We start from the raw sequence: 71,205 nt of genomic DNA, 5'->3' as shown, positions 1-71,205 counted from the left end.
AGTTAAGGCCATCATGGTCTAGGACAGCCACAACTACAAAGAAAATGTTTTTAAAGAAAGAAAGAAACAAACAAACAAACAAAAAAGGCTTCAGCATGTGGTAAGGGTGAGGCTCGGGCATGCAATGGGCTCTGTTCCTCTGAATCTCTCCCCTGCTGAGATCTTTGGGAGAGGGATCCCAGGAGCCCTTAGAAAGAATCATAGACAGATTGTGAAGACCCAAGGCCTTCTGCTGTGCCTTCAAGGCAGGGTAATCTGCAAGTTTAGGCTTAGCACCCTGTGGGTGTGCTGGTGATCAGTCAGGCTGGCCTGAGGCCACAAGCAGACAGCAGGAGATCAGGGAACCCTCAAGAGCTAGTATCCCTCTCGACGTGTCGTGTCACCACATGCTTGGGCTCTGTAAGGCTTTCCGCCACAGACACAGCTGAGGCTAGGTGAAACAGAGGCCAGAGGCTGAAGTAAGAGCCACTCAGACATGCTCTGTCTCCCGCACTACCGAATACACAGGCTAGCCCCACAATCAGGACTCCCCACACATGTGGCTCTCCAGAGACTCCGTTGGTCCTGAGTAGATGAAGAACAGCACTTACAAGTCCTAGACCAGGATAAAGGGCAAGGGCAGGGAGCCTGTAACACTGGTGAGGCCCTGAGGAGACCTCAAGTTTTGCATCATTTCTAGCACTTGTGATGAAGGCCAAGGATCCTTACAGGGTGGGAAAATGTAGGCCAAGAAGGAACCTGGTGAGGGCTTTAACCCAGAGACCATTTCTCCCCTGGAGCCCATACTCTTTAGGACTACTCTCCTGGACTATTTGGAAGTCAGTCCAGATATCTAACCTAGAGGGTTTCTCTGTGAGGATTATTTTAGCCTTTTACCCCATTTTAAGCCATAGAAACTATTTTGGAACTCTGAAGAGGAAAGAGAAATAAGCACAAAAGAGTGAAAGAGACAGGGTGGTACCAGACTGAGCTGGAACAGTCACGGGACACCCCTTTGCCAGATAAATTGGGATATGGGCTGCTTTGGAAGAGAGACTTGAGAGAGACCACAGGGAGAATTTCCCAGAAAAGGGCTCATGATGACATTCAGGGGTGGGGTGGGGGACCATTAGCTAATTGAAAGCTGAGCATGACAGTGTGACAGAAAAGGAAGAGAAGAGATGAACACACAGCAGAGAAGAGAGAAGTCCTCCGTAGATGGGACAGGATCTCAGGTGGAAATGGTTAGGGATGGCCTCTAAATGTCCTGAGATGACCTAGCCTGAGAACACCCACACTGGTTCCCTATATGAACTGAGTGACAAGCCTACCCATGCTGGGGATTAGGAGGGGGCTTTGCTACCTCAGCCTTAAGGGAAGTTGGAGGCCTCTGCATTCCTGAGCTACCCCTCAGAACCCAGGAATTGGGATCTTAATGCTCTCCCACACACCCAATTATAAGTCATCCCAAGGATACTCACATGGCCTGTGCTGATGCAGGAAGGGAAACAAGGCCAGGCCCCCACCAAGCTGGACTCCACTTGCCAAGGAGGGAACATGAACTGTCCTGACTCCAGAGACCCTGGTCCTGCCCCCAGTTCTGTTTGTGGAAGCCCCTGTCCAGGTCCCCTTTCAGTCCACAGAACGAGAGGCTCTGCCAGTCTGAGCCCAGCCCAGCATCTGCCACAGGAAGAGCTCCCAGATACTGTGGAGTGGAATGTCCCCAGGATCTGGAACAGGCCTGGGTCCCAGTTCTCTCTCAGTTTGGGCTGGCCAGCTCCACTCCAGACCAGGGCACCAGGGATCCTTAAGCTACATTGAGGGCAGGACAGGGAAAACTCTGGAGAATGGGGCTCTGGCATCCCAGCCAAGGCAGGGAGCAGGCAACAGCGCCTGGCTGCTGCATGCAGAGGTGGGCTAGGGAATTCATCCCCTTCCCAGCCTGGATGTGACCGATCCTCTCCAGGAGCTGCCTGCTCAGCCTGGCAGCCCTGAAGCTCTCTTGCAGGAAGCTTGATGCTGGCACCATCCTGGTCAGAATGGACAGGAGGCCTGAGCATTGCTGCAGGGCAGCCAGTGCCATTCAAAGGCACACTGACAAGCTGGTACAGACAGGCTAAAAGCAAGTGGCCTAGAGCTCATCTGGGGAGCGGAGAGATGAGAGGAGATGCTCAGGCTAAGAGGACAGAGAACATGTTCACAGCAGAAAGTGTGGAAGAAGCAAAAGGAGAAACGAAGATGAAAGAAGATGGAAGGAGGACAACCCTGCTTCCAGTGACCTCTCTGTCTAGACTCACCTAGGAGCCTGCCTTTCCAGAACACCAGGGACCACCAAGAGCATCGAAGAGGCCAGGAATCCAGGGTGTGTGTGTGTGTGTGTGTGTGTGTGTGTGTGCAACTCTGTCTGTCTGTCTGTCTGTCTGACTGACTGACTGTGGGTTGCCTGCCTGTAACTCTGCATACAATCTGCATACCTTATGGGGACCAGAAAAAGGTGTCAGATCCCCTGTAATTGGAATTACTGATGATTGTGAGTAGCCACATGGTGCTGAGAATCGAACCTGGTTCCTCTAGGAATCCAGGTTTTGTTTCTGAATCTACATCACTGTGCTTGTGACTTTGGTAAAGGCAGACTTTGGAGCAACTTGGAGCCAGACAGCCGGGCTGAGAGGCTTGGCCCTATCCCTGTTCCTGCCCCTATCCCTTCTGCTTATTGATTGAAGCTTCCATTCCCTCCTCTGCAACATATTTCACAGGATTTGGCTAGAGATTCAGGGCAGTAACGAATGAATGAGAAGTGATTGACATTTGATGAGCATTCTAGAGCCTACCTGGGTAGATTGTCAAGTGGCTGGCACCATTGTGTGGTTGGAATTTGGTACTCAGTTAGGGCAGCCTAGTTGCTGGCTGACTGTGTGATTTCAGGGCAGACCCTTGACCCTCCTGAGCCTCGATGTCTTGTATGTGGAGGGCAAGTGGTCAGAATGCCCTCCCTGTGGGGCTCTTGAGGGATCGAATAATTAAATGATGTGATATGTGTGGCAATCATCTTGGTACAAGTGTCAGCTATAATAATGAAAGGAATAATAGTGGCTCTTAGCTTGAAGACAGAGCTCAGTTAGCACAGTGCTTGAATAGTACATGTACAAATTCCTGGGTTCTACCCTAAATTCTATCACAGGCATAATGGTACACGTGGGTCCACTTGGAACGGGGAAGCAAGAGACATGGAAGCAGAGGACCAGAAATTCAAGGTCATCTTCAGATACATGGTGGATTTTGTCCAATCTGGATGATGATGATGATGATGAGAGAGAGAGAGAGAGAGATTTTTCTTTCTTTCTTTCTTTTCCAAAACAGTGTGTCTCACTATGTAATCCTGGAACTCACTATGTAGACCAGGCTGGCCCTGAACTCACAAGGATCCACCTATCTCTGTCCCTTTGCTGCTGAGATTAAAGGTGTGAAACCTAGCAAGGTTTACATTTTTATTACCAGAGGTCCTGCCCTGCTCCCAACACTGGAGTCAAGGGAAGAAAGTGCTTAGCCTTCATGTAGTCGGTTCACCTGAACCGTAAGAGAGAGGCCAAGGCAGAGGCAGGAGAATTACCAGTGAGAGGACAGCAGGACCTTCAGCAGGCACCCTGGGTTAGATTCTCAGGCTGCTTCATATCGACAGATGCACCGACCACACTAGTAACAGCAGCAGGGATGTATACACAAACTGCTGCAAGCCTGGATTAGCCGTTTGACCTCCCCCAGCTTCAGCTACCTCATCTCAAGATTAAGGCACTGGACCATCAGACAATCTTGAGTCCCCTCTGACCATAATAAAATGATGAGTTGGTGTTTGGGTGCATTCTAAGACACGTGACCTCTGTGCATTTCACCTGGAAACTACCTTACTCTCGTACACAGAGGTTCAGAGGTAAGGGCATTGACCTTGCGGTTCGCACGCCCTGGTCTCCCTTTGCTTTCCTTAGCTCTAACCACCCAATGCCGAGTCAAGCTGGCACACCACTTCTGGGTGCTACAGGCCGGGCATCTGCTGCCCCCTGCTGGTCAAGTGTGGCGTGGCAGCCTCTCCTACAGGAGTTAGATTTGAGAGCCCGGCCTGTTGGCAGGTAGGTTGTCCAGCTTCACCCGGTCCTTAGGCTCGTCCCATCCAATTGCTCCCCTCTCCCGCCCCGCCCTCCGGGATCCCAGGAAAGGCTGTGATAAGAATGAGAAGGACTCTCCACTGGCCCTGATCCCTCTACAGAAAAGGAATTTCGAACGCAGTGGTATTTAGAAATGAATAAACAAATGAGCGAGGCCATGTCCTGCGTGCTTTAAGATCTGATAAATGTGGTTGCAGTGGTTCTCGTTTCACAAGGACCAAAGCAAAGAAGCCACACAGCCAGCAAGCTCAAACAGGGACCTTATCCCTGGGAACAAGCAAAGAGTCTGGGAGACAGACACGTGATGAACATCTACAGACAGTACTCGGGCTGCAGGACCACGGGCTGGGGGAGGGAAGGGAGGCGGGTTCCCCTTTGACCCCAGGGCCCCAAAGATGCTATCAGCCAGACCCTGCGGAAAATCCTTCCCGGATCCCTGTGCATTCCAGCCTCAGTCCGCTAGTTTTACAGCTTCCCGCAGCCAGGACGCTGTTTATGGCTGCCCCATTCTCCAGCCGTTGTCTCCAGGCCCCAAGGCATCTGGCCTGGACAGGAGGCTGGGGGTTGGGGGGGATTGCTCCCCGCCCAGCCCTCCTTTGAACCCTGCTGGGCGCCGGAAGGAAGGGGCTGGGCTTGGGGCCTGCAGGCTGCACACTGAGCTGGAGGGGCAAGACCCCCCAGGCAGGGCCACCTAGCACCACCTAAGTGCCCCAGTTTGCTCCCGCTGTGTGACCTTGGGCTCGTGATTTAACCTTCCTCAGTTTTAGTTCGTTCTTTAGAGAATGGAAATCATAGCTCCTCACGGTTCTTTTGGGAATGTGACAAGTGGGGTACAAACTTCCTGCTTCAAATTATAGTTGATATGATTAGCTTTATAGAGCCTGTAAATAAAGCAGAGAACAGGAGATTTCCTCCATGTCCAGCAGGCCTACAAACTCTGCCCCAAAGCTAGTTAGTTCCCTGAGGTGGACCTACAGCGTCCCTCTGCATCCTTCACCCGCCCTCGAGTGCGTGTTGCCCTCTGCTGGCACTTCACTCTCAGCCACGGAATGTCTGGGAACCAGGGCTAGAAGGGGGCTCCTCTCCATGTTCCCAAGGTCCTCTAGAATCTGCAAAGGAGTCATAGACATTTAGGCTAAAGAGGTTTGAAAATCTTGGTCACGTAGGGCGGAGCCCTTGTAGAAGTGTTGCAGAGTCGCGAAGTAGTTTGTTAGCTCAGCAGAGGGAGCAATAGAAAAACCGACATGGGCTTTTCCTGAGATGCCCACAGCCTGACAAACAACCGGGAGAGGGACAAAAGAGCTACAGGAAGGACTGTAACACCACTGAAGACCTGGGGACAGGGCTGCCAGAGATGTGAAGCAAGCCCTAAACCCACCCACACCCCACTCTCACGTTCACAGTAGGTTAGGGATGGGAGGAAATATCAAATGTGCCTACTAACAAGGGCAGGACTCCTTGCAACAATGACCACCCTGAGTCTCTTAGGTTCCACTCAGTGTCTGCTGAAGACAGCAACTCCAAGCCAGGCATGAGTGCCAGAGCAGGCAACCAGGCCACTCTGCAAGCCAGGGCAAGGAGGCACAGGCAGGAAGCACTTCTTCACATGTCGGGCACTGGGCTGTGGCCCCAGGCCCTGAACCTGACAGCCCCTCTTTATTCCTGCTTTCCATGTGCCAGCTCATTCAAGGCACTGGGTGATTCCAGCAGAGAGGATGTCAAATAAGCTCAAGGGACTTTGGATTGTAGACCTTTCTTGAAAGCCAAGGTCCAAATATCCTTCCGAAGCATGGAGCTGTGTCCCTCAGCACCATCCCCACCCTTCCTGAGGTCTGCCCTGTCCTCTCCACTCCATTTCCCACCAACTGCCCGACCATCTCCTCCCACACCACCACTCCAGCTGCCAAGAATTCCAAACAAAGGGCCAGGATCCAGACCCTGTTTATGTCATGGCAAGCTCTGTCCAGCCAGAAGCTGCCCACCTCTGACCCCCAGCCCTACCCCCAGGGCTCTGCTAGAACATACATTGAGCAGGGATGGGTGGACAGGCCCTTTTTGTCTGAGGTTAAAGGAAAACTGTTTCTCCATTCTTAGCTTGAGCCCCACACAGGTGGGCCTGGGGTGGGAAGCTTTTTTTCCAGACGACTTAAGAGCAAGTGGGTTAAGAGTGTTCTGCTTCCCCGTGTGCTTCTTGTGTTCTAGCTGCTCCCTCTTTAACCCATCCCCCACCACCATCTCCCCTCTGCGCCACGCCCCCCCCAGCCTGTCTGGACAGCCTCCCTTCCTCACAAATAAACACGGTGCAGGGAACAGAGCCTGAGACCCCCAAGTGCAGCTGCCCTGGGTAGGCTGTAAACCAAATAGGTCTACTGTAAATACAAAGCAGGAACCTCTATAAACAGAAAGGGAGAGTGGCTCCAGCTGAGGGACTCTCAGGACAACACAGCAGGGGGGGGGTGCTCTGAGGCACCTAGTCCAGGGAAAGGAAGGACCAAAAGTGCAGGACAGGAGTGAGATAACACAGTGACAGTATCCAGGACACCACCTCACCAGCTCTCCATCACAGCACACACCTGCAACCCCATGGAGCAGGGACAGAGTGCCAGGAAGTACCAAGGAATTGATGATCAAGAGCTGGGTCCATTGCTAATGTCCGGACAGAGGTCCTGGGAGCAGAGGGGTCTAGCAGGAAGTCCCCAGGCATCTATTCTAGAGGGGCAGGTTCCCAACTCCGAGGCAAAAAGCCAGTCTGTCACCAGCACATCCTCCACCCCCACCCTGACTTCAGTCCATCCCACTTGACCTATTCTCCTTTGTTTTCTACCTCCTCCATTTCCACGTTTCCAACACGCTGAATTTTTAAAATTATTTTATTATTACTTTATATGTATGAGTGTTTTGCCTGCATGTATGTCTGGGTAGCAGACCTGGTGCTCTCAGAAGCCAGAAGAGGGAGGGCATTGGACTCCCTGACACTAGAGTTACAGAAATGGAGCTACAGACCCTTGTGAGTCTCTGTGTGCTGGGAATTGAACCTGAAGCCTATAGACAATTAGCAAATGTTCCTAATTGCTGAGCCATCTCTCCATCCCCTCAACATATTGAATTAAGGGCCAAACTTGGAGCTCATACAATCACTCATTTCATATTTCAATGACCAGTAGGGACTGCAGCTGTAGAGACATCTGGCACATGTTGCTGTCTCCCCAGCCCATCTCTATACCCAGTTCCACTTCCTTTCACCTGTGTATATGGTCCTACCCCCACGTGACATCAGACAACCAAGAGAGAAGGCAAAGGGATTCAGGCAGACCCTGTTCTAGTGTCCACATCCATGCCTAGGTGTGAGGGTGAAGGGGAGAGAGAGATGGGGCACCATGAATCTCCCCAAATTTCCTAGGACTGGAGAACGTATACAGGCTAGCAGACCTTACAACCATGACCTGATTCTCCATTGCCCCCACCCCCAACTAATTGCTATTCATAGGACACAGCTGGGTGATTAATGGCCTGATTAATAATTACTCAGGCTAATAAAATAATTAATTAATTTGGCAAGCCATTATTTATCTGGCTGTCCTCAACCTGAAACTCAGAAACTAGGAGTTAGGGAATCTCCCTCCAGGCTCTTTCAAAAATATAATCTTTAACAGAGTGGGTGGAGATGTCTCTTTCCATCCTAAGACCCTTCCCAAGTGGGAGAGGAAAGGGCTGGGGTTTCTGAGGATACAGACAGAGCTTAGAGATGAACCCATAGCAACCTCAAACCCATGGAGGGGCTGACTAGAGGCTGGGGGCTTTTAAGAAAGACTGGAATGTTGCATCTGAGCACCCATGTTTAGGGAATTTTTGTATGCATTCTCTCCAGCAACATGATTGATAACACCATTCTCAACAAACGATCTTTATCTCTCCTCTTGTCTCCCAAATTTATGATTTTGCCCCCGAGCCCCAGCTTAGGTGAGTGAGGAGTAGGTTAGACCCAAGAAGTACCAAGGGGGGGGTTCGGGGGGGGGGAGTCCTCAGTACTCTCCAGGAAGTAAGTGCCCTCCATCTGTATCTAGGCTCTGCATCTCCCTCCCTTAGATTTGGGTTCCCAGTAAAACCAAAGAAACAGGGAGGCAGCTGATCTCTTGAGAGTCAAGGATGGAGGTAGGGTCTACTCCAGGAGTGGTTTGTCCCATTGTCTTATAGGCAGGTAGAGGTCAGTCTAGGCCTAGGGGCACACGTGAGTCCTTGTGTGCTTCAGTGAGAGAGATTAGGTGGGCTCTCAGCAACACTAAGTGTGCTTAAGAACTCCATCTTGTTCTAGATAGATGGAAGCATGGAAAACAGGATAATAATTAGATCACACCTAGGATAAAAGCCTCCACAAGAGAGATGCTTCTAAAGTTCACGTAGCCTAGGGTTGTGGTGTGTGCCCATCATTCCAGCGCTAAGGAGTTGGAGGCAGGAGTATCAATCAAAGGCCAGACTCTGTTATAGGCCAAGCTGGACTCTCTATGGGAAGGAAAAACTCAGTTTGGACATTTGAAGTGTACGTTAAGGATTGAGCAGGAACCTGCTAGTGAAGACTGCAAGCCATTGCCAAGGCTGTTGAGGAGCAGGACAAGTGTGGACACGGGCAAGGCCAAGGTGGCCGAAGGAGCGTCCTTTCCTGTGAGTACTTTGGAGATAGGAGAGAGGCCCATATTGATTTGTGTGTTCAGAAGGCAGTTCTGACAAATGGGGAAGAGCACTGGTAATTTGGAGCTTGACTAGGAGACCCTGGGAACAGGCTGGACTCCAGGCCTCCACAGTGGACATGAAAGATCCCTCGGGGGTCTGGGGATTCCCACTCTGCTTGTCTTGAGTCGCTGCAGAACTGCGTGGGATCATTGTTCTTAAATCTTCCCACACCTCTGAAGGATGGAGAGGAGCCAGGCCTGCCTTAGGGTCGGATAGCATCTATGAGGTCCACCGGCGGCCTGCAGTGGAGGCAGCGCCGCTGCCAGCAGAGGGAGCGCGCGAGACGTGCAGGAGCAGGGCCTCGCTCTCGCGGGCGCCCCCTGCCGGACACCTGAGCCTCCTCCCACCCACCCCCCCTCATTCCCCCACACACGGTGTCACCCGCGGGGACGGGTCTCGAGGGACTTAAACTCCCTACTGGGTGCTTCCTAATTGCGACCACCCAGGGCGACTTGGGCGCTAGAAAGAGCACGGCGAGGCAGGTCCTGCAGACAGTCTCGCCCCGGAACCCACCGGGCCAGCCTGGAGCGGGGGTGGGGCGCGGGGCCACCCGGGAGTCCCAGTGGGCGGCCACCATGTGAGCACCTGGTCAGACCCGCCGCCGCTTCCGGGGGTGAAGGGCAACTCATTCCACCTGAGCTTCCTTCCATTGCCTCCCCCTCCCAACCCCCGCAGCATTTTTCACACCTCTCCCTACCAGTTTCTAGTTATGAGGGGGTTTCAGGTTACAGTCCTCTTTTTCAGTCCTTCTCCCTGAGCATCCAGGTTTGACTCCTTTGGGGAAGTCCTTCCTGGTGTCTGACCACCATCCCTCTTACTGCATCTGCAGCCAAATCTTCCAAGTTACAGCCTCACTGGAGAAAGTGAGTGCCTTAATTTTCTTCCCACGCTTGCTTACAATTCCGTTCCCCTATACAAAAACCTGTCCCCGCCACTCCATCTTGCATTCCGTTCGCCTTTTGTCATCCAGGCCATCCAACGCTGCTTCTGATTGTCTCCCCCTACCCCCATTCTAATCTCTCCGCCTCGCTAGCTGAGCCATACCCAATCCCCAAGAGCTGGACTCGTGGATAGCTTGTTTCCCTGGGAGGGCGCTGAGTATGTGGCTCCCTCCCCGCCCTCCTGCTAAGCATGGTTTGGGGTGTGGGGATGGGGGATGGAGGTCGTAAGCTGTTTGCGGAGAGGTGCTCAGTGGGAAGCCTGAGCCCAGTCTTAGAGTCCCGCATCCCGCCCGCACCAGCGCGGGGCGCACGAGTTCCCATTCTTAGCTCAAGGAAGACCCCGTGTGGCCGTTGTAGGTGGCGCAGAAGAGGGAGAGCGCCCAGGCACCAGAGCGGATTCCGGGGTTCTGGCCTAGGGTAGGGACTTATTCCCCGACATCCTCAGCAGTGCCTTGGAATCCTTCAGCCTGTCTACACACACTCAAAAACACAGCAACCTGGACTTGTAGAATGGTTTCGCCAAACCACAAGGAAAAGTAACGTACTAACAGCAGCAAGTGTGATTGTGGTTAGACTTCTGGAAGGACTTCAGATAGGGAAGCAGGGAGACGGATATTAATGAAGGAATGGAGGAGGGCAAATGGCTTGGTCCTGGGAAGAGAGGATTCTGAGGCTGGGGTGAGTGTGGGATCGTCACAGCGAGCCTCACATGCCTGTTCATTAAGGAACTACGCTCAGCTGACAGGTGGGTAGGAACATTTCTCCATGCCAGGGGCCTGCTCTTTGCCTGTGCCTTATGCAGGATGAGAACTGAGTGTGTGGGAGCCCAGGAAATGGTCACCCAGCAAGCAGGTCTGGGACCATGCACAGCCCACCCTAAGTCTTTTGAAGCAGGAATTGTGACAGCGCCACGCTCCCTCCCCAACCCAGTCGCCATGTCATTTGCACACATTTGCATATCCAGCTGTGCACCGCTGCCTTTGGCTGCCAAGCCTTCATTTGGCAGTGGGTGGGCTGCGCGCAGGGCGAGTGAGACCCACGGAGCGGGCCACCTCTGTGCTTGACCGCTGTCGCCGGCTCGCGCCACCTTCTGGGCATCTCTTTGCATCCTCCAGCCGCAGACCGAGGCCCACAACCGGGATTAGACGCCACCAACCTCCTAGTCTTCTAGGACCACCTAGGCTCCTTCCTAGTTCAACCTTCCTGAAGGATTCGTGAAGTCTGGTATCCTGCTAAAATGCAGTGTATGTGTTGGGGTACCCCAAAACTCTGGAAATTCCCCGAATTTCAGACAAAGATTATGATGTATGCTCTGGTTAAGAACATCCTTCGACTTCTGCCAGCAGCTCCATGTAGCTTGATCTCTTGCATCTGGGCCAGGCTTGTGCCCATTGGCCTTCTATCAGAGGACTGCAGCCTCTGGACTGCCCTCACTCAGCTCATGAGCTGTTGCTCACCCTGACTGCCTTCCAGCCCTCTTGTCTCCCAGACAGAGTTGGTGGTATAGACCTGTAATCCCAGATGTACAGGAGTTGAAACAAAAGAATCACAAATTCAAGACAACCCCGGGCAATGTAGGAAAACCCTAAAAAAAATTAATTAAAAAGAAATTGGCTGGGCAGCGGTGAAACATGCCTTTAATCCCAGCACTTGGGAGGCAGAGGTTGGTGGATTTCTGAGTTTAAGGACATCCTGGTCTACAGAGTGAGTTCCAGGACAGCCAGGGCTACACAGAGAAACCCTGTCTCGAAAACACCAAAAACAAACAAACAAACAAAAAAACCCCAAAACAAAAAAATGTGTGTCACACACACACATCAGATGTTAGCTGACACCTGTAATCCTAGCACTCTGGATGCTGAGGCAGGAAGATTATCTTGAGTTTCAGGTCAGTCTGGGCTACATGGTAAATTCCAGGTCAGCCAGAGCTTCATAGCAGGATCCAGTCACAGTAGTAAGTATCATTATTAATAATAAAGCTGATCTTTAAAGACTGGGGATATAGTTCAATGGTAAAGCACCTGCCTACAGTATGAAAGGCCCTGGGTTCTCAGAACACACACACACACACACACACACACACACCCCGAGATAAAAGAAAAAAGAGCTTCCACTGTCCTCTCAGGCCCCCTGGCACCAATATCTACAGACATTTGGTCGCTTGCACTCCCTAGATTGTGAGCTTTCTCAAGACAGGGATCATGTCTGTTTTTGGCGGTGTCCTACTTTGAGCTAGAGTCTGGTGCTCCAGGGTCACTCAGAAAAACTAGACGGCGAATGAAGCCCGATCCTCTCAGGGACCCACAGACACTCCAAGGTCATCAGGCAATCTCAAGGACAACCGTGAAAAACCGCATGGGAGGCCTGGCTCCACGCAGCTCTCCAAGCCACCCCAGCTCACCCGATGCACGAGAATCCAAGGTGGGAAACCTGGGGCATGGGAGTGCAGGCTGCAGGGACAGCTTCAGATCGGGCCAAGGGGTCGTGGTTCAGCCTGAAGAAAGCATTCTCCTCTTGAAGCTGAACCTGAGCTACAAAATTGGAGAGATCCTAGTAGATAGACCCCACTGGGCGAGGGAATCAAACGCTTAGTACTTGTATGAAAGGGAAGATTCCCCGGCGTTGGGTGAGTGAAAGGGGAGTCGCTTGCCCCTTGCTCGTAGTAGGACGACACGTCCCCGGCAACCCTGGCACGGCAACCCTGGCATTGGAGGAATGTTCAGTCTGAGCTGACCTGGATGCGATTTCCACGGTGGCTGCCAGAGGGCAGCATGAACCTCCAAATCACCTCAGGCAGCCTGATTCTGAATTCTCCAGACTGAACCCCATCCCTGGCTTGGCCTAGCTGCTGTCTTCTAGTTGCTCAGCCTGTCTCTCACAGTGGTCACAGGCCCTAAATTGTTGGCCAAGGACTGAGATGAGTCCTTGGTCTCATGGGAAAGGAGCTCCTCCGGGAGTCCTGCTGGAAACACGCCTGCTTCTGGTGCAGAGGACCAAGATGCCTAGCGCGGGCCAGTTTCCTCTGATTTATCGGCAGAAGTGCTTGGGAAGAGCCGAAAGGTGATGGTCAAAGGATGAAAACGGTCCAGGTAGGCAGGAGTAATAGAAGTGATGGGTATGTTAATTCAATTATTTCACACTATAAACGTACTGCTTCAAAGCTCATAAATTAGTACAAGTATAATTTGCAAATATTTTTTAAATTAGTGAGTTAATGTGTATGTGTGAGCACACATATGTGTAGCCACACCATGTCACAATGGATGTGTAGAGATCAGCTTTGTGGAGTCAAGTTTTCTCCTTCCACCTCTATGTGGGCTCCAGGGTTCAGGCCTTGTGCTTCGTGCACCTTAACACATGGAGTCATCTCATCAGCCTTTTTTTTTTTTTTTTTTTAATGTTTCATAAAGCTAAGGAACTTTTTAAAACCCAGGTGTAGTGCCATATGCCTTTAGTCCCACGACTTAGGAGGTGGAGGTGGAGGCAGAGGCAGGCAGATCTCTGTGAGTTCAAGGCCAGCCTGGTTTACATAGTGAGTTCCAGGCCAGCGGATCTACATAGTCAGACTATCATGAAAAAAAAAATTTTTTTTAAAGTATGAGTGTTTGCCTGCACTGATGTCTGTGCATCACGTGTGTGCCTGGTTCCGGGGAAACGGATACAGAGGGTTGGTACAGAACCAACAAATTTGTATTTTTGTGGTGCTGGGGGTGCACATATCCGGCTTGTACTCTTCCATCAGTCACCCAGCCTGACTTCCACACTTAATGACCCTGTCCATAGCCTAGGGTGTTCAGGGTCCGTGCTGTGGACCAAACCCATTGCACTTGTTGGGCAACTGAGCCATAATCCCCAATTTCCTCTTTCCCCCATACTTTTTAGTTTTCCTAGGCCTCTCTCAGAACTGAGAGCTGGAGGTGGGGATGTTAGCTTAGGGACTAAGTTGCATGCTTGGAGAAGAGGTAGGAGAGGGAGCAACTGTCCCTTCTCCATAATGACTTCTTCCTCTTAGCTCGGAGAAACTCCTGCCAAGCAGCAACCCAAGCACCGTTTGCTCATTTTCATAAATGATCTGCAGATTATGTGCTGCCTTGAATTTTCCAGGCAACTGCTTTCCGCCCATGCCCATTAAATGGCTCAACTTAGAACCAGTGGAATTTAATGTAGTCAAAATGAGTACAAACGTATTCAAATGGATCCTTCCCTCCAGTTCACCCACATCCAGATGCACCATTTCTTTGTGAGGGACCCAGAGACAGTCAGTAAAAATCTCATCAAATGTCACTTGGCCCTCCAGTAGAGACTGGGCGTCTTTACCTGTGGCCACTGAACTGCCAAGTCCTTGCTCTTCCTGTCATCCCTTTTTAGGATGCCTAAAGGTTGTGGAGATTGAGGCACCCCAACCCCCCCACCCCCAGTAAAAATTAAAGCCACTAAAGATGCATAGGGGCACCTAAAATTATCCACATATTCTTCAGGTTTCCTGGGAGGTGATGGAATTGAGAGGGAAGCCTATCCTTTTTCAGATCATGGGAGGGCAGATGCTGAATTGATTCATTGGAGAGAGAGCTCTTGGGAAGCAAAGCTCTAGCCTGCTGTTTATGGGGAGTGATGGCGCTTGCTGCCTGGAGCCACAGAAGCATGCACCTTCCTTGGGCTTCCTCAGTCCTTGAATCTGCTTGGCACACACGGCAGATCTGATCTCACCAAGTTCTCACTTCTGCCTTTCCGCCACCATTTCATTCATGTGCTGATTCCCACAGGGACACGTGTGTTCCTCTTTCCCACCTCCTCCCCAAGCTTGTCTCTTGGTCCCCAAGCCACACTGACCCAACTCTAATCCATGCCCCAGACTCACTCTTCCAGTGAAGTAAAGGGCAGGGCTAGGGTGAGTATAGGGACATAATCCACTTGGTAGAGCACTTGCTTTTGCCTAGCTTGCACAAGGCCCCAGATATGGTGGCACATACCTAGAACCCCAGCACTTGGGGGGTAGAAGCAGAAAGATCAGACATTCAAGCTCACTCCTGGATAAACAGTGAGTTTGAGACAACCTTGGGCATCAGGTTTCCAGAGGCCTACATGCTCCTCAGACTGATGAATGGAAAGTTTTTACAGATATGATGAAAGGAACAAATATTTCAGACAGAAGCTAGGCGTGGTGGTGCCCCCCTGTAATAACATTCAGGATGCTAAGGCCAAAGAATAAGAGTTCAAGGCCACCCTTGAGATTCTGCCTCAAAAAGGTGTTTTTCAGACAAAGAATCCAATGGTTTTATATCAGCAACTTCCAGTCTTATTGAAACCCCTGTCCTGAGATGACACAAACACCCCAAAGGTTATAAAATTCTCCAATGTTGCCATTAGTAGGCTGGGGAAATGCTTCTGTGGTTAAAAGCACCTGCTTTTCTTGCATAGGACCCAGGTTCATTTCCTATCATCACCCACACGGTAGATCACAGTCATATATGTGTGGTATACATGCAGACAAAACACATTGTCTGAATGAGACAGTGAGGCAGAAGCTAGAGCAAGGCAGTAGACAGGACACAGGATAGCCACAGGTCCCTAGGAGCTGAGCACCCCTGGCTTCCACCATGGATGGAAACACGCAAGAAAGCTGAAAATTATGAGGGAAGCCAGGCTGCCTCAGGAGGGGCTGCAGGTGTGGATATAGCTGGAGGAAGCCCATCCCACTCCCCGACAGCAATGGCAAGGACTCCTGCTCACCTGCTCCCTTGCCTCCTTGCAGATGTGGCAAAATTTCACAAGCTGTAGCAACTGTGGCCAACGCTGCATCTCCCTACACCCTTCCTTCTCCAAAGGCAGCAATGACAGGAGGGGGTGGAGGAGGGTGCACTCACAGCCCCCATTTAAAATTATCAGCATTTCTCCCTCCCTGGCTCACAACCAAATTATCAGACAAGCTGCTGCTGAGGGAGCTGGAGGCTCCCAGTCTGGAAGTGGGCCGGAGGCTTGCTTCTCCCAGTCTGGAAGTGGGCACCACATTTCATATAGACTTGCACCTGCTTCCAGAGTCTGCATGGGGTAGAACGAGCTTATAAAGAGAGTCCTGGATCATTGCAAGAAAGATGATAATTTGGTAGGTTGAAATGAAATATCCAAATTAAGGTCGCTTATGGAATTGGGAGGGGTAGAAAAATCAGAAATCAGGAAAAAAGACCAGACAAATGCACACAATACACTGGGTAAATACCATGAAAAGCGGGTGGTACGGTTTGAGTGGGGAGAGCCTGCACCTGGAAACCAAGATGCTACAGCTGCTGAGGGGAGGGGACAGAGGCAACATGGAGATCAGGGAGGAGACTAGAGTCTCAGACTAGACAGTGCTTTCACCTGACACTAAATAGTGGGCTCAGGGTTTGTAAAGAGCCACACAGTGCCTATATTGCCAGATGCCCACATTCCAACTGACCCTGCCTTCACTTTGTCACTGCCTCTCCCCCCTACCCCACCCCCCTTTCAGGTAGATAGGGTCTTACTTCATTCCAAGCATGACACCATGCCCAGTGAGGTCTCCCTTAAAAAAACCAAACACAAAAAGCATACATAAGGAAGTCAACTTTGTGGAGTTGGTTTTCTCCTGATCTCTTCCAGGGACTGGACTTGGGTTGCCGACTTTGCAAAGTGCCTTTACCCACCGAGCTCTTACATCACACTTGTGTTCCTCTCTCCAAGCACACAAACAGGTCCACTCCAGGCCTGGACAGCAGCTGCTGTCATGGCTGCCTCTGTTCAGTCAGGGTCAGCTCTCATCATGGTGGACACCTGGCTCCACCTTCTATTTCCTCTCAAAGAGCAAAGAGCCTGGAGCTGCTGACTCCAACGGAGCCGTTCAGAGCTACGTGCTCAATGAGCCAGCAGATCACAGACCCCCACAGTGACCCTCCACTTGCCCCCGGCTGCCAGCAGTGCATCTATTTCACTAGCTTGGTAACCTTTAACACAAACAAGGAAGAGGCAAAATTGCCCAGTCTGGAAACTGAAAGATTCTGAGGGGAAGCTATATCAGCAAAGAGCAAAGAGCTCATCTGAACCAGGGCCAGGCAGACTCCTTTCATCACAGAGGGGAGACACAAACCAAGATAGTTGTCTAGGGCTGGGAGAGTGGGGTCAAACCCCCTGTAATTCTGGAGTTAGTCCTGATTCTTGATGGGCCTAAGGCAGACAGACTAGAACAGGAAGGGAAAAAGCAGACCCAGACCTCAGAGGTAGGAAATAAATAATGTCCAGAAAGGCCTATCTCTGAAGTGGACCAAATGGCTCTCCTGTCCCATGTTTATGGGGTCATGGACCATTAAGCCAGCCAACCTACAGATGTCTTCATAAGACTTTTACGAGATTAGACTGCAGAGACCCTATAATTCAGCAGCCAGGAAGGAAAACAAGAGGGAGGAGTTGCAGACAAGCTGGTGGAAACCAGGACTCGGCTCCAGGGTCTATCTTCAGGCCTCACTCTGCAAGCTCCTGACCGACCACACCAGGCTCAGGGCCACATTACCTCACTCTCCCCTCCTGATTCAATTCTGCCACGCCACCCCATTTCTGGCCCACAGGTAGGGCACAGGCTTCTTTGGTATGTGTGAAACAAGTCAAAGATGACACAGTCACAGGGTAGCCACACGGGGCTTTGTAAGCCTCACGCTTTGCTTGATGCTTTATTGGTGAAGAGCACCGGAGGCTCGTTTATTTTCTGAACCATCTATCAAGAGCTGGAAGAGCAGGGAAACCAAGAAGGCAAATAAACTGACTCAGCTCAGGGACACAGTAGGCACCGGCGCTGTCTTATTTCCCCAGGGTTGGCGCCACCCTGTGGTTGTTTGTAGAAAGTCGGAACCAACAAATCCCCAAAGAAGGTAAACAGCAGCCGGTTCTCTCTTCTTTTCCTTCAGAAATGCTCCAGAAATGGGATGGATGGATGGATGGCTGGGGTCAGCTCAGGGAGTGAGTGCTGCTTAGCATGCACAAGGTTTGATGCTCAGCACTCAAAGAAATAGGAAATGCCAGAAATGTATGACTACTGGCTAACACTTCAGGACCCAAATTTAAAAGGTTTATAGACCCAGCTCTTCAAACTACCACTCAAGATCCATATTTGAAAAGCAATCGTTTATTAGAACCAATACAAGAGTATGAAAAGAGGGAAAAGAGGGTGGAAGGGGGAGAGGATGATGTCTGAATTGGATGTCAGTTGTAGAATGACATAATGTCCGTTTTTTTCAAAACATGTACACTTAAAATGCAAACATACGTGTAGATAGATAGATCACTTATCCTTTAAAGAAATCAAAAGCAGACAAGTTTGGCTGAAACAGAACCAAGAAACACAACCAAAACTCCCCCACAAACCAAAAAAGTCCACAGAGAATTCACTGTTTCACTTCCATTTAGACACCTGGCTACAAGGTGTGACCTGCTTCCTACACAGAATGGTACAGTGCTGAGAAAAAACCAGGGGTCTCTGAAAGGCCTTTCCATGAGAATGTGGGTTCACGGCCAGCAGGCAGGGGTAAGGCAACTGCTGGCTACTATTTGGCAGGACATGAGACTGTTCCTTTCCCATCCTCCAGAGAACCCTCTAGGACCCCTGTTAGGAGCAGAGTCTACCCAACAGAACTGGAGTGTGTATCTATAGGGAGCTAGGACCTTGTGCTTTTTCATGGGTACCAATAGAAGGTCAAGCAGGGGAAAGGAGACCTATCATGAAGAGTTTGGGGATGCCTTAGCCCCTATACTGAGACAGAGCAAGAAAGGCTCTTGAACCCTCAGGTGGGCAAACTAGTGTCCAAGATGTCCTCAGTGGGTCAGATGGTAGACACTGAAAAGAGCGGACAGATTCCACACACAGTGTACCGGAAGAAGCCTTGAGGACCAATGCTCAATTCTGAAATGTTATATCTATTTCTAGAAAAAACAAAATCCAATGTAGCTCTTTTTGGTAGGGGAAGGGAGTGTTATGTTGCTTGAGCCATCTGGCTTCTATGAGAGGGCAGAGGCATAGGAGCATGAAGAGTTCAGTGGACTACCTGTCCTAGGATCAGCCTGGAAAATGAAAGCAACAATATCAATCCACACTACCAAGACAATCAGCAGAAGTCATCCATGAGAATAGGACCTTAACTCCCAACCTGCAGAGAAAGACATGCAGTAGCACTCCTGCCTCAAGATTCCCTAACCCAAGGCTCTTGAATTTCTAAGTCTCTTTGTGATGCACACAGAGCCCACAAGTGCCTTCCGTCACAGCATCCCAAGTTAGACTGGATGATCAAGACTCCAACATTCACAAAACACTGTCAACATCTGAACTAGCAGCTTTGATGAGGGGTTAAGGGATTGGGGACAGAAACTCACCAAGGTCACTAAGTACTTCCAAACTTGGAAGTAGCTCAGTGAGGGCTAAAAAAACTTCGACTGAAGGTATCCGCCACAGGCAATCCTAAAGGAGTTGATCAGCTCTGATCTGTAATGCCTCACAACACCCCATGAGGTAGGTCAGTATTATCACCCCATTTGACAGATGGGGAACTGAGGCATTGAAAGGAAAGACTTGCCCAAGGTCAGCCATTAAGACCAAGTAGGGAGGCTAGCACAGAAGTGTGCACTAGAAAATCTCACTTTCAGCCATTTCACTGCAGCCAGATGAGTTCAATCAACACACTGTTGAGGGCTGCTGCTCATCTGGAGTAAACCAAGGCTGGACAACCACCTTAGTGCCATTTTGAAAATTAAGTTGCATTTTAAACACTAAAACTTACTTAAGAAGTGAAGGGTTAGCCAGGCAGTGGTGATGCACATGTTCGATCCCAGTACTTGAGAGGCAGGGGCAGGCAGATCTCTGAGTTCGAGGCCAGCCTGGTCAACAGAGCAAGTTCCAGGACATCCATGGCTACATAGAAACCCTGTCTTGAAAAAAACCAACCAAACAAATGACACTGATTCTCAGTCTTGTAGCGGGTAATCCAAGTTCCCAAGGTCCAGAAAGCAGCATGGTCTTTCTAAGTAAGATTAGCACTGAGCACCTGAAGTGCAGCAGGGCTGCAGGGCACAGTGTAGACTCCTAGGCACAATTTCCTCTACTACTGCCTGGCATTCCTCCTGTGACACCCAAAGGACAGCAACTTTTCCACTGCCTGACTCATCTCACCCAAAGGTGGTAGCATCTTCACAAACATCTTAAGGACATACTGATGGCTTCTCCTACTACCAGATATATAACTTGTAACACAGAAAGGAAAACAAAAACAAAGATATCTTCCCCATCCCTTAGAATTCCAGTGGGAAATTATTTTGTTCCTATCTTAGAACTACTGGGATCGGGCACACTGCCAGGCTGTTCAGGATCAAATCCTAGCGCTACTGCAAACGGGAAAACACTGGCTTGCATCTTCTTCCCGTTGTCATACAAGGAAACTATCTTTTTAGTTCTCAAAGAACTTCAAAGCAGGACACTGCCTTCCTCCCACAGCCTTCACAGCAGCCAGTACAGAGCTCTATACAGGAGCACTCAACGGATGATACGGCAACAATGTTCACCAGGGACACTCTATGACTTTTATATCTGTATATTCCATTGTCTGATTAGACTGGACAAATCCAGATGATGAGAAAATTCAAGGTTGGTGTTTCAGCAATGTTAGCTCAGATTCAGTCTGTCTGGAAACTTCCCTAACAAACAAAACACTCTGAGCTAGGAATACAGCTCAGTGGTAGAGCACTTGTCTAAAATGTACAAGGCCCTGAGTTCAATTCTCTTCTACCCACCCACCCAAACAGGAATGCACATACCCCCTCATAATCCCAGTGTTTAAGGCTGAGGCAGGAGAACTGCAAGCACTAGGGCCAGCCTAGGCTCTTTAAAAGTGAAATTAGCAATCTGGGCTTAGACCAGCTGTTAGGGTCACAGTTGCCAACACCAAGAACATAACCAAAAAAAGATGATAAAAAGTTCATTGCATTCAATTTGGCCTAATTTCTCGGTAATAGTTTCCTATTAGATTTTCCGATTAATACTGATGGCTCTTACCTAGGCTGTGATAATTAGGTTTTGATCTATTGTGACATTAATGATCACAATCAGTTGACTTTGAAATTGTCTGTAATTAATGACTCCTTCCTTGTCAGCTTTTGCCTCCAGAGCAGGATCTGCCCTTCCTTCACCACTGTGTTTTAACTCCTTCTCTCACTGACCTCAGAGACAAACAGCATTGGTGAACCACTTTTTCCCATAAAACAAGACTTTAAAACATATTTCTGACAGGAGCAATAAGAGATGATGTTAGGTGAAATGGGGGCCAAAAGGAAAGGCAGGAGAATAAACTGTCACTGAACAGGAGAGATCCCATTTTAGACAACGACCAAAGTCAAGCTTCATGCTCAAGTGGCAATGACAGAAGTAACTACAAAAAATGAGACGAGGTAGATTAAAATTCAAAATATTCAGTACAAGCAAAAAACAAACAAGAAACTTCACATTTTAACCTTCTAAAGCAGTTGATTTCTGAGAATTCTGATTTCTAAAGTTAGTCAATTATCCAAGTAGAGCTAAGATCTTTATCTTGTGCTCTCAAAAGTCAGAATGAGAACCTGAAAACCAGACTGTTTCTTATCTGGGAGGGGCATCATGCACAATGAGGAGCCAGAACACATTATTCCTGTGGAAGGTTTTGATATAAGTGACACAGGAGCTGCTTACTCCCTGGCACTGAAACCCACATGACCCAAAGGCAGACACTCAGATATTAGCTGACTTTATCTAAGTTTTTCTCTAACAAAGTCTGTCATTAGATGGTATGTTTTAGGCTTTAAAGCCAGACTAATGTTGATTTCTCCAAAAGGGTTAGAAATTGTACAGTGTGAGCAACATGCTAAAATGCCCATGAAGAAGAAATATACAAACAGACCCATAACACCATCACATACAATGAGATCTTCAGACAATACTAACAAAGTCATGAATGCTTTGGCAGAGTCTAAACAAGATGGTTCTTATGCTCACGTATCTGCACTCTTGGCAATGACCACATTTCTAGCTTTATTTTCTGCAATATTCCCCATGGCCAGTTAACTCAGTTCATCCAAGACAACGGGTCTTTCCCACAGATAAACCAATTAATGGCACCCTCCTATTGCAGATCCTCCCCCTCCTCCCGTGAGAACCCAGGGCTTTATGTATTCTCCACCAGCACTCAACCACTGAACTAACTGCCCACTAAAGGCTCATGCTTCTGTATACCTGTTGCTGCCCCAGACCAGTAAATTATATACATGTGCAATATTCATTATACAAAACTATAATGATCAACTCATCCCACACCACTATCAAAGTTCTCTAGCAAAGGAGTTTAAACTTTGTATCCTGAGCCAAAATGTTTGTTGAATGAAAACAATATTGATGCATGCTAAAGTTGTAGAAATGTGAACAGCACAGTGAATAATGTTGATGGATCACCCAGTTCACCTCTGCTTTCGTGTAAAGCTAGCAAAACTGAGTATTAGAGGGTGAAGCTGGCAAGAAACAGCCAGGATTAAACAGAAAAGGGGGGTGGGGCGGGGGAGGAAAAAAAAGAAATAAATTCAACATTAAAGAGATGTTTTGAAGGGTGGGAGATGGCACCCACTCTTCCAGAGGACTGGGATTTGATTCTCAACACCCATATAGTGGCTCACTCCTATCCCAGAGGATATAAGACCCTCTTCTGGTCTCCTAGGGAACCAGGCATGCATATGGTGCACAGATATATGTGCAGGCAGAAATCCCATATACACAATAACTTAATTAAAAAAAAAAAAAAAAAGGAGCCAGGCATAGTGGCACAAAACTGATACAAACAGATCCTAAGTTCAAGGCCAATCTTTTCTTATTTTCCTTTCACAACAGAATCTATAAAGGTCTGGCTAGCCTAGAACTCACTATATAGACCAGGGTGGCCTCTAATTAAGATTCATCTACTTCTGCCTCCTAAATGCTGTAATTAAAGATGTATTTCACTATACCTGGCTAGCATAGGTAATTTTGAAGGTCCAGTCTCTATAAAAGAAGAATATGGTGATATGGTGCCACACACTTACAATCCTAGAGACTGTGAGATAAGAGGCAAGAGATCAAGAATTCAGCTTGGCAGGGCTGGAGAGATGGCTCAGCAGTTTAGAGCACTGACTGCTCTTCTAGAGGTCCCCAGTTCAATTCCCAGAAACCACATGGTGGCTCACAACCATCTGTAATGAGATTCAATGCCCTCTTCTGGTGTGTCTGAAGACAGCTACAGATGAAAAAAAAATTTTTTTTCAACTTGTCTATACAGCAAGTTGAGGCTAGCCTGGTATCAGAGACTTAGTCTTTAGAACAACAATAAAATGGTGTATGGCGGGGAGGGGGCAGAAAAAGATGTCAGTTCAGTGGCATAGCACTTGCGTGGCATGTCTAAGCTCAATTCCCAGTACCACAAAATTAGTTTTGAAAGAGGATTAACACAAGAGAATATAGTCAAGTGTTTAGGAGTATTTCACCTTTGGCTGTGAACTCTTTAGAGGGAAGATAGCTCTAGGAAACACTTCTGTCCAAGGCTGCAATTCTCCAGCAGAAACAAGCTACTTGGCACAACACATGCTGGGTGGGTGGCTTGGCACAGATGGGTGTCTGGCTTCTTTACACTGAGCGTTGAAGATAATACTAGAATCCCGGTTCCCTATTTCTATCTATAACCAGGAAAAGTACGAAGAAGAAAACAAGGTGTTTTGGTAATAGTTAACAGAAAACCAATACTCCATGAACTTTTAAGAGAAAAAACATTATAAAGAGCATTAAAACCAGCAGGACACTTCTTCCCTTCATTTTTTGCATTACAAGGCATTAGCTCTCAGACTGTATCCTTGGTCCTTGTATTTTTTATCTTGAGTTAGGGTCTCACTAAGTTCCCCAACAGGCATTGAACATACAGTACCCCTGTATCAGTCTGGGACTGTGTACCTTTTTGTCACCAGGCCTGACTTCTTAGGACTAATCTTAGTACCAATATCATTGTTATGGTTGCCCAAAGGCTAAGATTTTGCTTTAAAAATTATAGTCACTGCAATGTACATGCCCACTACTCCTGACTACTCAGTGGGTTGTCCTTTCCTCTAGTTGCCAGTGAAGACCCTCAGGAGCTCTGGCTACTTCTGTGCTATTTTCATCTGCCCTAATTACTACTATCCTTGGTTGCCTGAAGGACAGATCTGCTCTCTAACCATCCTTCATTTCATCAAGTTAAGTACAGACAACGGTCACTTATCCAGCATTTGATACTGCCTCTAACATCTTCAGACAACTACGGACTACAGAGAGAAAACGCTCACCCATGTGAGGTATGGGTTAGGTGCTATTCTCCTACCACATTACCATTCACAGGTTGTTCCTGGCTGACTTAAGTAAGGCAAAGCTTCACTGTCTGTCTACCATGTCACTGCAGTACAAGCTGCCTTCTCAACGGTGCAGTATAATTGTTGGCATAATTTATTCAAGAACACAGAACTCAAATAGCAGCTGAGCAGGAAAGCAGTGTTAACAACAAATGCTGTGAATGGGTCTGGGATTTGCATATTATCTGGCTCATCTGTGGACTGAAGCACTCCATCCGTTCCTCTCATTACTATCAACAACCCGGTGGCTGGATGCTCTGGCCCAGACAGCTATGCTTTAAAAAAAAATCAAACGCAACAACAAAAGCAGCTCAGTAGCTGACGAAGTCTGGAATTAAGGCTACTTCAGTGTTTATTCTTTTTCCTCAGCATTGGAGCTGGGACAAGACTGCTCAGCTCCAAACTCTGTTATTTCCTTACTTTTAGTCCTGATTCTCCAGCTTCCTCAACTATACAAGAAGAAAGAAATGAAGAGAAGATGGGCATTTTTCAGGGGACAAAAAGTAGAGTAGGAGCAGAAATAATAGCAAAGCAAGAGTAAACCAAAAAGGAAGTAGTTTGTTGTGAGAGAAGGTTGTGTCAAAAAGTTAATATCAAGACCTGTCGGTTTCTGAGGCCATAGTCTTCTAGGTTTTTAAAATAAGCTACAACTAAAGTCCTCAGACTCAAGTGGAGAGGGCAGGAACATTAATCCTCTGAGGACTTGGTGGCAAATCCACAAGCCATGAGGCAGTAAATTAAAGAGCATCAATGCTGCGAGGACGTAAAAGCCAGTGACACTGTGGCTAGTGGCTCCTCTCCAACAATTCCCAACTTAAAATAATGGCATGGATCTGCTGATGCCTCTTTGGTACAGGAATGCTTTGGGAGGCCATAAAAGTTGGCAGGGTTAGAGGGTGCCCAGCACCTTGGCACAAGCAAGCACCAGGCAATCACTCACACCTTCATAAATACAGTCTAAATATGAGGGATAAAGGAAAGAATACATACACACCACGTGATAACTGTATCCAGCCCCATCCTATTATCTTCCTGCACTACAGCTTACAGACTCCACAGTTAATCTTGTCATTTAATAATAAATTGATTACCACTTTACAGAAGCAGAATCAGGGATTGAAAGTAACAAGGCCAAGAAAGTGTGAGGGCTAAACAGAGCGCCTTGACAGATTTAAATGTAAAGTTTCAAGCCCTAAGAGAACTGAATTGTTATGGGAGGGTAGGTGAGGATAGTCAGGAGCGGCCCAGAAGACCACACCAGGGACCCTGTATTCTCCTGGCAGAGCTAAATGAGATTGGAAAAGACACAACAGGTAGGTTGCCCTTAATAGCTTTCTAAATAGATGGACAATATCCTTTCTATGCCAGTATGTCAAAACAAAGGCCAGCTGGTCATCAATATAATCTAATAACAATCAAGAAACTGAAGTCATCGTCATAATAAAATCCCCCAAAGCAACCAACCCCAAAGATCATGACTCTAAGGTGATTAAGAAGTTACAGGGGAACAGAAGGAAAAGATCAGGGTGAAAGAGAACACTATGGGAACCACACAGCATGTGAATGACGTAATGCCTGACTTTCACAGAGCTACACTTAGGAATCAGATCATCAGTTATATTACAGGAGAACCAATACCAACATCTCCCCCGTGGAGCACAGTGATGAGCGCAGTGGTTTATGGATGCGTTTAGGATGGAAAGGGGTGGGAGGAAAGAGAGGAGGCAGGAAGGTAAAGGTATTATATACAAAGAGAAACGACAGAGACTGCCTCCTCCTTTAGCTCTTTGCGCTTTCTTTTTCTTTGTTTTCCGCATCCTCTGGATATGCATGCCACGTCAGTCTCTCTTCATAAAATGCTATCACAATCTGTGGACACTTCACGTTAGCTTCTTTTGCAAGAACCAGGTCAGCTTCATCTGTGTCTTTCCTGGAAAGAAAGGGTGTAAGACTTAGAAGGAGACATGAAACTGAGACAATCTGTCAGTGTCACTGTTTGAGGTTAGCTGGTTCGATCTCAAAGTAGAAAGGGTCTTTACAGGGCTGGAGGTATAACTCAGTGGTAGAACTTCTGTATTTGATCTTTAGCATCAAAAAATAAACAAGAGCCGGGCGTGGTGGCGCACGCCTTTAATCCCAGCACTCGGGAGGTAGAGGCAGGCGGATTTCTGAGTTCGAGGCCAGCCTGGTCTACAAAGTGAGTGCCAGGACAGCCAGGGCTACACAGAGAAACCCTGTCTCGAAAAACCAAAAAAAAAAAAAAAAAAAAAAAAAAATAAACAAGAAAGAAAGAGCTGAAGAGATGGCTGTTCTTACAGAGGACCCAGGCTCAGTTTCCAGCACCTACATGGTACCACACAAACTGCCTGTAATGTTAGTTCCAGGGGATCCAATGCCTCTGTAAGCACTGCATGCACATGGTGCACATTTATATACTCAGGCAGAGCACATATATGCAGCATTCAATGACATAAGAAATAAATCCTTAAAAGAAAAAGGGAAGGGAGAAAAGGAAAGGAAATAGGGGGAGGAAAAAGCCAGTCCTAGGGAGATGGGGATAGGAATTTAATATTCTGGACTCCTTATTGAGTTCAAGGACAGCCTGAGCTACATGAGACCCTGTCAGGAAAGGAGAGCAGAAGGATGGGAGTATTCCACTTTCTTCTATAAGTCACTATCTCTGATAAAGTAATTTATGCTTTATTTACCATTAAGTTTGATGCCTTTTGTGGAAATTAATTTCTCTTTTAGATATCATTCGGTGACCCTGACCCTCAGTGATGTAAGCTTTACTTAGCTCTTATCCCGTAGTCATAGGCTCATGATCTTACATAAATGATTTAGTTCTATACAAATAGATATTTAGGTAGTAGTAATACAATTTTTTTACCCCAAAATTTTTTACCCAAATATGGTTATTATAACACAATACCAAAGCTTGAGAATGTCACAAATTCATTCTGAACCATAAATTCCCACTTAATACTGACACTGGAGTTGGTTAAGGATTAAATTCAGGAATTCTCAATTTTACACTCTTTCTTCGTAGCAAAAATACAACTGTAAAGTGAAGCACAATTCCTCTCACCATTTCATTAAGAACATTAAGTCGCCACAGGAATCTGTTGCCCCAATGATCTTTTCTGGTTCCAGTCCTCTCTCAAAGCCCCGAGCGATATCATTGCTTTGCTATAAATAAGACAGGAGAGATTAGTGCTTGTAGAATTCAAGGAAAAACCAAACCAAACCAAACCTGTTTTTCAGAACAACAAATCATAGCCTTTGTTAGTATCACCTGGTATCATTTGTATTCAGTTCAGAAAAATCCTTATAACTCAAGAAATATAATACCGACATAGGTCAATCAGGGACAGCAATGTTAAGAGATATTTTTGCAATAAGATGTAGTCATCTTTCCTGGTATTCCTTGCAAATGATTAGGAAGGGACCCCCACACCGGGCAGTGGTGGTGCACACTTTTAATCCCAGCACTCGGGAGGCAGAGGTAGGTGGATTTCTGAGTTCAAGGCCAGCCTGGTCTACAAAGTGAGTTCCAGCACAGCCAGGGCTACACAGAGAAACCCTGTCTCAAAAAAAACAAAGGAAGGGACCCCCACAAGTCTTTAGCACCCCAGGAGTCTCAGGAGAATCACCTGGGCACTCCATCCCTCTAACCCACTCAATCTCTTCAGCACTGCAGACACCACACAAGCTCAATTTCACTCTCTCAAACTTCAGATATGCTTTCTCAACTATATGCTTTTAGACTTCTAATTTATCTTAACAGTGACCAACAGTTTTAATATTTCACAACAGGTAAGGAGAATGCAAGACCAATAGTCTAAAATGGGCAAATTTCAAAGATCACAAACACTAGTTTGCATATAACTTGAGAGAGGAGCCTCTGGTCTGCTCAGACAGGCTATTAACATTAATTTGGTCTGAGACTGCAAACAACTGAACAGATAACTCATGAGAATGGATGATCCAGGTGTAATGCAGGGGTCAGAACAAAAAAGTCTAATTTTATACATATCACAATTTTTCTAAAATTCACAAGAGATAATGCAAGCTCATTCATCAGCAACACAAAGAAAACTTAAGATTTACCATAAGAACCAAATCCCAACCCTCTGATCATCTTACTTGCCTTCGAGATACAAAAGCAGGCCAGTGAGATGGCTCAGTGGGCAAAAGGGCTTGCAGACAAGCCCAACAACCTGAGTTTGATCCCTGCAACTCACATGGTGTGTGGAGAGTATCAATGCCCACATATTCCCTGACCCACAGCCCCCAAACAAGGAGCAAACACAAAACAAACAAATTATTTTGAAACAGATACACAAAAGTTTGCACATTCCTGGTGGTCCCCAAAGATACCAGAACCCACAACAGGAAGAAAATCTTAGCCATGGGTTAATGGGAAGACACTGGCTCTTTAAGACACAACCTCTTTGGGGAATTTAAGGAGAATTGGTTCCCAGATGCAAACACAGCTGCTCACAGCTGGAATGCTGACATAGGGACTAAGTCATACATCATCTCTGGCAGCTGGAAACAGTCTGCTACATAGGGAGGGAAATGGAAAAAGAATGTTCAAGCTGCTGAAAGGAGCTGTGGCAAGAAAAACACTAAAATCATCACAGGCAGTAATCTTAAATCAGGCATAAAACCAACTAAGAAATTTCTTCTTAGTCTAAAAAAAGGCAATCTTCCCATACCTTGAAAACACACGACTACCATCATGACAGCTGTCTACCTGACAGCTGCTGGTATAGCTGAGAATGCTATCAAGGGCTCCAGACAAACATTATGACGTAAAGGATGTCTGGAGGTTGTTTTCAAGGTCAGCAGCTCCAGAACCTAGACATGAAGCTCTCTGAAGTGGCCAAAGACTCAAAGCCAGATTACCACCTTTAAAAGAACAAAGCCTCTAAGTTGAAGAAATGTGTATATAGTTAAAAGAAATATATAGTTAAAAGTCTTTGGTTGTAGCTGGGCAATGGTGGCGCATGCCTTTAATCCCAACACTTGGGAGGCACAGGCAGGCGGATTTCTGAGTTCAAGGCCAGCCTGGTCTACAGAGTGAGCGCCAGGGCTCACTCTGTACAGCCAGGGCTATTCAGAGAAACCTAGTCTCAAAAAACAACAACAAAAAAGTCTTTGGTTGTGTTACTTGCTACTTTAACTAGAAATGAACCAAATGACAAAAGCCAGAATACAAATGGCTAACAAAAACATAAGAAAAGGTGATTACCACCAAGCCTAAAGTTGCAACTTCAATTCCCAGGACCAACCTGGTAGAAGAAGGCAACTGACTTGTCCAAGTTGTTCTTTACCCTCCACACATGTATAGCTGCATACATGCTCACACACACATGCAAAATAATAAAATATATAAATAAAATTATAGAAGGGTGAGGGGAGATTGGGAGACAGAGACAGAGTTTGAGACCAGCATAGTCTACATAGTGAGTTTCTGGCCAGCCCAGGCTCATGTATGTTTGAGGCCCTATCTCAAACAAACATACAAACAAACCCTAAAACAAAAAAATTCCTTATCAGTAGAGTTTATCATAATCAGAACATGGCATAGGTTACAGCCCACAGAAGGCAGATACAAGAGGATCTCTGTGAATTAGAGATCAGCCAGGTCTATATAGCAAGTTCCAGGACAGCCATGACTATACAAAGAGACCTTGTCTTAAACAAACAAACAAAAAGTTGTAAAAATAAAATTAACAGGAGAAAGAAGTCAGAAACAGCCCCCGTAGAGTCCAAGAATTACATATAACCTTTATAAAAAAACCCCATTGCCTCAGTTTACCCACAGAAACTCTCATTTAACTGATGTAAGGCTCATCTTGGGTACTAGAGTTTTCATTTTTTAAAGACCTGCTGGGTGGTTCTGAGGTACAGTCACAATTGAGAGTAACAGTGTAGAAAAGTGGGCATCTAAGCATAGCATAGGCAAAGAGGGAATCAGTGCCGGGATGCTCTATGGACTCATGCTTGTATTTTATGACATTTTAAATACACAGGCTTTATAACCCTGAAATAAATGGGAAGAGGGAACGCTAGAGACGTAGAGTGTTTGTGTAACATCTGCACACAGCAAAGATGCAAAAGAAAAAAAGGGGCAATATGTTGTTTATGTTTTTACCTTCAATCTAAAAATCAGATAAAAGCAACGAATCAAACCAAACTTCATAATTAGTTTCCAAATTAAACAATAAACACACAAAAGAAGATGAAAATTATTTTCTTCTTTGGGGTATATAGCTAGAATAAAAATTAGTGGAAATAGTCAGGTGTGGTGCTAATTAGGTACATGCCTAAAACCCACCAATCAGGAGCCTAAGGCAGAAATGGAAGCTCCAGGCTAGCCAGAAATATATTGTGAGTTCAGAGTCAGACAAGTTATAAAGCATGACCTTTGCCTTTAAACAACAGAGAGCCTGGGATTCTCAGTTCGGTTGGCAGAATTCTCATCTAATATGCAGCAAGTTCTGAGTCCAATCCCTAGCACAGCATAAAACAATACCACAGGCCGGCCATCTCAGTACTTGGGAGGTTAAGGTAGGAGCACTAGAAGTTCAAAGTAATCCTCAGCCATACTCAGAATGTGAGGCTGACTTGGGTGGCTGACTTAAGACACATGGGGCACTGTCTCAAATATCAACAACAGAAACAATAACAAACAAAAAAACTAAGAAAAAATAAATGCTATGGATGGGAAGACAGACTGATCCCCCAGGCCCATTAGCCAGCAAGCCTATGTGTATCAATGAACACAAGAAAGACATCGGGCCGGCAGTGGTGGCGCACGCCTTTAATCCCAGCACTAGGGAGGCAGAGGCAGGTGGATTTCTGAGTTCGAGGCCAGCCTGGTCTACAAAGTGAGTTCCAGGACAGCCAGGGCTACACATGAAAACCCTGTCTCGGAAATCCAAACCAAACCAAAACAAACAAACAAAAAGAAAGACATCTGACCTTGATCTCTAGTCTACACATACATATGAATGTGTACATATGCATACATGCACATACACATACTAACAAATATGTAAACTAAACACATATCACACAAAAAATAAGATATAGGATGAAAAATAATGTTATTGGAACAAAAGACAACATAGAGTAAAACAGTAAACATTTCAGTACTTTTCTTTTCTTTTTTTTAGTGTTAGTTATTATTAGTGTGTTCAGGTGGGCAGGTGAATGTAGGGGTCAAAGATCAACGTAAGGAGTCAGTTTTATCCTACAATATGAGGACTCATAATTGAACTCAGGTTTTCAGGCTTGGCAACAAGTACTTTTACTCCTGAGCCAACTCCTTAGCAACTTTTCTCTCAAAATTAGGGCTGGAGAGATGGCTCAGTGGGTAAGAGCACCCGACTGCTCTTCCAAAGGTCTGGAGTTCAAATACCAGCAACCACATGGTGGCTCACAACCATCCGTAACGAGATCTGACTCCCTCTTCTGGAGTGTCTGAAGACAGTGTACTTACATATAATAATAAATAAATAAATCTTTAAAAGAAGAAGAAGAAGAAGATTAAAGTGTCTTCGTCTTGGCTCAGTGGCTAAGAGAGATTGCTGCTCTTCTAGAGATCCTAGTTTGGTTCCCAGCACTCACTTTAAGGAGCTCACAACTATTTGTAACTCTACCTGCAGGGAATCCTACATCTTCTGGCTTCCTAGGGTACCCACACCAGACACTCACTCATATACATTTCTATTCATGGGAGAGGCAGAAGAGATTCCATTTCATATTAATCTTCACACTTTAAATACAATTAGCACTACTAGTTCTCACTCAGCCAGAAGGGGTCACTGTAGCTAATCAACACACTTCCCTGCAAGCTTTTGTTTAACAATCTACCCCAAGGTCCATCCTTAGAAGAGAAAACCTAAACCCCCAGTTGCACAGCAGGAGCAAGAGGACAGTGACAGGAGCAGGAAGCTCACCTCTCTCTTTTTTTTAGATTTAATATCATCAGCGCTGTTGGAGAAACTGGATTTCCTCTTGTTTCCTTCTGATTTCTCCCTGGGCTTGTTGTTTTCACCCTCCTTCATCTTCTTATACTTTTTCATAAACTCAGAAATTAGTTCAGGACAATCCAAGTTCTTCTCAGGTTCCCAAGTATTGTGCTCCCTGGACAAAAATAAAGACAAAAGGAAAGAATGAGGGATAGGATAATGCCCTGTTTTCACCCACTTCCCATCTCCGCAGAACTTAAAACTGGCGAGTTTTTGCAAACTACATCCTTAGCTGTTTTCATTACTAAGGCTTGTTGTAAAGAGGACATGTGAGGGAAGGACAGGAAATCTATACTTAGGGTATAGTTCAGTGGTAAGCCGCTAGCATATGCAGTGCCATAGGCTTGAGCTGCAGCTCTGCAGAGAAAAAGAAATCCAACAAATTTGATTTTCAATTTTCACAGAAGAGACAAGGGAAAAATTACATTCATAAAAGTCATGTAAAGAACTATTATAGCAGCAGTATTTTTTTCAGAACTGGGGATCAAACCCTAAACCAGAATTTTATGTCTGCTCTACCACCGAGAGTACAGCCCTATAGCAACATTTTAGTAGCCAAACCCCAAAACAAACCTGAACAGTCACCAACTGAAAGAATGGATGAACAAAAATATGATGCAACTGTATAATGGAATAGTATTAAGCAACAAAAAAAAACCAAAATACAATTTGAGAAAAATCTCAAAAACAGTATACTGAGTTTGTAAGAAAACATATGCTTTCTTTCTGTTTTCATTTCTCTGACATACCCTGGCAAGATATATTTTAGATTAAACTGAAGAAATGTTCTGTAATGGACACGCAGTAACAAGCCACATTAATCTCGGAGTTCAAAGCTAGTCTGGTCTACAGAATAGTTTCCAGAACAGCCAGAGCTACAAGGAGAGAAACCTTGTCTCAAAAAAACAAGACAATGCCGGGCATGGTGGTACACACCTTTAATCCCAACACTCGAGAGGCAGAGGCAGGCGGATTTCTGAGTTCGAGGCCAGCCTGGTCTACAAAGTGAGTTCCAGGACGGCCAGGGCTACACAGAGAAACCCTGTCTCGAAAAAACAAAACAAGAAACATCACATTGTACAATTTCAATGGATATGGGTGGCTCTTTTATTATTTTTTATTTTTTTTTGAGGGTGAGTGCTGTCCTAAACCTCACTCTATGGACTAGACTGAACCCAAACGCAAGATATCTGCCTGCCTCTGCTTCCCAAATGCTGGGATTAAAAGCCAGTGTTGGGACTAAAGGCATGTGCAACCACTGCCTAGAGTAGGTAACTCTTATGGTACATAAATTATAGTTTAATAAACCCATTTAAAACTACCAATTTGGGGGCTGGAGAGATGACTCAGTAGTTAAGAGTGCTTGTTCTTCTTGCAGAGGACCTGAACATGGGTAATTACAATTCCAGTGAATCTAATGCCCTCTGGCCTCCACAGGTACCTGCAAAGTATTCATATTACCCTCCCTCCCCAGACACAGACACAGACACACAAAATTAGCAGGTGGTGGTAGTCACCTTTAATCCCAGCACCCAGGAGGCAGAGGCAGCCTGATCTACAGATCAAGTTCCATGGCAGCCAGGACCACACAGAGAAACTTTGCCTTTTTTTGTTGTTTGTTTTTTGTTTTTTGAGACAGGGTTTCTCTGTGTAGCCCTGGCTGTCTTGGAACTCACTCTGTAGACCAGATGGCCTTGAACTCAGAAATCCACCGGCTTCTGACTCCCAAGTCAGAATGCTGGGATTAAAGGCATGTGCCACAACTGCCCGACTGCCTTTTTAAAAACAAAACAAAAACACCCCCAAAACACAACAACCAAACAAAATAAGTCCCCCCTCCACAATTGAATCTTTAAAAAACCAAAACAAACCCAGTTTAGAAGTTGGGTATATAGCTCAGTGGTAAAGGTGCTTGTCCAGTTGTAAGCAAGGCTCCATGGCATTAATCCCTAGCATATCTTCTCTCCATGAAAAAAGGCCAAATTGAAATACTTAATTATCAAAAGAATGTGATTTTATACATAAAATACATCCTATACAAAAAGGATAACTTAGTAAGTCAAATACCTCCAGTCTTTCTTTTCTGTTTCTGAGATAATAATTTTTTTTAAATTTCTTTATGTAGATATCCTGGAACTCACTCTGTAGACCAGGCTGGCTTTGAACTCCCAAAGATCTGCCTGCTTTTGCCTCTGGAGTGCTAAGATTGAAAGTGTGTACTATCAGGCCTAGCTGTCATCTTCCTTATAAACCCCAGGCATGGAACTGCCCACAGTAGGTAGGGCCCTCCTACAACTCAAGAGATCCTCCTGCCTCTATCTCTCAAATGCTGAGATTAAAGTTCTACACCATCATGCCCAGTCATGCCTCCCAATTTCTATTGTCTTGAATATTATTTATATACTATAGTAAGAGTGTGAATGCATTAATTCAAATGTGATCAACTCAAGTCTTCTGTCACCAAGTTTTATGAGAAATCTGAAATAATCTCTAACAAAACACAAAACAGAAAGCTCTACAACATGAAAAGTAAATTTTTGGAAAGAGGGTTCCATGTGGCCCAGACTGGCCTCAAACTCTCTATGTAGTCAAGAATAACTTGCCGGGAGGTGGTGACACACACCTTTAGTCCCAGCACTTGGGAGGCAGAGACAGGCGGATTTCTGAGTTCGAGGCCAGCCTGGTCTACAAAGTGAGTGCCAGGACAGCCAGGGCTACACAGAGAAACCCTGTCTCGAAAAACCAAGAAAAGAAAAAGAAATCTGTAGAAGTGAACCTTTTGCTAGTCGGTCTTCTGGGGACTTCTGGGGACATAGAAGCTGCAGGGTTTCTAGGCTGCACATCAAGCTGTCAGAACTTGGTAATATTTAAGTGTCCTATGCTGTACTGGTTTTTTGAGACATGACATCTCTCATGAAGAGCATTTGATGCCTAGTTCCAAGGGACAGGAATAAAGACCTCAGAGACACCATCTATTGAAGGTGCAGCCTCAGTTGCAGTGGCAACCCCAGAACACTGAAGATGCAGTGACAATGGCAGGTGTGGAGTAGAGGTGACCTGTGTGTGGCTGATGGCAGCTCCAGAAAAGGAGGACTGCTCAAGTCCAAGTTGTCAGTCTTGGAACTACACAGCTGGACTTTGCTTTTGTTTAATTAAGTAGAGCAAGTTTTGTTTTTCTTTTAAGATTGATTTATTATTATATGTAAGTACACTGTAGCTGTCTTCAGACACACCAGAAGAGGGCATCAGATCTCATTATGGATGGTTGTGAGCCACCATGTGGTTGCTGGGATTTAAACTCAGGACCTCTGCAACCCTATTGTTGGAACAACATGATGTACTAACCAGAACCCCGGAGCTCTTGTCTCTAGCTGCATATGTATCGAAAGATGACCTAGTCGGCCATCAATGGAAAGAGAGGCCCATTGGACTTGCAAACTTTATATGCCCCAATATAGGGGAATGCCAGGGCCAAAAGAATGGGAATGGGTGGGTAGGGAAGTGGGGGGCGCTATGGGGGACTTTTGGGATAGCATTGGAAATGTAATTGAGGAAAATATGTAATAAAAATATTAAAAATCAAAAAAAAAAAAAAAAAAAAAACTCAGGACCTTTGGGAGAACATCAGTGCTCTTAACTACTGAGCCATCTCTCCAGCCAGTATGGCCAGTTTTTATGTGGTGTGTTGGGAACTGGTTCTAAAGCTTTGTCTTTTTTCTTTCTTTCTTTTTTTAAAGATTTATTTATTTAATATATATGAGTGCACTGTAACTGTTTTCAGACACATCAGAAGAGGGCATCGGATCCCATTACAGATGGTTGTGAGCCCCCATGTGGTTCCTGAGAACTGAACTCAGGACCTTCAGAAGAGCAGCCAGTACATTCTTAATTGCTGAGCCACCTCTGCAGCCCCTAAAGCTTTGTCTTATTTCGGCTCCCAAACCTAAGGGTCCCTGGCTCTATCTGGCTTCAAAGAATTGCTGTACAGCCATTGTCTGGGCAGGGAGACAGGGTGGGACTTCTAGACTGCAAAGGCAAGAGACCTGGGAGGTGAGGGGTGGGGGTGGAGAGATAGGTAGAAGTATCAGATTTAAGAGATGCAGGAGAGAAACCATCCAGCAATGCAGGTGGAAAGGGAATGCACCTTCTGGAGAGCTCCCCGAGGAGGTAATGGGGTAGCAGAGATGAAATATAGTTTAGAAGGTGTTAAACCAGGAACACTGCAGGGAAATGTATGCTGGCTACAGGGAGGATTAGAAATGCCCAGTCATTGAGCTCATCAAGGCCTATCAAAATTAAGCCAGGGTGTGTGTGTGTGTGTGTGTTTCACTCAAGAATCCAGAGGGCTCTGGCAGGTGGGACCCACTGGGAGCATAAAGCAATGATTTAACTAATGCACCACTACAGTGGTGGCTCAGAATCACAACACTTGGAAAGAAAAAACATGAAGATCATAAGTTCAAGGTTGGGCTGGAGAGATGGCTTAGCAGTTAAAAGCACTGACTGCTCTTCTAGAGGTCCTGAGTTCAATTCCCAGCAACCACATGGTAGCTCACAACCATTTGTAATGGGATATGATGCCCTCTTCTGGTGTGTTGTAGACCTCATCAGTATACTTACACATATATAAAATAAATAAATCTTTGAAAAAAATAAAGGTTAAAGAAGTTCAAGGTTATCATCTTAAGCTACAGGATAAATTCTAGTTCAGCTTGGGCTATGGAAAATAAAAATAAAAATATTAATCTGGTTCAACAGATGCTAAGTATCCTGTAATGCATGAATCAACTTACCTAAAATGCTCAAGGTTCCATATGACCAATGTTAAATCATGAAATAACGTTTCAGAGGTCCTGAAGGGCCTTAACGTAAAGGCACCATCAATACACTGATTCTTTGAAAATTGAGTTTCATCCCTTGCTTCTATTGCATTTTGTTTCTATGTTTGCTTTCTGTGGTACTGAGAATAAAACCCAAACCCTCACATATGCTGGGCAAACAAACACTCTACTTCTGAGCTATTTATTTCCTGAGCAAGCCCTGAAAACCTGAGTTCTCCAGAACTCACATAAAAAGCTGGATGCACTGGTGTTCCTACTATAAGATGGGAGGAGACCAGCTAGTCTCAGATATGCTGTACACAACCAAACCAAGAGACCCTGACACATATAAGAAAGTGAAAGTGACCTGCCCCTCACAAGTTAAAAGTTACTAACAAAGAAGATGTTTACATTGAAATGTTAGTTATAAATTCGCCATAGTAGTATATACCTTCCATCTCAGCCCTGACCTGGAATTCAGGAGATCTATCTGCCTCTGAGAGCTGAGATTAAAAGTTTAGCTTCTTTTAAGTCTGTTAGTGTACTGCATGTGAGTTTGGGTATATACAATTAGAGGTCAGAGACCACCTCAGCTGTTGGTCCCTGCCTTCCACCTTGTTTGAATAGGGTCCCTTATTCACTGCTATGTATGACTGGCTAGTTGTCCCTCAGGCTCCCAGGGATTCTCTTCTCGGTCTCCCATCTTAGCGTATCACTACAGGGAGAAATGACCTTACCTGGGTTCTGGTGATCTCAATTCAGATGCTCACACTTGCAATGGTCAGAGGTCTACCCACACTCACTGAGACCCTAGGGTTTTGTTCTCTTTTCTTCTTCTGGTATATGTTAGGACCAAACCAAGACCCTGAGTAAGCTGGGAGAAAGCTCTCTACTACTAAGCTATACATACCAACCTCTTATCCCTATTTTACTAGAGCTTTACTAGGGAGGGAGATAGACTATGAAATTAACCAATGGGCTGAAGAAATGGCTCAGTGTTTAAGAGCACTGTCTGCTCTCCCAGAGAACTGTGGTCTGATTTCCAGCATTCACATGGCAGCTTACAACTATCTGTAACTCCTCTTCTAGCTGATCTGATGCCTGGACTGTGGGTACCAGACAACATACATGCAATGCATGCAAGCCAAACAGTTATACAAGCAAAAAAAATTTAGCTCTGTATAGTGGCGCATGCCTTTAATCCCAGCACTTGGCAGGCTGATCTCCTGAGTTCAAAGTCAGCCTGGTTCACTGAGGGAGTTCCAGGACAGCCAAGGCTACACAGAAAAACCCTGTCTCAAAAAACATAAAAAATAAACAAACAAAACAACAACAACAACAAATGTTAAGTCATAATAATAAAAGAAATTAATCAATGTCATTCACCTGTATCTTACCAGGTGGAACAAGAATCTGGTCCCAGGACATCTGTGTTCCCAACCAATTCCTTAAAGTACCCCTCAAAATAAGAACATTAAAATATCAGCTCCACAATAGGGAGACTATGTAGTCTGCTGCCTCTCTTGATTCTCATGAAAGTATGTAACTGGGAAAAAGACAGACTGTGGCTCATGGGCAAGTAAATCAAAGTTTTCTACCTCCACAGAGTTCTAAAGACTGAAAAGGAAAGCACTTACTCAGAAAAGCCTTTCCACTTCAACAGGTACTCCACTTGTCCCTTAACCATGCGCCTGTCCAACACCTTTTCCACCACATATTCCTCCTCATCCTCTGAAGAAGAGCTGTCGGCTGTCCTCTTGGTCTTCTTTCCCATGTCGTGTGCCTGTTGATCCACCTGAAGGAGTATGGCCACCAGGTTCCTGAAAGGGGGAAAGATGAAATGGTTCAATCTACCTGAGGGTTAAAACGTCACTTCTTGATGGAACAGAGGATACAACACCAGTGAGTCACTTACCCTTCTTTTTGATCTACAATTATAAGACAGGGCTACAAATTTAACTTTAAAATGGGTCAATCCACATTTCTCTAACAACAACTTCTCTTTAGCTGAAGAGATCAAAATTTTTAGATAGAATAATTATTTAACTCTTTAATTTTATATTCCCAAAGAGAAAATAGCATGGGTGTTATTCCTGACCATTTCTGTATCTACTTATAAGCCAGGAACTCAAAGAGAAATGTGGGAAACTTTCAATTAAAGGTAAAGGAACCAAAATCATTTTCCTCGCCACGCATGGTAGCACACACCTTAAATCCCAGCACTTGGGAGGCAGAAGCAGGCAGATTTCTAAATTCAAGGCCAGCCTGGTCTACAAAGTGAGTTCTAAGACAGCCAGGGCTATACAGAGAAAACTCTGTCTCAAAAAACCAAACCAAAACCAAAACTTTTTCCTCTGAGGTAAATAGAGGTCTTTATAAAAAGGGGGAGGGGGAAGGAGACCCTTCCCCTACAATGCACCTGACTGTAACTTTTCTATACTCTGAACATTCAATTAATCTCTCAGGAATATGTGTGTGTGCACGCGTGCGTGCGCACATGCACGCACAGAGAGAGAGGGAGAGGGAGAGAGAGAGAGAGAGAGAGAGAGAGAGAGAGAGAGAGAGAGAGAGAGAAGAGAGAGAGGGAGGGAAGGAGGGAGAGAGAGGGAGAGAGGGAGAGAGAGAGAGAGAGAGAGAGAGAGAGAGAGAGAGAGAGAGAGAGAGAGAGAGAGACACTCTGCTTGGGCCATCTCTCACCACATTTGCATTGAATTGGTACATTTCCCTTACTTAAACAACTTGAGCCAGTCCCCTCAGAGTATCCACCAGCTCACAAAAGCAAGGCTGACAGCTGTAACACACTAAGTCTCCTTTTTAGCAATCTCATTTGGGGGATAGAAGGGAAGAGGGACAGAGGAAAAAAATTCAGAAATTAGTCACTGGACTAGTCTGTAATTCCCAGGCAGGGCTCAACTAACCTAAATAGTTCAGGAGGTACCCTGTCTCTTAACTGAAGTTGACTTTGGGCCAAAGGAAGAGGAGGGAAAAGAAGTCTGGCTCCAGACTCTGCATCAACAGAAGCCTCCTCAGAACACAGAGGATTTATTCATCAGCCCCAGGCCCCAAGAAAGCCACAGCAAGGCAGCACAAATGGAAACTGAGTTAAGCTCAGAAATATGTACGTCAGGAGTGCTAACAGAGAACCTAGTTTTAAAAATTCCCACACTGTTGTTACCATAATAATTTAAAAGTAATTCTTCCTTAGCAATGTTAAATGGTACCCACAGTCTGGATTCCTGAGCTGACTCCATTGTTATTTTGCTATAATCTCTAAAGATATTTTTCAGAACATTCCCATCTTGGCCAGAAAGCTCATCTCAGGAATAAAGAGGGAAACTACTTTTAAAATTATGTCCAAGTCAAAGAAGCAGTTGTATTTAACAATTTAATTATAATTATTAATTTTTAAGAAATCATTATAGAAATATAGTGTTAAAAATCCTACCTACAAAACTTATTAGTAAATAGGTATGCCCACCTCAGAAACTGCTTGTATTAATTTCTGACCTATGATAACTTTGAGAAAGAAGGCATGGGGAATTTAGGTAAGGGGTTTTGAAATAATCTTTTCATGAATTTAGAAGACTCTTAGACATCAAAAAATAAGTAAGGTTTATTTAAAATAAACATAGCCTCGGACCTCACCACAGACAGGAAATGCCATATTCCAGGGAGAGTACCCCACCCCCACCCCCACTCACCTTGGAATTTCCGGGAGCTGAGCACTTTAGGTCAGAGCGCTGGGTTAAAACCAGCCCCATGTTGGAAGCATGCAGTTAAGCATTGTGGCTATGGCCTTCCCTGCCTCACCAGGGGAAAAAAAAAAACAAGGATTTACATATGTGTTCTTCAGTTTGAGGAAGAGATTTTTTTTTTCTTTATACCTTCATGCTGAAGAGAAGCCCTCAAAGTAGATCAATAGGGGTTCCCTCCCTTACCTACCGGATCGCCCCAGTTCGTTCTTTCCCTCTGGGCTAACAGGAGGGGCCTCCCCTCCCAGGTCTGGGGCTTGGCGGGCTGGCAGATCCCCCGCCCCCACCCAGCTGCCTGGGCGCCACTGCGCAGCTGTCCCAGTCCGTTGCCATGACAACTGGCAGCCGTACTAGACTAGGGGGAGAGGCAAATGAAAAAGTTAAAAGGCTTAACTTTCCTTTTCACTGCAGACTGGGTGGAGAAGTTGGAAGGTATCTCCGTTGGCCCCGAGGCTAAGGCTTTCAGAGCTCAGGGGAGTTAGCTCTTTGTTTTAAAGTCCAAAATTTAGGCTTATTCCTCTAAAAGCACTGTGAATTAATCAATAGCATTTTAGGACCACCAACAGGATTGCAGCTCACTGGGAGAAGGGGAGAAGCAAGAGTAGGTACTTCCTACATACAACAGATCAGGACAAACCACCCTTAATCTAGAAGCACTCTGGACAAAGGCTTTTCCCTACCATCTGTAGCTGTACAGTTAATTAAAATTGCTTGAGGGGGAAAAGTAACAGGAAAGGGAGAGGGGAAGAATTTTAATGATACTATGTAACTCTCTTGTTTGAAAGAATTACAACAGAACTAGAACCCAAGGACTTTAAACAATAACCAGGAATCAAGCTTTGTAATTTTGGGAGCTGGTTATGGAAACCAAGGCATTATACAGTGTTTTATAATAACATTTAAAAAAAAAAAAAAAAGGAGCCAGGATATGTTAGATAGAGTCAGGTATGGTGAAGTGGGAAGGTGTGCCTCTGTGAATCCATCCCTTCCCTCTGAGGTACCAGTCATATGACGACGGAATACAGTATGGAACAGAGTTTATTTAGGCATGGAAAGTGGAGTTGAGAAAGGAGTAAAGACAAAGAAGGGGGAAGGGAGGGAGGGAAAGGAGGGAGGACAGGCCTACCAGGAACACGTGGAGAGAGAAGGGGAAAGGGAGAAAAGGGGCAGAGAGTAAGGAGAGTAAGAGCAAGATAGAGAGGAGGGAGCAAACAGCCCCTTTTACAGTAAGCCAGGCATACCTGGCTGTTGGGGCGGAGCCCAGAAGAAATTGTAACAATACAGACTACTGAGCTACAGCCCCATACCACAAAAAAAAAAAAGCCAACCCTTTCAACTGAATTTACAGGTGGGAAAAATTAGGTGCTTAGTTTAAAAAGGGGGAAGGGCAAGTTGGCAACAGCCATTAGTTAATTTTAAGTATTTACTAGTTATTCTTGTAGTGCTATAAAACAGACTTTTAGACTTTTAGTAATTAATATCCCGATATATTATTCATGTAACTCTTCATATTAACAATCCCTAATACCCAACAAAGAGATAGTATTATAATAATACCATAACAAGAAGAAAGCAGAAACCATTAAGAGGAAACAGGTCAGGGATTCAAGGTCATGCACAACTGCAAGTGCCAGTTCAGAACCATCCTATGTTGCAAGAGATCTAGTCTCAGAAGGAAAAAAAAAAAAAAAATCAGACATATATACAATGTCCTTTCACTTGGCTCTGATAAGCATATTTGCTTCACATATGGGAATTTAAAGGTTTTGTGGTATCAGACATGCTAAAGCTTCTTCAATGGGAGAGTAAGAAAAAGAGACAATCAAAAAGAACTCCGGGCACTAGAGAAATAAGTAACTCAGTGATTATGAACGCTTACTGCTCTTGCAGAGGACCAGGGTTCAGTTCCTGCACCCAGAGTAGCTCACAACCACTTATAACTCTAATCCCATGGGATCTGACACCCTCTTAAGGGTAACAGGCATGTATGTGGTACACAAACATACATGCAAGCAAACACTCATACATAAAATAAATTTTAAAAACTTTTTAAAAAGGAAAAAAATAAAGAACTACAAGTCAGCATACCACAGAGATACTGCACATCAACACTTACGGCAATGCTATCTACAACAACTAAAATATAGAACAAACCTAGGTGCCCAGCAACAGAGGGATGTATAAAGAAAATGCATACATATACTAGGAAATCTTTTTCAGACATAAAGGATGAAGTTACATCAGCTGCAGGAAAACAAATGTATCTGGAGATAATCATATCAAAAGAAGCCAGTCTCAAAGATAAATACAGTATGTTCTCTCAATGGCAGCTCCTACTTTATAGAGATACACAAAAATCACGTATGTAGAACTAAAGCTGTGTGTGTAGAGGAGAAGAGGAACTACAAAGAGGGATGATAAATGGGAGGACAGGAGTGGATGGGGTGGGGAAGTATGTTCAACATATAATACATATCTATATAAAAACTTTTCAAAAGAAAAGAAGCCTGGAGGGCATGGTGGTACATGACTTCCTCCCAGTACACAGGAAGGCAGGTGGATATCTACATTTAAAGCCAATGGGGGGTGGGAAAGAGGTGATAAATTTGGCTATCATGAGAGTTTTTAATGGTACTAATGATTGAACCTAGCACGTCTAGCACTGCTGGGCAAGTGCTCTACCAATGTACAATCTCTCTAGTTCATTTTCCTATTTTTATTCAGAAAAATGGTCTCATCAAGTTAACCCAAGAAGTCCTTGAACTTAAAATCTCCTGCCTCAAACTCCTAAATAGTAAGTTGGCTTGCACCCATCCAGCAATGCTTGTCACTATGAGAAAAAAAAATTATTGTTAGAAAATTTCTCAAAGTTCAGACACTTACGGTCTTTTGCCCCTCCCCTCTTTAAAGGACAGCTTCTCTGTTTCCCCAGTTGTCTTGTAACTCACTAATATTTTCTCTCTCTCTCTCTCTCTCTCTCTCTCTCTCTCTCTCCCCCTCCCTCCCTCCCTCCCTCCCTGAGCCAGGGTTTCTATGTGTAGTTCTGGAACTCTCTATGTAGACCAGGCTGGCCTCTAACGTGGCTTCCCGAGTGCTGTGATTAAACATGTGTACCACCTTCCTGGGGGAACTAACAACTTAAACCAGACTGGTCTTGAACTCATAGATCTATACCTGTCTGTCTCTGCATCCTGAGTGATGGGATTAGAGGTATGTACCACTATGTCCAGCACTATCACAACTTTTCAAATTAAAAAAAAAAAAAAAGTGTGTATATATACACTATACATTATATAGTGCATACTATATATACTATGCATATTATACATGCTATATACAGTATATATATTATATATACCACAGTACACTATATAATATACTCTTTAGTATAGTATATACTACATAGTATGTACTATAATATATATTATACTATGTACCATATTATATATACTATATAATATATAGTATATACATGGCATATGTATAGTGTGTGTATATACACACTAAACATATATGTATTCATAGTACACATAGTAGAAGGAAGAGTATCTGCCAGTTCCCAAAGTGTGTCTTTTGTACACACAGTGTACAGTGTTTGGATGCCTGCATGCCATAGTGTGCATATGGAGAGCAAAAGGCACACTTTGGGAACTGGCAGATACTCTTCCTTCTACTATGTGAGTTACAGACATTGAACACAGATCAGGCTTGACAGCAAGCACCTTTATTTACCAAGCCATTTCCCCAGTCAATATAGCAGTGTTCTGCTACCAACACTCAGAAGGTAAAAAGAGAACTGTCACAAGTTGGGGGCCATCTGGGCTACAATAAGACTAACATAAAAACAAAATGAGGTCTGGTGACATGGCTCACTTGGTAGAACGTGCTGCTCTTCCAGCGGACCCTCAGCATCCATGTTAGGTGGCTGACAACTATTTGTAATTTCATCTTAAGGGAATCTGATGTCTTCTTCTGGTTTCCATGTGCACCCCCATGTGTACTGCATATGTGCATGCACAGGCATGCACATGCACACAAACACACACCAAAAAACAAAACTAAACAAAAATCCCAAGACTGTTTTTTATTTTTCTTTCTTTTTTTGGTTTTTCTTTTTCGTTTTTTTTTCCTTTTTTTCTTTCTTTTTTTTTTTTTTTTTGTTTGTTTGTTTGTTTTTTCGAGACAGGGTTTCTCTGTATAGCCCTGGCTGTCCTGGAACTCACTTTGTAGACCAGGCTGGCCTGGAACTCAGAAATCCGCCTGCCTGCCTCTGCTGAGTGCTGGGATCAAAGGTGTGCGCCATCACACCCGGCAAGACTGTTTTTTGAGACAGGATCTGAATAGCTCTGGCTGTCCTGGAACTCACTTGTAGGCCAGGCTAGCTTCAAACTCAAGAGATCCACCTGCCTCTGCTTCCCCAGTGCTGGGATTAGAGATGTACATCACTATGCCTGGCCTCATCTTTTCTTTAATTAAAGAATATGAATATCAAATATGGTCAAAGTAGTAATTTGCCAGGTACAATTGCTCTTGAGCAAATAACCTTTATATTAAACTTCAGCATTACTGAAATGAACAAATAGCTGGGAGCATTGGCAAAGACCTATAATCCCAGCACTTGAAAAGGTAGAGGTAGGGCCAGGTAGATTCACTGTTAATAGTCAACCTGGTTTACACAGTGAATTCCAGGCCAGCCAGACCTACATAGCAAGATCTTGTTTCAAAAAAAAAAAAAAAACAAAACAAAACAAACAAAACAAAAAAACAAAAAAGCAAGGGTTACATAGATAGCTCAGCACTGAAGAGCACTGGCTGCTCTTCCAGAGTACCAGGATTGATCCCTAGCACCCAATGGTGGCTTTACAACTGTTTGTAACTCTAATCCCAGAGGACTTGACAACCTCTGGGTTTAACTTCTGCTAGTACAATGGACCTGGAATACACAAACATACACACAAAAGCATAAAATAAAAATAACTAAAAAAACAGAGTAATAATCTTCATGGCCTACATACTAGGGAAATGGCTGGATTTATATTAAGAGCTATATTATGGGGAGCAATTGAGATGGCTCAGCTTGCTATGCAAGCCTGATGATGACCCAAGTTTGATCCCTGGATCCCACAAAGGTGGAAAAGAGAACATTGACACTACAAGCTTGTCTTCCGACCTCTATTCCTTGCCATGGTGTCAATACCCCACTACAGAGTATGCTCATGTGTATGTGTGCATGTATGCATGTGTGTATGCACAAAACAACAAAAGTAAATTCAACAAAGGACAAAATATTCTTGTTATTTACCTTTACCCTTATAAAACTCTAGGAAATAAAAAGGTTCAGATCTACTAACTCCTGTTTATCTGTAAGAGCAGCCTGAAGGGCATGTGAACCAAGGCCCCTTTCTCTATGGGAAATGGGTTTTGTAACAGCTGACAAATCAAATTGGGCCTGATGCCAGGAGTCAGAGTCCAACCATAATATTCTTTAAAGAATGGCATACAACTGTCTTATAAATCTCCTGGACGGTCACAGATCAGAAGCTGGCAAGGATGACGACATAGTTCTGATGGAATGTGTCTTATCTTAACCTTGAAGTTACAGATCTGCTCAGGAGCTGCAGTTAGAAATGAGAAATGCACTCAGACATGGGAGGGGACATAATTCTCTTTTAGACAGTGCAACCCAGTGTATTAGGGTCAAATGAAACACAAAGCCAGACGGACAATTTAAGGCTAGTCCCTGTACCAGATAAAGCATCGGGACTGGTGGATCAAGCTGAGCCTGGGAAGGAGGAGCATTCCAGTATGAGAAATGAGATACAGCCGGCAGGATGATGGAGCGATTACAGCAGAATCCTGATACTATGGCAGAAGAAAAGAGGACAAGCAACCCTATCCTTATGGAAATCTTCATGGGAAGGACTGAGGAACTTCTCAGGTTTCTAGAGAGCCTTTTCAAGCAAAACAGCTTTCAGTCTTCTCTTAAATACTAATGGAGTATACACCATAGATTGCAGCATTTAGAACCCATGGGGCTAAGAAAAGACTGGTACCAACAGACCTTCCTATAAGTGACATAAGGCAAATTCACCCTATAGGCTCCTCAGCCAGGGATGTGGACAGAAATCAGTCTTGGAAAAGCAACAAAGAACTTTGTGGTCAGGCTGAGTCAAACCCACATTCCAAACCACTGACAAGGGATTATTTAAAGGTTGAATCTTCAAAATACAAGGTGTGTGAGTGTAGGGGGGTGTTGCAGAAAGAAGAGAAGGGATGACACATGCCTTTAATTCCAACACTGGGAAGGTAGAGGCAGACCCATCACTGTGATTTCCAGAACAGCCAGAGCTACACAAAGAAGGGGGGTGGGGGGGGGACACACAAAATTCTAGAGTAAAGAAATCTGCTGGTCCCTGTCAATCCAGAATAATAGGTATAATGGCTAACTGTTAGCATTAAGCAATTACTGAACCAAACTCCCCACAAAGTCCCTGCTCAGCTCTAGTCTTCTTAAAGGAGCATGGCATAGCAGGCACATTATTTTTTTCATTGCCAATTAAAGAAACAAAGCAATATGGATAACTAACTGGTGAACACTTCACTGAATTACCAAATTATTTGGTAGTAGTATCCAGATGCATAATCAATGAGTTTTCCATTTTTGGATCACAATAAGAATCTGTAAGCCACACCTAATGGTGCACACCTTTTATTCCAGCACTCAGGAGGCAGAGGCAGGTGAATGTCTGTAAGTTTAAGACCAGTCTGGTTTACTTTGGGTTTTTTTGTTTTGTTTTGTTTTGTTTTTCGAGCCAGGGTTTCTCCGTATAGCCCTGGCTGTCCTGGAACTCACTTTGTAGACCAGGCTGGCCTCAAACTCAGAAATCCGCCTGCCTCTGCCTCCGAGTGCTGGGATCAAAGGCGTCCACCACCATGCCCGGCTAAAGATTTATGTATTTATTTTTATTTATATAAGTACACCGTTGCTGTCTTCAGACACTCAAGAATAGGGCATTGGATCCCATTACAGATGGTCGTGAGCCACCATGTGGTTGCTAGGAATTGAACTCAGGACCTCTGCAAGAACAGTCAGTGTTCTTAACCGCTGAGCCATCTCTCCAGCCCCAGTGTGGTTTACAAACCAGACTTCCAAGAAACAGCCAGGGTTGTTACACAGAGAAACCTTGTCTTGAAACAAAAAAACAAAACAAAACTGCAGCAAAAATTCTCCAGACAGCAAGCTCTAGCTAAACAGGAAGGAAGGGAAAAATGTGCAAATCTCCCTCTTATCACACAAATTAAATATGCTATTGATCAAAAGCTTCCGATGGCCCAAGGTTCCTCCCCTTTAATATACAGTCAAGTATGTTGTCCTTCAACTTACAGTAATCCTCCTGCCTCTGCCTCCCTAGTTCTGGGATTACTGGCACATACCACTATACTCAAAGAGAAATCAAAATTTCTTCTCTAAAACCCTTGAGGAAAGACACCAGTTCGGGGTAGCTGGGCATGGTAGTACATGCCTATAGTCCTCCAGTACTTCTCTGGAGGGTGAAGCACAAGAGCAGCATAAGCAAGAGGCCAGCTGGGATATAGTATAAAAATCTTTTTTCAAAAGACTAAAACTAAAACAAACTCTGCAGGTGATGGGAAGCTTCAATTGTTAGCAACAGTTCTACCTTCTAGGAGTGTTCTATGCAGTCATAGCAAATAAAGACACAAACAGTCAAACTTACAGAACCACTTTAATCTGCTCATGTTTTTTGTTCTCTATGCATATTTAAGTACCAATGATCTTAAGTATGTAACACAAACATCAAAAGACATTTTCTTGCACTGGATTTATAATTTCTAAAGTTTGGTCATGTGGCATTTTAACAAGAACATAGCACAGTTGCACACTATGGCTGACCAGGTTGTCCCAGTTTTTGTTACATGGACTGATAACTATCACCCACTTACACCGGAAGCATATGAACACCCAAAGTAGAAGTCAAAAGCTTTTAAAATGTCCAAGTAAGAGACTGGATTAGAAAAGAGTTGAGGAGGATTAACTGTGGCCAATAACAGCACTATCATTAACAAGCCACATACAGGAAACACAAACTTTATTACTCTACAGAGTAATACAGAAAAGTGCCCTCCCTGAGGCTAGCAGTACAATTCATCCTTTAAAAACCAGACTAATTGGCTGAGGGTGGAGCCTGTAGTAAAGGGAATGGGTTTTTGTTGTTGTTGTTTGTTTATTATGTATACAGCGTTCTTCCTGCATGCATACCTGCAGGCCAAAAGAGGGCACCAGATCCCATTACAGCTGGTTGTGAGCCACTATATGGTTGCTAGAAATTGAACCCGGGACCTCTTGAAGTGCCCTTAATCTCTGAGCCATCTCAAAGCCTGTAAAGGGAAATGTTTAATGTGCAAAGTTCTAAGCTCAATACTAGAATATCTCCCCAAAATGAAACACTAAGGCATTGTTTCTACCAACTAATTGAGGCATTGAGGCTGGGTACTATGGATTCTATAAAGCCTACTGCTACAATCAACAAAAGAGTAAAGAATCTTTTTTAGACCAGGGCGTAGTGTTGCATGCCTTTGATCCCAGCACTCAGAGGCAGAGGCAGAGGCAGAGGCAGAGGCAGAGGCAGAGGCAGAGGCAGAGGCAGAGGCAGGTGGATTTTTGAGTTCGAGGCCAGCCTGGTCTACAGAGTGAGTTCCAGGACAGCCAGGACTACACAGAGAAACCCTGGCTCGAAAAACCAAAAATAAATAAATAAATAAATAAAATATTTGATTTTTGTTTTTGAGACAAGGCCTCATTCTGACTAGTACCTTAGATGGACAATCTTCCTGCCTGTTTCCAGAGCACTGGGATTATAGGTGTTACCCAGCTTCCCTTTCTTTTAGATTTTGTCACAGACCTTGTTAAAGGCCACTCTATAATTCCATTTGGATGTTTATGCCCCCTCCCCAACTCTGACCTTTCTTTAAAAGACAGAGTACTACAATGTAGCTCTGCTGGCCCAGAAAGCAATGACAGATTCCCTGTATGTGCTTCCCTAGTCCGGGGACTAAATTAGGGGTGTGCTAACATACCCAGTTGACCATTCTCCCAAACAAAGGAGAGTTGGGAATTAATAAAGATGGATTAAATCAGGTGGTGGTGGAACCTGGGAGGCAAAGCAGGTGGATCTCTGTGAGTTCAAGGACAGCCAGGGCTACACAGAGAAGTCCTGTCTCAAAACAAAACAAAACAAAAGAAGGAAAGAATAAAAGACAGAAAGAGAAGGGGCAAGCAAGCAGCACAGGAGGGTATAAGTAAGACATTGCCAAGATTGGGTATGGGTTCCTCAAGAGGAAGTGGCCCTGACTAATATTATTTTATATAAATTAATGTGGACTACAGAACTCAATTCTCAGAACTGTTTGACATGTCAGCCTGATAAATTGGTATGTCTAGCAACTGCACACAAATTCTTATATCTCAAAATGAGGCTATTAGAATGTTTGTCCCTCTCCCATTAAAATCTACTGAATTTCTCCTCTTAAATTGTCATAAAGTTTAGTTAAGGCACTGGCAGATTAACCACTGGGCACATACTATATACCCAACCGTTCCACAATTTATAAGAAAGTAAAACTTGGCATCAATCTTGGGAAATGTTTTCCAGAGGGTGCTTCCTAACAACTCTACCACCTCTGGAGTGTGCTGAACTCATCTTAAGACCCCACTCTCAAGTGGGTATTAACCTCATCCTCACTCCTCTCGATTTAATGTGATAAAGCATGAATTTATAAACCTTGTCAACACACACACACACATGCACACCCTGTGATTTCATCAAAAATAAATCTTAAGAAAAATGGATAATAACAATGTTTGGGTAAATTACCATGAATTTATACACACCACTTTAGCAGATCATTCTCATAAAATGATGAAGTTGGAGCCAGCTATGGTGGTGCATACCTTTAATCCCAGCACTCTGGAGGCAAGGCAGATAGATCTTTTCTTTTTGAGTTTGGGGTCAGCCTAGCCTATATAATGAGTTCCAATTAATAGGAGAGAGAGAGAGAGAGAAAGAGAGAGAAATGTAATGTTCCTCTATCTAAATAAAACTACTGGCATAAAAGACTTTTCTTTGGTTTTTCGAGACAGGGTTTCCCTGTGTAGCCCTGGCTATCCTGGAACTCACTCTGTAGACCAGGCTGGCCTCAAACTCAGAAATTCGCCTGCCTCTGACTCCCAAGTGCTGGGATCAAAGGTGAGCGCCACCATGCCAGGCTAAAAGACTTTTCAAACATCAGCCAAAAAAACTCAGCCTTTACTCTGTCATTGTTTGCAGATTTTATACTTAGATAGCTTAGGGCTTCAGGTCATTAGCATAAACTAAATCAGAAAATTTTGATTCACCCAATACTCTGTTTGGCAATGGCATTCGATAGACATAAAAATTAACCTATATAACCATAATAAAAATATTAATAATTTAACTGTTGAGATGATTTATTTAAGTCAATATACTACAATCTGACTATTGCATATTAATTACATGCTGACAAGAAAGAAATTTTTACATGATTAAAGTAAGAAACATCTGAGACTGTAAACTTCAAGGAATAAAGAGAGCATTCTTCAACCGATGGCACAGTTCTGTGCTTTGCAATAACCTTGGAGTATTTGTAACATGAATTATATTGAAGTCATACCCTACAATTTAGATAAATAAAATCAAGCCAGTATTGAATTTTTTCCATCCCATACAAGGGTATCCTTGGTAGCTTCTGGGCCATCTATTATGATCCTGACCAATTTTGCTTTGTGGCAATTTAAAAGCTGTTAAAAAAATACATAATGGGTGATGACAGGAGAAACAAACCCACACCAGAAGTTATTGAACCTTGCAGGTCCTTGCAAGTGTCTCTATTGACATTTAAGTGTGAGTTACTATGGCACAATATAATAAAAGTGTGCTCCACACTTCAAATATATTGATAGTTAAATGCACAGAAAGGCCATCATCAGATAAATGGCTGAGGGGATGGCTGATCTCAGACCACCCAGCTCTTCAAGTGTTTTGATGTGTTATTTAAGCCAAGTAAGGTTTTTTTTTCTTTTTGTCTAGTTTCCAACCACATTCCCAATTCAAATCCTGTGCCAAAAAGATGATTAATATAGTCACTCTGTTCCTTTTCTAAAACTGTTTAGCTGGGCTCTGATATTTGTTGAGAGCCCACTAAGTGTCAAACACCACATGGGCACTAAATCTACTGTCTTTAGCCTGTGGGCTGGAAACTGAGTTTTCTCCTTCATTAAGTCAGTGTTCCATAAAGGTTTTGACAAAAACAAAAAACAAGCAAAAAAAGAACAAACAAAAGAGGACCACATGGGCTTTGGAAGCTTCTTCTAAGAGGTAGTGCATGTGAGGCATGCAGAAGGCTGAGAGTTCAACTTTCAATACCACAAAGCCAATCCAAAAGATCAGAAAGGCGGCATGTTTGCCAACCTAGTGGCACTCACAAGGCTGAATCAGAAGGACCACTGAAAGCACAAGTCAAGCCTAGGCTACACAGTAAGTTCCATCAAGGCCTTAAGCTACAACATAAGTGTCTCAAAAAGAAAAGTAAAGGCTGCTTAAGAGATAATATTACAACTTTAACTAGTTCAGCTGTTAAGAGTAGTTGCTGCTCTTGCATAAGGCCTGGTTAGGTTTTTCAGCACCTAGCAGCCCACAGGTGAAGACAGGTAGATTATAACAACTCAGTGTGTGGTAACTCCAGTTCCAGGGAATCTCATATCCTCTTCTGACCTCCACAGGCACCATGCAAGCATGTGACACACACACACACACACACACACACACACACACACACACACACACACACACACTCTAGCAAAAACACTCGTAATACACGTAAAATAACCAAATCTTATTTGAATGACCTTTATTTACTTGTATATCTGTACAGGTATGTTTGTGTGAGGGCACATTTGTGTCACAGTCCATGGAGATCAAAGTGCAACTTGGAGAAGTTCATTTTCTCCTTCACCATGTAGGTCGTCCTATGATGATCTTCAGACAACCAGATTGACCTATACCCAGCACCTATACCCAGTAAAGCAACTTAAAAACAGTAACAAAGTATCACTACTACAGGTAGAGTGCTAGGACTGAAGTCCTTGTCACCATACCCAACCCAAGCACATCTCTTTAATTCTGGAACGAAGACTGCAGTAAGTAGACATGGATCCTATCTATATCAACAATCAAAGATCAAACCCAATAGCTCACTTAACCTTAAATACTAATCACTACCCTAACTACTTATTTCATAGGTCTGCTGTGGGAAAAAAAGAACAAAAACAATTTGGGCACGGGGTTTTTGTTAGACATGGAAAATAGATGCATCATTTTTAGTTTCTCTTTTTCTGGTTGAAAGGGGAAAAATGTCAGGATACAGTCTCACTTTGTAGCTTAGGCTGGACTCCAACTTGCAGCAATCCTGCTGCCTCTGCCTCCCAGATTGTAGAAGCACCAAACCAGGCTTTCTAATGTTTATTACTTTTCAAAGGTCTATAGGGGCAACTGAGGCATCCATTCTTTTGTTCCAAATTACATTTATGTATTCTACTTTTTTTTTTTGATTTATCACTCTTACTATTTATTCTCAAGTAACTTTCAGTTTGGTTTTTCTGTTTCTGTCTTTTGAGATAGACTCTCACTTATATGGCCCAGGTTGTCCTTGAACTCATGTGATCCTTCTACCTAGACTCTCAAATTCTTTGTTGTTGGGGGGAGGTGCTGGAAATAAACTAAGCCAGCACTTTACATAAGCTAACACATAAGCTTTGTGCTGCATTCCCAGTTGTCTGACCCTTGAGTAACTGGTGTTGTGCAGCATCCCAAATATTTGGAGACTTCCCATATGTGTTACTAATCTCTAATCCAACTGCACTAAGGCCAGAAAACACTTTATACGATAGCAGCCTTTTGAATGAGTCTTATATCCCATACCAGTTGAGAACATTTTGCTTTTGTATAAACTATTCTACAGGTGTCACTTATGTCAGACTGGCTGGTAATGTGCGTTCCACTTTGGTACTTTATTACACACTTGTTTTTATCAATTAGTTAACTCTCCAAATGTAATCACAGAAGTTTGCTATTTTCCATGTATCTTTTCTCCTTCATGAGCTATGAGACCTCCTCCACTGTGAAGACGAGGATCAAACTCTGGACCTAATGAATTCTAGGCCAAAATTCTATCACTGAGCTATACTCCCAGCCCCTGAAGCTTTTATTATTAGCTGTATAATCTTGATGAATTGATTCTTTAATTAACTAACCTGCTGTTATTTGCCCAACCTATCTCATAGGTCTGTTATGAAAAAAGAATTAAGAGAGCACTTTGGAAACAGAGGGAAAAGTTTAACAATAAAGGAAGTTAAAAAATAACTTTAATGAATTTTCTGAATTATCTGTAATTTTATCTCTGCTGTCTCCAACTACTCAAATAAACGAGGTTTACTATGTTTTATCAGATCTTTAGACATAATTTACTGTTGAAAGATACTGAGCAAATTACCAGTATATCACCCTCCACAGCTCTGTACAACTGAGTCTTAATGATTTAGGAATGAGAACAAGGCACACTGAGTTCAAGGATTTGCTTCAGAAACCAGAGTTAAGATTTCCCAGCTTGTTAGCTGACCTCTTTAGTACAGGGCATTTTATTCCAACATAATTATACCTGTTGGCTCAGATGCAAATTTGCTGTATTCTGAGGAATGTAGATTACAATCAGGGAGTACTTGAGTTCAACGTGCTTGCTTGGCTCCATGGAGAAGATGGGAGTACTATTTGTTATGACTGACCTTGAAGCAATCTTTTCAAGTACATCTTGTCAATCTCATGTGTGTATAAGCTATGAAACATAATACAACACACACTCAGAAAATCTGTGAATTAAAACTGCACATGAAGATCTTTATTCCATCTATGACCTATTTTAAGGTAGAGAAATGTGCCAGTGCTTAATTCTGATGAAGTACTTATTACTGGAAAGGAAAGTTCAGAAAATATGGCTCCCAAATTCACTAGGAAGGGAGAAAATGGTCTGGCCAACTCACTACACTTTTTAAAAAGAGTTTATGCATATATTTAAGTACAGGTCTGTCTGTCTGTATTAATAGTCCAAGGAGTTGAAAAATCAACCAGCAATCAAGTATTTGCCTCTCAAGTTCTAGGCAAAAATGACAGGACTATAATGGTCAAATGTTAGAATAAATTATTTATTATTGTTGTTGTTGCTGTTATTATTATTATTATTATTATTATTATTATTATTATTGAGAAAGGGTCTTACTAACATAACTTTAGTTGGGTTGAAGCTGGGTATATAGACTAGGCTAAGATATCCCACTGTCCCTGCTTCCCAACTGTAGGAATTAAAAGGCATGCAGCACCAGGCTCTGCTTGATTTGTAGTTTTAATTATTGTCATTTAAAAAAAAAAAAAGTTCAAGGCCAGCCTGGTCTACAAAAAAAGATCAAGGATAGCCAGGATTAACAGAGAAAGTGTCTTGAATAATAAATAAATAAATAAGCAAGCATGCTTTGAGAATGAGTTCAAGGTCTGCCTTTCTACTTAGTGACTAGTTTCAAAATTAAATTCAGCCAGGTATGGTGACATGAACCTTTTAATTTCAGCACTTATGGATTTCTGGGAGTTGGAGGCCAGCTTCATTTATATAGCAAATTCTAGAATGTCCAGAGCTACATAACAGAGTTCCTGCCTCAAAAATAAATAAAACAAACCACATTTGTGGCCTGGACAGATGGCTTAGTGACTTCTTAGAATGGCAGCTGCAATCCAGGCAGTGGTGGTCCATGCCTTTAGTCCCAGCACTCATAAGGCAAAGGCAGGCAGATCTCTCTAAATTTGAGGTCAGCCTAGTCTACAGAGCTGAGTTCGAGGACATGCAAGACTACACAGAAAAACTGTCTGAAAAAAACAATAACCAGAGAGAGAGACAGAGACAAAGACATACACACAGAGAGAAACAGAGACAGAGAGAGCGATTGAGCTGACTTCTGTTACAGAGGACTTAAGTGGCTAACAACCACTTAACTTCTTTCTCAGGGGATCTGATACCCTTTTCTGACCTCTGTGGGCGCCAGATTCACATATGATATACATATATGTAGGCAAAATACTGACATACCAAATTAATCTAAAAAATGTTTATAATTTTTTAGAAAAAAGATCCGAGTTTCTGAGTCTTAGATTTTTCATTTGCCTTCCATTTTTTAAAACAATCTTTCTTTTTATTAGATGAAATTTATTTGGCTAGCAGTCCCCAGGGCTCACTGAAAAGATTCATACCCTAATCCCATGAGTTTGTAAATATTACCTTATGTTGTTATGAGAAGAAATTTACCCTCAATCACACCAGCAGGCCTTAAGTACAATCATATGCATCTTTATAAAAGATAAAGAGTTCCCAGCATGCAAAGAACAGAATGTGAAACAGCAAAAGAATCTCATGCCATAAGCCAGCAGAAGCTAGAAAAGAAACACACTCTTTCCAAATCATGTACAAGAAGTTCAAGACTAATGCAAAGTTCCAGCCTCTAGAATCCTCTGCAGTGTGCTGTTATAGAAGCTACAAGAAGCTAATAAGCACAGGAAATAAACCTTTAAAGATCAATAATGGGGGGGGGTGTGTCTATATAGCACAGAGAATGTACTTAGCGTGTTCAAATCTCTGGGTTCTGCCTCCACCACCCAATAAAAGAAAATAATTGTGTTTCAAATAACCCAAAGAATGTCTAAAACTTTCCCCCTGGTTTTGTTTTGGTTTGTTTGTTTGTTTGTTTTTGAGACTCTATATAGGCCAGGCAGGCCTTGAACTCACAGATCTGATTGCCTGTTTTTCAAATTCCAGGACTAAAGGTGTGTGACACCATGCCCAGCCTGACTAGTTTTTGTTCTTGTTTTGAGACAGTGTCTCACCAAGTAGCCCAAATGACCCAAAACTCACCATCCACCAGCCTTTTCCCATGATTTTTAAAGTGTTTTACTATATAGCTCTGGCTGTCCTGAAACACACTATATAGACCAGGCTGGCATCAAACTCAAAGAGATTTCTGTTTCCCTTTTCTACCTGAGTGCTGGGAGTAAAGGTATATGCCTCTATGCCTAACTTAAAGGTTTTTTTTGTTTTTTGTTTTTTTTTTTTTTGAGACAAGGACTCACTATGTTGACCAGGTTGGCTTCCCTGGCTCCAAATTCAAAGATCCATCTGCTTCTTCCTCACAAGTGTAGTGTGCCCTGTTGTATAAAACCCTTCATCCCTCATATTAATCGGTAAATAAATTTTTAAAAAGTACAAGATACAGCCAGGTGCAGAGGCCAGACCAGACAGGGTTACACAGTAAGACATTGTCTCAAAATACAAACAAAAAAACAGGATACAATTTGTCCAAAATAAACCTGTAGACCTAAGACAAACTCTTAAGAGGGCTAATATTTACATATCTAACAAGAACTATGTAGGTTTTCCACAAACGGGTGGAGCTCCTGGACAGACTAAACATAGGCACAGTTGTCACTGTGGGTGTTCTGCCAGCACAAGTGTAAAGTTGTCATCAGAAATGAATATGTGGCTTCAAGTGCCTTACAGAATCTAACAAACTCATAGCTTGTACTATATACATGCCAACTCTTCGCCAAATCACCTAAGTTCTTTTTAAAACTTCTTTAAATTATATGTATCTGTGCGCATGTGCACATGCAGGTACCTAAGGAAGCCAATGGTATTGGAGTTCCTAAAGCTGGAGTTATGGGTTGTTGTGCGTCATCTGACCTGGGTGCTAAAAACTGAGCTCGGATCCTTTACAAGAGCAGTAAATGCCTTTAATCAAACAAAATCAGAAAGCAGAAGCCAGGGCTATCCTGTAGTTTCATGACAGAAGTCATAAGCAAGCATGAGGAGGACCTTCTGTTCTATCCTCAGCACCAATAAACAAAGTCACTAGCTTTCCTCAGAAAACTTTGCCGGGCGTGGTGGCGCACGCCTTTGATCCCAGCACTCGGGAGACAGAGGCAGGCGGATTTCTGAGTTCAAGGCCAGCCTGGTCTACAGAGTGAGTTCCAGGACAGCCAGGGCTATACAGAGAAACCCTGTCTCTGTATAACCAAAAAGAAAGAAGGAAAGAAAACTTCACCCTGTGTTGGCTGGATACCAAACAAACCTTTCCCTTTTCTAAAGTATTGTCTCAAGTATTGCTTAGCACAATCAGTCCCTAACACTTTTAAGTATCCCTTTCATAAACATTCACAAATCACTTCAGTTGTTTCTTCTTTCCAACTCTACTCTGCTTATTTACCACCCACATACACATAGCTTTATTCTTTTTTTATTTTATTTATTTATTTATTTGGTTTTTTCGAGACAGGGTTTCTCTGTGTAGTCCTGGCTGTCCTGGAACTCACTCTGTAGACTAGGCTGGCCTCAAACTCAGAAATCCACCTGCCTCTGCCTCCCAAGTGCCGGGATTAAAGGCGTGCGCCGCCACCACCACCCAGCTTATTCGTTTTTTAGACAGGGTCTCTCTACATAGCCCTGGCTATCCTTGAAATCATGATATAGACCAGGCTAGCACTGAACTCAGAGATCCTCTTGCCTCTGTGATTAAAGGCCCACAATTTTAGACAAACTAAATGAAATTGTGTTATTTTTTCATTTACTAATCGCTTTAGGTTTAGTTTCAAGAATGGGCCTCTAACCTTAAACACAAAGTGCTAAACTTTGATTTGTTTTGTAGACAGGGTTTCTTTGTGTAGCCCTGGCTGTCCTGGAACTCACTCTATAGACCAGGCTGGATTCGAACTCAGAAATCTGCCTGCCTCTGCCTCCCAAGTGCTGGGATTAAAGGAGTGTGCCACCACTGCCCAGCAAAGCACTAAACATTTTTTTTTAAGGTTTTTTTTTTCGAGACAGAATTTCTCTGTATAGCCCTGGCTGTCCTGGAACTCACTCTGTAGACCAGGCTGGCCTCAAACTCAGAAATCCACCTGCCTCTGCCTCTGAGTGCTGGGATCAAAGGCGTTCACCACCACACCCGGCAGTGCTGAATGTTTAAAACCATAGTTTCACTTGTAGGTTTTGAAAAGGCAAATATTGTTAGAATTTTTAAAAAAGATTTATTTATGTGTATGGCTATTCTGTGCACCATGCGGGTGCTGGATGCTCTTGGATCCCCTGGGACTGGAGTTACAGTTGTGTACTGACATGTAGGTGTTGGGGATTGAACCTGAGGGATTGAGCCAGTGCTCTTAAACACTTCACTAGCATCCCAGAATTTTCAATGTGATAGCCTCAAAATGTCAGTGATTATTAGTAAAATGTCCCTACCACAGAGAAATACTTATCACACTTATTAACTATCACATTGAAAAAGAACATATAAGCAGTAAGTTTTTCTCCTTCTTCTTCTTCGGGGGAGGGGCGATATTTCAACACAGGATTTCTCTTGTACCTCCCTGGCTGTCCTGGAACTCACTATGTAGACCAGGCTAACCTGAAACTCAGAGATCTGCCTGCCTCTGTCTCCCAAGTGCTGGGATCAAAGGCATGTGCTAACTAGACTAGAGTAAGTTTTGTTTTCATAGCACATTAAACCAGGAGTGCTTATTTCAGACCTTTAAAACAACATTAGTGGCCGGGCGTGGTGGCGCACACCTTTAATCCCAGCACTCGGGAGGCAGAGGCAGGCGGATTTCTGAGTTCGAGGCCAGCCTGGTCTACAAAGTGAGTTCCAGGACAGCCAGGACTACACAGAGAAACCCTGTCTTGAACCCCCCCCCCCCCCAAAAAAAAACATTAGTGGCCGGGCGTGGTGGTGTATGCCTTTAATCGCAGCACTCAGAGGCAGAGGCAGGCGAATTTCTGAGTTCCAGGACAGCCTTGTCTATAGTGAGTTCCAGGACAGCCAGGGCTATACAGAGAAACCCTGTCTCGAAAAACCAAAAAAACAAAAACAAAAAAAAAACCAACTGACTGTAGATCTGTAAGTACCAATGAATTTGGTCAATGGGAACTGTCCTATTTTCTCTCTTTTGTGTGTCTGTTGAGGGAAGGGGTGGATTTGAGCCAGAGTATCATAAGAGTGTGGAATGGCCTTCAACTTGCTATATAGCTGAGGATGGACTTGACTGGTCCTCTTCCCATTACATCCCTACTGCTGAGATTGCAGGTCAGCACCACCATGCCAGGTTTATTCCCTAATAAGGGACTCCAGGCATGGTAGACCGATTCTACCAACCATACGTACAACCTTGAAATTGACCTGATTTTTAAGAAAATGAATACATTACAGAAGAGAACTCTGTACTTCATATGCTTGTTTGGTGAAACATTTTATCAAATTGACAGATAGGCTCAAAGAGTCTGATATGGTGGGGTCATACCTGTAACTTCATTCCTTGAGAGACTGAGGCAGGAGGAGGATTCTTTCAAATCAAGACCAAACTGGGCTACATAATGAGTTCAAGACAACATGGACAACAGAGACCTTGTTTTAAAAAAACAAACAAAAAGACAGCATTTACAAAAAAAAAAAAAAAAAAACTATAAAGAGAGCTAGAGAGATGGCTCAGCACTTAAGGGCACTGACTCCTCTTCCAGAGGTCCTGAGTTCAATTCCCAGCAACCACATGGAGGTTCACAGCTATCTGTATTGGGATCTAATACACCTCCTCTGGTGTGTCCAAAGACAATGACAGTGTATTCACATATATAAAATAAATCTTAAAACAAACAAACAACTATTAAGAGACAGAATCTGACCGGGCATGGTGGCACACACCTTTAGTCCCAGCACTCCGGAGGCAGAGGCAAAAGTGAGTTCCAGGACAGCCAGGGCTACAGAGAAACCCTGTCTTGAACCGCCCCCCCCCCAAAAAAAAAGAGAGAGAGAGAGAGAGAGAGACAGAATCTGAAATATTCCGAAAAAAAATGACAACACCAGGCATGGTAACACATGACTTTTAATCCCAACACCTGGAAGGCAAAGGCAGGGATTAATCTCTATGGATTTGAGATCAGCCTAACCTGTAGAGCTAGTTGAAGGACACAGAGAAACATTGTCTTAAAACCCAAACCAAGAATGTCAGGATGGGCCTATATCTGAACATCTAAAACAGGGCTACACACCCAGCCCCTTACTTGCCTCTTTTTTTTTTTTTAAACAAGTCACATACACTGAAGATGTAATCAGTCCTGTTTATTTATAAGACAGAGTAGTAGGCCCTGCTGACCTGAAACTCACAAAGCATACAGGTTGGCCATAATCCTATGTTAACTCTCTAAGAAATGGTAAAATTTCCCTTTTTAATCTCAAGACCCAAAAACTAATCTATACCAGAGGAAAAACAGGATTAATGGTCCATTTATTTAAGACTACTCCAAGACAAGGTGGTGGTGTTTGTGGTGGCGGGTGGTCATTTCCTCCATGCTTTGCTAACTGCTAAATGTCTGAACATAATTAATTCTAGTATTAGCCCTTTTAGATGAAGACTTTATTATTCATTTTTACATTTTTGGTATTGTTTTAAAACTGAAACACTGGGGAGGGGGACTTTCAGGATAGCATTTGAAATGTAAATGAAGAAAATACCTAATAAAATATTGGAGAAAAAAAAAAACCTGAAACACTGAAAAGAAAGAAAACAGAGACTGAGCAAGTGTGGCTCACACCTTTAATCCCAGCACTCGAGAGAACAAGAAGCTTACGGATCTCTGAGTTCAAGACTAGCATGGTCTACAGAATGAGTTCCAAGACAGAGGCAGGGCTACACAGAGAAACCATGTCTGGAAGGAAAAAAAAAATATTCTGAACCATATCTAGGTTGATGCCATGAGTCCACTATCACTTTAGAGCTCAGTACTGAAGTTGCACTGTTAGTGTAAATAAGCCACTAATGGTTGTATAATATGTTTGTCCTTTTTAAAGTGCCAGTGACTATGGAAATCTCTATTCATTAGAAACATCACTAAAACCTGTTAAGCGCCAGGCAGTGGTGGTGCACGCCTTTAATCCCAGCACTTGGGAGGCAGGGGCAGGTGGATTTCTGAGTTCCTAGGCCAGCCTGGTCTACAAAGTGAGTTCCAGGACAGCCAGAGCTATATAGAGAAACCCTGTCTAGGGGAAAAAAAAAAAAAAAACTTGTCAAGCACGATAGCACCAACAGGTAGATCTCTTCATGTGAGGCCAGCCTGAGACATAAAACAGAAAACTAAATTGAAATTATCAGTCTTTTGTAAAAAGTATGAAACTATCTTCTTTTCTTTCTTTTCTTCGTTTTTGAGACAGGGCCTGATTATGCTTTGGCTGTCAAGTAACTCACTACATGGACCAGGAGGCTGGCCTCAAACTCACAGATATCCATCTTCCTGCTAGGATTAAAGGCAATGACCTCTACTACACCAGGCTGGAATTTTCTTATCACAGTGAGTTACCTCTACCTCAAAGACTATAAATAAATCAACAGACACAGATAATAATTGGAAATTATACATTTGTCTGGATCCTCTGAGAAGTGTGGGCATTATCAACACCAACAAAATTGCAGAGAAAATACAAAAATATATGGAATCAAAAACAATGAATAACAACTCAAGATATGGTGGAGTCTTCTGTCCCCAACACCCTAAATACCTCCCAAATGAATCAGCTTTTTCACCCCAAACCAGACATCCTCAAATGAACAGCAAAAATAGGAGCTTAGAGTATCTTGAATGTTAGGGGAGAAAAATGTTCTTTGGAGAAGAGACTCAGATAAAAGAATTGGAAACATGAATGGTGGTGACAAGTACATGATGACTCAAAACAAACAAACAAAAAACCCAAATGTGTCCATTTTTATTAAGGTTTTCATTATTTCATTAATGACAATTATCCCTCAAACATACAGGCCTCGGCCCCACTGTTTCCATAGAAGCAACACGTTTTGACTTTTGACATGTAACTCTCAGAAACTTTCATAGGGATAGAAGTACAAATACAGTGTCCCTGGAAACGGGTGATAGTGGTTAAGTCTATTTTTCTTGGATTCTTTTCATTACAAGTACTTTACTTAAGTCATCTCACTCTAAAATTTCAATATTCTCCTCTTAAAAGTTTTAAAGCCGGGCGTGGTGGCGCACGCCTTTAATCCCAGCACTCGGGAGGCAGAGGCAGGCGGATTTCTGAGTTCGAGGCCAGCCTGGTCTACAAAGTGAGTTCCAGGACAGCCAGGGCTACACAGAGAAACCCTGTCTCGAAAAACCAAAAAAAAAAAAAAAAAAAAAAAAAAAAAGTTTTAAAAGACTAAAGGCACGTTCTCCAAAGTCTGAAATGAAGGGAGGAACGTACCAAAAACTACAAGAAAAATGATTAACTCAAGGGGCACAAGAAAACATATGTTTTCCTTAAGGTAATATACAGAATGAATGCCTTAATTATAGGAGTCATTTTAAGTTAAAATATTCGCCCCCACAAATGCAAGAGTAAGCTTTATTGGGGTGGCGGGGGAATCCTGTCTTTCTAGTGACTTCTGGCTTGTTCGAAGAATTTAACCAGCCAACTCCCGCGCTCCCCACAGGAGTCCAGCCTCTGCCTCTTGGGGAAGGCCGGCCTATCGCGCGCTTAGGGCTCATTGGTTCGGAGAGACGCAACTCAGGCGAGAAAAACCCGCCTCCCAACATTCCGATGGCCCAAGGACCGATCGGTAGGCAGCTATAGGAAAACCCAATTGGCCTATAGACTCGCCAGTCAAATGCTTCGGCAAGGCAGCTTCACAGAACCTGCAAGGATAAAACATCCCGCCCCAGTTGTCCTATTGGCTGGCCCGACCCGTCGCGGCCCCTTCACTGTCGTCGTCCCCCCCACCCCCCAGTTCAGCGGTCCATTCATTTCGTACAATAACCGGTGCAATGGGAGCGGGTTCAAGATCTCGTACGGGTAAACGAGACTCTACCACTTACCCAGGATCTAAAGTGATCACTCACGCTAAGGCCTGCACGGTTCCTCTGTGATAAAGCGGCACCACAAGCCACCGCTACCGCCGCCTTCTGCGCAATGCCAACCGCCCGCCAAAACGGATCCTTCCCTGCGCCTGCGCAACCAATCCTGGGCTTGGACCTTTTCTCCGCCCAAAACGCCTGCGCAAAACTGGACGCTGGTCCCGCCACTACGCAGGCGCCTAGGTTCACAGCCCTTTCCCGCCCGCCATTTCACGTGTTCCAGGCAGCAGGCGGAACTTCGTACTGCGCCGGCGTGAACTCGCCATTTTTATTACACATGCGCCTTATAGGGAGTGGCTGGGAAAAGTCGCGGTGAACTACTTTGTAGCGTGCGGTCCTTTGACAAGTGAGTTTGTAATGTTCGGGTGTGGAAAAGTTATAAAAGGCATTTAAAAGACGTGAACACATTCAAATATAAGTGACTGGCTAGCTAGCCAATCAATGGGGTTAAGGATAAGATCCCTTGGGGCATCTATGACGCAAAGGGGCGGAGTCTGAGTAGAACGCCCAAACGGATGCCGTTTCTTAGCAGGGCGTCTTCACCGGCCAATAGTGGGAGGGAATAATTTCAAATCTCCAATAAGACTCAAGTAAGGGCGGAGTCTACCAATGCCGAGAGCGAGGAGGCGGGATAAAAGGGCGAGCAGAAGGTAGGCTGGCGGGCACGTTCGTTATCGTATTCCTTTCTGCTCTTTGACGCTGCGGAGGAAGCATCGCTGAAGGCTCTCGTAACTCTGCCGTCATGTCTAAGTCCGAGGTAAGTTGGACGCGTTTTGCAGCTTCGCTTTCTTCCACACTTACTGAATATAGCGGGATGTGACGTGTTTTGCTGCTCGCACCCGTGCTTTCGGTGTTTTATCGATAAGTGCTGAGGCCTACTTTAAAAAAATGCAGGTCGCCATTTTGTCCTCGTAGTCACCATGAGGCTGCGATCCGACAGCCATTAATGTCCATGCACTGTTCCTTGTGGCAAACTTCATAGACTAATGATCTGGGGATTGTGGCCTTTTCTTCCCCTCCCACATTCTGGTCTAACGAATGCTTGCTAAAGAGATACTAAGTCTTAATGGGGATGGACCGGACCAACCTGTGCCCTTTGTTGCGCGTGCGTATGAAGTAAGTAAGGACGCATGCGCTGCGTGCAACCCGAGTGAGTCCCCAACAGCACCTCCTAGCCCAGGAAGGAGCACGTGGTCTCGTGCAGTAATAAAGAACAATAAAAAAGTGTAGCGGGTGTTGATTCATTCGCCCAAGTTCCGGCCCCTCCGTTAAACACCCCTCCCTCCTTCACTTTAGTCTCCCAAGGAGCCAGAACAGCTTCGGAAGCTCTTCATCGGAGGGCTGAGCTTCGAAACAACCGACGAGAGTCTGAGGAGCCATTTTGAGCAATGGGGAACACTAACCGACTGTGTGGTAAGATTAAAAGAAACAAAAGGAAAAGCTGGCTTATTTCTTCAGATTTAAACTTGCTGCTTCTTATCGAGATTGTTTTGTGAAGTTAACTAATGGGATGGTAAAAAAAAAAAATCTTTGGGGCTTTCTTAAGATCTATAAAGAGCTTACATTTCCACCCCCAGTCTGAAGTTTCCTGTTTGCCATGCTCAGACTAGGAATGGCTTTTGATTCTGAGATCAGGCAGTGTATTGATTGAATTAACTCTAAACAGGTAATGAGAGATCCAAACACCAAGAGATCCAGGGGCTTTGGGTTTGTCACATATGCCACTGTGGAAGAAGTGGATGCTGCCATGAATGCAAGACCACACAAGGTGGATGGAAGAGTTGTGGAACCTAAGAGAGCTGTCTCTAGAGAAGTGAGTGGTTTTTCTTAATAGGTTTTTCTCTTTAACCTGAGACTATGATTGGGGCAGTCCTCAATTGGGAGATACCCCCCCCCCCCCAGTGGAATTAAAGGCGTGGGCCGGGAGGTGGTGGCCCACGCCTTTAATCCCAGCACTTGGGAGGCAGGGGCAGGTGGATTTTTGAGTTAAAGGCCAGCCTGGTCTACAGAGTAAGTTCCAGGACAGCCAGGGATATACAGGGAAACCCTGTCTCGTAAAATCAAAAAATTAAGAAAATAAAAAAGGTATGGGCCACCACAGCTTCCCAGTCATTTAGAAACTGCTGCTACTAAATAACTGAAGTCGTTTTTCCTTTTTAGGATTCTCAGCGACCAGGTGCCCACTTAACTGTGAAAAAGATCTTTGTTGGTGGTATTAAAGAAGACACTGAAGAACATCACCTACGAGATTATTTTGAGCAGTATGGGAAGATTGAAGTGATAGAAATTATGACTGACAGAGGCAGTGGGAAAAAGAGGGGCTTTGCTTTTGTTACCTTTGATGACCATGACTCTGTGGATAAGATTGTTAGTAAGTATCAGAGGACTGCGTGTTCCTTAATGACTCTGGAGTCCTCTTGTTTTTTTTTTTTTTTTTTTACAGTCCTGAATCTACCTTTTTCTCTTAGTTCAGAAATACCATACTGTGAATGGCCACAACTGTGAAGTAAGAAAGGCTCTGTCAAAGCAAGAGATGGCTAGTGCTTCATCCAGCCAGAGAGGTGCGTTTATTTTTGGTTAGATTGTGGGGGCCAGTGTGAATTATTACAGGTTAGCCTAATGATCCAAAAATCTCTTTTAAGGTCGCAGTGGTTCTGGAAACTTTGGTGGTGGTCGTGGAGGCGGTTTTGGTGGCAATGACAATTTTGGTCGAGGAGGGAACTTCAGTGGTCGTGGTGTGTATAGTTTATTTTTGATTCCTTGTTGGTTTCAGAGCTTTTAAAAATTAACTGCTGCCCTGTGTTTCCAGCATTTATGGATTTTACCCAAATATAATTCTAGTACAGAATTAGATTTTGATAAGCATTCATGTATAAAGCCTGGTTTAAAGCTTTGGTTTCTTCCAGGTGGCTTTGGTGGCAGCCGTGGTGGTGGTGGATATGGTGGCAGTGGGGATGGATATAATGGATTCGGCAATGATGGTAAGTTTCCTAAGGAGTCTGTAAGTAATGGTTTCTGGAAACCTGTACCTTTAGAGTAGGCTAGTAGAAACTAAACTTAGTGCATGACAAAGTTCAATCAGTCCCATAAATGTGCATGCTATGAGCAGCCTTTAGCTATTATCTTGCATAGATTTTTTCCTGTTAAATACTTTTGTCTTATTGAGAAGACTTGTATTCTTGTAGGTGGTTATGGAGGAGGCGGCCCTGGTTACTCTGGAGGAAGCAGAGGCTATGGAAGTGGTGGACAGGGTTATGGAAACCAGGGCAGTGGCTATGGCGGGAGTGGCAGCTATGACAGCTATAACAACGGAGGAGGCGGAGGCGGCTTTGGCGGTGGTAGTGGTAGGTATCCAGTGATGCAGGTACTTGGCTTGGAGCTAGATTAGACTTCTAGAGTTTATGCCCGTGTTGGAAATTAAAGCTCTTAAAGCATTGTGGGTGCAGTGCATGGTGCGTTACAGTAGGCCTGCTCTGCTGTGCTACCTCCTCCTGGCTTTAAGCTGGGGCCGCCTCCCCCAAAATAAGTAGGTGGACGAGTGGTTAGTGGTGTCTTCAATGTGAGATAGTTAGATCCACACTACAGTTGGATTGAATGTCTAAACTCTGTTGGGACTTGAGGCATTTAGTTGATACATCCAAGAAATGTATGTATTGACCTGGAATACATAAAGGCCTTCAGTTCTTTCTAACTTGCCACTGAGAAACTTAAGTTGGGTTGATTTTTCTTTAAATGATGGATTATTAACTGAATGCCTCACTCAGAGAATGAAGCAGAAGGGTTTGGAGTTTGGAGTTGACAGAAGGTCTATAAGTATCATAATCTTTGATTCAGACCCTAAGCACTATTGGCTTGTCAATCCTCAAAGTCATCAATAGAGGCTTTTCCTTTTCTAGGAAGCAATTTTGGAGGTGGTGGAAGCTACAATGATTTTGGCAATTACAACAATCAGTCTTCCAATTTTGGGCCGATGAAGGGAGGAAACTTTGGAGGCAGGAGCTCTGGCCCTTATGGTGGTGGAGGCCAGTACTTTGCTAAACCACGGAACCAAGGTACAGTATCTATGACAGAAGACTGATAGTTAAATCTCCCTTCAAAGGACATCAACTATGAGGGTCATATAATCCTTATTAGGTCATTTTAATTCAGGCCAGGAACTTTAACAGATCATTAACAATTTCCACAGAACCATTGATACTACATTGGCACAAAGTATTAAAACATTGTCTTAATTCTTCAGGTGGCTATGGCGGTTCCAGCAGCAGCAGTAGCTATGGCAGTGGCAGGAGGTTCTAATTACATACAGCCAGGTAAGTGCCTCCTTTGTCTGTGTTTGCTAGATGTTATAATTGAACCCAGTAACCCAAATGTAGCTGAGCAGTACAACATAGTTAACATTATAATTGCAGTAAAATGGTGGATATTAAGTTAATATGCAGTTCAGCAAAATTTGTGGGAAACAACTTGCTCTATTGGATTGTAGCCTTGAGTCTTAATGTGTTTTAGATTAACAACTTTATTCCATATTGTTCAACAGGAAACAAAGCTTAGCAGGAGAGGAGAGCCAGAGAAGTGACAGGGAAGCTACAGGTTACAACAGATTTGTGAACTCAGCCAAGCACAGTGGTGGCAGGGCCTAGCTGCTACAAAGAAGACATGTTTTAGACAATACTCATGTGTGTGGGCAAAAACTCCAGGACTGTATTTGTGACTAATTGTATAACAGGTTATTTTAGTTTCTGTTCTGTGGAAAGTGTAAAGCATTCCAACAAAAGGTTTTACTGTAGACCTTTTCACCCATGCTGTTGATTGCTAAATGTAATAGTCTGATCATGACGCTGAATAAATGTGTCTTTTTTTTTTTTTTTAATGTGCTGTGTAAAGTTAGTCTATTCTGAAGCCATCTTGGTAAACTTCCCCAACAGTGTGAAGTTAGAATTCCTTCAGGGTGGTGCCAAGTTCCATTTGGAATTTATTTATGGTTGCTTGGGTGGAGAAGCCATTGTCTTCAAAAACCTTGATGTTGTTAAACTGCCAGTTACTGTTGTAACTTTTAATGAGTTTCACCATTGAAAGGGTCATCCAAGCAAGGTCACAATTTGGTTATAAAATGGTTGTTGGCACACCCTATGCAATATCAAAATTGAATAACGGTATCAGATAAAATAACAGTTGGGAATGAAGCTTGTGTATCCATTATCATGTGTACTCAATAAACGATTTAATTCTCGTGAATGGAATGACAACTGTATGGATTTGGGACTGGCAGAGATTTGGACTTTCCCTACCCAATGCCCCTGGTAAATGCTCATTGTTTGTTACCACAGTGCAAGTTCAAAGCTCTGCCAGCAGAGAGGCCAACTGCTGGTAATGCCACCTATATAAGTCCAGAGATTAGCATTGTTGGGGCATCTTAAAAACTGATAATTAGTAAGAACTCTAATTGCCCTAACCCATAGGCTGTAGTGAAGGAAAACTGCAGTTTAACTGGGTTGTGAGTGGGTGTGCTTTGGGTTTTTTTTTTGTTGTTGTTTTTAATTTTAGATGATTCTAGTTCATTGGAATTTTAAATTACAAATATAATTAACCATGATTATGTGTAATTCTGTATTAACGGCAGTTTTCCTTCACACTTCTGTCCTCAAGTGTTAATTGTATAGAAAATGAGTTCAAAACAATTACTCTCCAATTGTTACTTGTGCATAGGTTCTTAAGAGTTTCCCATTTGATGCCCCTTTTAAGTGCCATTGTACTGGGTAGCATAGATGAATGTTTACCACAGGACTATGTATTCCAACTCATGGGTGTATATATATTGCTTGGAAGTTTTGGTGGAGGGGGGTGGGGGGAGTGGGAGGTGAGGGTGGGGGAAGCATGGATGGTAGTTCCATGATACTGGCTGAGTTTGCAATAGCAGGTGGAACCTTAACTATTAAGGGAGTTTGCAGATACCTCAGGAATCGGGACAATGCCTTTAAAGATCCAGGAGATGTTCAGCTACTAGGAACTGCTAGCAAGTATAGCGCGAATGGCTTCCAGCTCAGAATCTCTACAGCTGAGAGTAGACACTTGTGGTATGTGGAGTACAGATAAGCCAGGGGCAGGCCACGGCACCTCCATGAAAGCTAGGAGGGAGTGAAGTTTGAGTGACCATCGCAAGGAAGGAGGCAGACGAGAGTAAGGCACACCTGACTCTTAGGACTAGCAGGCAGAGCCAGAAGGAAAGGTTTATTGCTATGCTGCTAGGTAAGAACAGATTTTACTTACATCCATATAGTTGTAAAGTCCAATTTTCTGTTGGATTTCTCTTAATTATATTGAGCCAAAACTAGTCCAGTTAAGCTGCACTTGGTTTTTCTGGAGATGAATTGTTTTAATTTAATTAATGCCCTATTAATCTTTCTTAAAGGAAGTAGATGCATTTCTATTTGTGACAATACGTTTTGGCCTCTTAATTTTATTTAACCTTCCTTTGACCCATTTTCTTAAAAGTAATGGCTCAAAGTAATATTAGATAACATTTCCCCAAAATGGTGGGAGGATGGGTGGGTTGCTAATGGGAGGGGGTGGGACTAGTTTAATGATGGGAATTGGCCTCACAAAAGGTTAGTTCTAAATGTTGTTTGCTTTTCTAGGAATCTGCTATGAGGCTTAACTGCTGTCATAAAATTTGTTTAAAAAATTCTGCAGAAGTTGTTGGCCAAAAGGTGAGTTTCTGTGACTACTTCGGTAAGATGTACATAGAAACCAGGAGATGTTAGGAGAAATCTAGATGGAGCCACCACTGTCTATGTAAAACTGCATCATTCTCTCTCTTCTCCTTTACAGGAACATCCTTAAGACAGCAGCCTTTATTCTGGGCCACTGTACTGCACTCACTGCCATGCAGTTGGGTTTTAGCTGTACTGCTAAAAATCATTCAATTTTGTGAATGGCTTACTTTGGTTTTTTTTTTTTAATAAACTTTTTTAATTAACTCCTGTTTCTTGTCTTCCTTTGTGACATATATAGCAACATTGGGTTGGAATCCACATTAAAATCATGGTGGCGTGGTGGCGCGGGCCTTTAATCCCAGCACTTGGGAGGCAGAGGCAGGCGGATTTTTGAGTTCGAGGCCAGCCTGGTCTACAAAGTGAGTGCCAGGACAGCCAGGGCTACACAGAGAAACCTTGTCTCGAAAAACCAAAAAAAAACAAAAAAAAATCATGGTGGCAAATGCCTCCAGTCCCAGCACTTGGAAACCCAAGCATCTAATTTCCTTGGGGTTAGGGGTGAGGTCTGTATAGTTTACA

At 44.0% G+C, this 71,205-nt stretch overlaps 2 protein-coding genes across 7 annotated transcripts; one reads left to right on the top strand and one right to left on the bottom strand.

The window, feature by feature from the left end:
* Positions 1-17,919: 17,919 nt before the first annotated feature.
* Positions 17,920-64,023, bottom strand: Cbx5 (chromobox 5). Of its 4 annotated transcripts, XM_085831981.1 has the most exons (6): positions 41,034-41,133; positions 40,772-40,892; positions 38,729-38,874; positions 32,200-32,386; positions 27,315-27,415; positions 17,920-26,156 (listed from the first exon to the last, which is right to left on the bottom strand). In XM_085831981.1, exons 2-6 carry the CDS (start codon positions 40,850-40,852, stop codon positions 26,006-26,008), a joined length of 666 nt encoding a protein of 221 aa, XP_085688107.1. In that variant the 5' UTR covers positions 40,853-40,892; positions 41,034-41,133; the 3' UTR covers positions 17,920-26,005. The 4 variants fall into 4 exon arrangements, with proteins under 4 accessions (XP_085688107.1, XP_021038736.1, XP_021038737.1 ...); XM_021183077.3 differs by lacking the exons at positions 40,772-40,892; positions 41,034-41,133 and adding an exon at positions 63,875-64,023 and having other exon boundaries at positions 38,729-38,911; XM_021183078.3 differs by lacking the exon at positions 40,772-40,892 and having other exon boundaries at positions 38,729-38,911.
* A 373-nt stretch (positions 64,024-64,396) lies between these two features.
* Positions 64,397-70,890, top strand: Hnrnpa1 (heterogeneous nuclear ribonucleoprotein A1). Of its 3 annotated transcripts, XR_015045534.1 has the most exons (12): positions 64,397-64,670; positions 65,210-65,326; positions 65,580-65,726; positions 66,074-66,284; positions 66,382-66,474; positions 66,556-66,648; positions 66,820-66,894; positions 67,099-67,257; positions 67,810-67,965; positions 68,154-68,223; positions 70,549-70,620; positions 70,742-70,890. XR_015045534.1 is itself a non-coding variant. In XM_085831476.1 (11 exons), the coding sequence occupies exons 1-10, from the start codon at positions 64,656-64,658 to the stop codon at positions 68,207-68,209; spliced, it is 1,122 nt and encodes a 373-aa protein (XP_085687602.1). In that variant the 5' UTR covers positions 64,399-64,655; the 3' UTR covers positions 68,210-68,223; positions 68,451-68,783. The 3 variants fall into 3 exon arrangements, 2 of the variants coding, with proteins under 2 accessions (XP_085687602.1, XP_085687603.1); XM_085831476.1 differs by lacking the exons at positions 70,549-70,620; positions 70,742-70,890 and adding an exon at positions 68,451-68,783 and having other exon boundaries at positions 64,399-64,670; XM_085831477.1 differs by lacking the exons at positions 67,099-67,257; positions 70,549-70,620; positions 70,742-70,890 and adding an exon at positions 68,451-68,783 and having other exon boundaries at positions 64,461-64,670.
* The last annotated feature ends 315 nt before the right edge of the window (positions 70,891-71,205 follow it).

This window comes from Mus caroli, unplaced genomic scaffold (genome assembly GCF_978045245.1).
Source record: "Mus caroli unplaced genomic scaffold, Mus_caroli_1 scaffold_16, whole genome shotgun sequence".
Taxonomy (NCBI): Eukaryota; Metazoa; Chordata; class Mammalia; order Rodentia; family Muridae; genus Mus; species Mus caroli.
Note: the sequence above shows the minus strand (reverse complement) of the source record. Positions and strands in the feature narration are given on the sequence as shown.

Excerpts from the sequence above, each read along its gene's own strand:
- Cbx5 (XM_085831981.1), bottom strand. The coding sequence starts at position 40,852 with ATGGGGCTGGTTTTAACCCAGCGCTCTGACCTAAAGTGCTCAGCTCCC. Across the intron at positions 38,875-40,771 it reads TGAGTGGGGGTGGGGGTGGG|GCACACGACATGGGAAAGAA; the intron begins GTACTCTCCCTG and ends GTGGATCAACAG. Across the intron at positions 27,416-32,199 it reads AATCTAAAAAAAAGAGAGAG|CAAAGCAATGATATCGCTCG; the intron begins GTGAGCTTCCTG and ends TCTTATTTATAG.
- Hnrnpa1 (XM_085831476.1), top strand. Across the intron at positions 66,285-66,381 it reads CTCTGTGGATAAGATTGTTA|TTCAGAAATACCATACTGTG; the intron begins GTAAGTATCAGA and ends TTTTTCTCTTAG. Across the intron at positions 67,258-67,809 it reads CGGCTTTGGCGGTGGTAGTG|GAAGCAATTTTGGAGGTGGT; the intron begins GTAGGTATCCAG and ends TTCCTTTTCTAG.